This window comes from Styela clava, chromosome 10 (assembly GCF_964204865.1).
Source record: "Styela clava chromosome 10, kaStyClav1.hap1.2, whole genome shotgun sequence".
Taxonomy (NCBI): Eukaryota; Metazoa; Chordata; class Ascidiacea; order Stolidobranchia; family Styelidae; genus Styela; species Styela clava.
The window spans coordinates 20,755,374-20,822,179 of record NC_135259.1 but is presented as its reverse complement, the minus strand read 5'-3'; the positions used below and the strand labels follow the sequence as shown (position 1 = coordinate 20,822,179).

Sequence of the window (66,806 nt, the reverse complement as noted above, 5' to 3'; positions counted from 1 at the left end):
CGTTATCACGTGTCCACATCGCCCGAGGGCCGTCTTCGCATCAATTGAAACTAATTTCGTTCATGCCTGAATCGTGTGTGGGTATATGGAAATATATTGCGCTTTTGAACAATTGAAGTCTTTCCGCCAGAGAATTCAAAACGAACTTTTTAATGTTCATACAGTATTCTCGTTATGGGGGATATGCAAGGGTTGCTGGAACCTTACCAAAAAAGAAATATAATTATCACGACACTCTATTCGGCGCTCCAGAAGTGTGAGTACCAGTATGGAGGTAACTAAGTTTGTTTGCCTATTTCAAGTTGTGTAAATGGACTGAAACCTATGGGCAAGGGTATATTCACTTGGCTTACACAGACAGTCCCCGAACTCGTAATAGAACTAAATAAGGCAAATCGGAATAACATTATGCCCTATCCCTAACCTGGTACACATACTACAGAAGTATCCCCTATATTCTTTGTATCGCGACACCCTATTCTGTGGACTCGTTTATATAAAAGACATTCTTCCCGTTTTTTAGGCATTTGGTCTTGTACATGAGCTTTGCTGTAGTTGGAGTGAGAGAGTGAACTGCGCTTGTTTAACCCATATAAACCTTGCTTTATCTGTTACAAGCAAAATTGGATTTTAGTAAACGAAGAATTGTATACTGATCATATTCGGCTTGAGAAAAATCAGGTTGTATCAGCCCCGAAGAAGGATTGGTTGTAATAATCTTCATGGGATAGATATACCTGTAGATTTGTAAGCTTAGCTAGCCTGCTATTGATGGTAGCTCTATTATCACTTTTCTTTTTATCGACAAAACAACAATACCTGTCGGTCTGGAAGTTTAATTAGTCAATTGTGATATTGGAAAAGTGGCTTTTTTTGTAGAAAATCTCGCATGCTATTGTCGTGGTCACGATGGCCTAGAATTCAAGCGTTAGAGTTATATTTATTAGCATTGCAGGTAAACTACCGGTTCAAATTCCCCGGCCATCATGTTTCCCAGGTGAATAAAATTAAGCAAGCAATACCGAAACGCTAAGATTCTTATTCCGAATATTGGTGAGTAGCTATTCACTCTTCGAGGCGAAAAGGGTCGTATTAAAAAATGCTTCTGTTGTGGTCACGAGGGACTAGCGTTTAAGACGTAAGACCAATCTTCAAATTCCCATGCCTACCATGCAGTGGCGTAGAACAAAGAAGCAGCTGCCCCGGGCAGCACGTTACAGGGGTGAGTTTGTTTCTTTGTTTGATGATTTAAATAATATTATAACAAACATTTAATCTTACCTGACCTTTAATTTATTTATTCTCATGTGTACCAAAATATATAATTCGTTAATCCCCCAAATTATTTATGAGGTTAGGTATAAGGGGCAGCATTATCAGATAATCGCCCCGGGCAGCTGAAAAGTTTAACACTCCGCTGCAACCATGTTACCCAGGGTACAAAATTATTGGGTGGGTTACTGGTCACTGTTCGAAACGTTGTTTGAGAAATATTAAATTTATCTTACGAAAGCCTGACCACATTTAGCAAAGGTAACAAATTGACAGTAGTTGTCTCGAAAACGTGATCGTATTTGACCAAAACGAAAGTTTTTCTGAGTCACATTTGTATATTATGCGATGAAAATTAATATATTCAAATTTCATTCGTTCATATTTTCAAACGTTAGGTAATCGTAATAAAATCGCGAGTGAAAAACCTTCAGGCAAATATTCCGATATCACAAATGACTAATTAAACTTCCAGACCGACAGGTATTGTTGTTTTGCCGATCAAATCTAAAATGAAAAGTTTTTGATTGGGATATTAGACTGGAGTTATTAAGAGAAGACTAGTCGTTGTTAGGGATTAACAGTGAAATGGTTTTATTTTAAATGTGTCGATTGAGAATTTGAATTTTGGATATGTTTTAGTTTTGTTAGGTCTACGAAGGGTTGCGCGAAAAACATACTTTTACCAATAAAAAAGGTAGCCGGAGGTTATTTGAAGTGAAATGAGCAAATAATAACTTTTAGTAAGTTCGTAGTAGGTTTCAAAAAGTTTTAGTGAGTTATATTGGGTTATTATCAATAACATTTGATTTCACAAATGACTAATAAAACTAATAATGTTGTTTCGCTGAATAAATCAAAAAAAGAAAAGTGATGATAAATCTACTATTAATGGAAGGTTGGCTAAACATCCAAATCTACATGTATTTTTGCTTTGTCGATTCAAGTCTAAAATTAAAGAGTCCGTTATAATGGAGTTATGAATATTGGATGTGGCATTAGATTTTATGTTAGATTCTAAAATAATAAAATTACGTTGCTTCCGAAGTATGTGCACCAACGTGGCGCACAACCTGAACATAGTATGTGTACCAAGTTAGCGTTGTCAGGTTGTGCGCCATCTTGGTGCACATACTTCTGGAGCACCAAATTTACTAACAGAATTGAGCAAGTGACCATGGACTTGAATTAGTGTTGGTTTAAAGATAAATCTATATTGCAGAAGTCGATAGAAGGCGATGCCGTCCGAGTATATAATGAAATGAGGTCGCTCCATACGTGTGTGTAAGTTGTGTGAGGGAAATTAAACTTATGGGCAGGGGTTATACTCACTTGGCTAATACAGACAGTTCCCGAACTCGTAATAGAACTAAAAAAAAGGAAAATAGGAATAAAATTACGGCCTAACCTTAACCTGGTACAACATACCGAAATGAGCATCGTGCCTAATGCAAGTTTCATCAAAATTTTGATTTCTCATTCTGAAATGACTAATTAATCTTCCAAACCGACTGGAATTGTTGTTTTTCCGATCAAATCAAAAAATGAAATATCATAATAAAGCTATTTATAGTAGGCTAGTTGATAGGAGTGATTTTAGTGAGCTATATTGAGTTTTAGGAAGTTTGAGTTTTGATTTCACAAATGACTAATAAAACTTCTAGACCGACAGGTATTGTGGTATGGCTGACCAAGTCAAATTAATTAATAGCATATATTAATAGCAGTTTAGTTGTTATTAGGAATTAGAGGTGAAATAGTTTCATTTAGAACATATCAATTTTTGCGTTTGAAAATTGGATATGTTTGGTTTTGTGTTCTTTCTACCGACGATAAATGACTTTTCTTCTCATTGATATGGCTAAAAGTTCCTGACAGTGTCAGCAAAAAGATTATATACTACGTTTCAAACTACTCCATTTTTCTAGATTTTTTTTTACTTTTTATTCGTGCTTTTTTGTCCAAAAAAATCAAAATAAACTATGTACGCCTTTTACTATTTTCCTAAGTACCCACTACTAAGCCTGCCTTTACCAATTTACCATTTAAATTAAGCTGGCTATTTGCCTTGCACATCAGATTTGAATTAAATCTGTAGAGTTCGTTGATATACTTTTTATCGATTTTGAGAAACTATAATCTTACGTTTGTTTTTCTTTACAATATTCTTACCTGTATGCAATGTATTTTTCAGCATTCAGCAATGCAAAATCTCAATGGGTATATATAGAGTTTCAGTTGAAATGCATGTCGCGAGAGATTCCCCAGTCGAGTGAAATCTAGTAAACACCCCAAAAATCAAACGCGTCAACACGTGACTCGACGCGACCTGGACCTAGGTGTCGCTATAAACTCTTAAATCTCGTATTGTTTTAGAAACTATGCCGCCCGTTTTTTTTCAATCCGAATTGTCTTATTCTCCAATGTCTTCTTCTAGTCTGTCCCGGTAATCTACAGGTAACGATTTCATTCACTCACTGTTACCTTCATATTGCAGGATTAGACTATTGAATTAGAAATGAATTATCTGATAACAACGAATGCGATACATATCTTTGCCTTGCTGCTCGGATTTGGACAAGTAACAGCGCGTAAGTGTAGTTTTTGGACACAAAATGGTCATATGTATCGTTTCGCTAAATCCTTTTTGTTGTTAGTCTTCTTATTAATTTGAATTGAGTCGCGCGAGACTAACTTCCTATCTTTTCTCTATCGATTGGATAGAATAGTCTTCTTTTTGTAGTGATTTTTTTTAAATGGGAGGTAAGGGGGCTAATACACTTAAAGTAGACGAATGATGAAATTCGAATGATCTCCTTCAAATTATTCAATTTAATTACAATACATATCATTTATGAAATATGGTGCAATACAATTTCCTTAAATGATGTATTCGTTCGGATTTTGTTGCATCTTTTATTTTTCGTGGCATACATTCACAAATTATAGGTTGGCCATCAACGTTTCATTTTTCAAAGATTGAATGGCTAGAATGCTATATTTTACTTTTTCAAATTTTCGCGGGATCTAATTTTACGATATTCTCCCCAAAATTTGCTGTTTTATTTGAATAGATGGGAACACTTTTTATAACTTAAGGGAACACTTTATTCCTTCACGCTTGTCCGTCTATCTTCATTTTACCAAACTCGGAAGCTTGTCGATATATTTAAGAATCGCTCTCTGGTTTCATAGAATGGTCCACATGTACAAGGTCCTGCGGCGGAGGAACGCAAACAAAAAAGTCATGCACGTTTTTTGGCGGGAAATTTTGCAGTACAATATCAAAAGGATGCAACGACTTCCCATGTGTGACAGGTATTATTTTAGGTTAAATGATGAGTGCGGCGGCTAAGAGGTATGTCCACATTTGACCACTACAGTCCGCCATTCTACAGCCGAGCTATTGAAAGATATAATACTATTGTGACATTACTGAAGACTCGGGTTAGTATATATGATTTATAGGAGTCTGAACCGCAGTCGTATTTTCACAATCACTGGAGTCTGATTAAATTCCTACAAAAACAGACTCACTCATGCTGTAATGAATCGTGCTCTATATCGAGAAGTGAATAATTTTACGAAGCCTTCTTCTAATTAAAAAGTTTGAGATTAAAGAGATCAATATTTGTTGATGTATTTGTATATCTAAATCTTAGCGCGTCAGTAATTGTTTGCAACAAAAAACGTTTCTTCTTGGCAAAAATACCAAATATTAAATATAGCATTAGAAATTGGAGAAATTCCATGAATTAGTTTGGTTTTCTAGTTTAAAATATTTTCAGATTAACAAGTTCTTCTGCCAGTACTCTATCCACTATGAATTTAGGTCTCGCGCGTTTGCTTTTTGACAAACTTGCATCAAAAATACAAAGTTTATAACTTGCCATTGAAATTTTGAGCTTTCCACATGTAATGCCTTGTTATTGACTTGGTGCGGTATTACGGTTTCAAAATACATCGATCCAAAATGAAACAATTTACTTAATTTTCAGGTTGGGGTATTTGGTCGCCATGTACCAAGACATGTGGCGGAGGACATCGCTTTAAAGTCGATCGTTGTGGTAACAGTGATATGTATAAATGCCCGAAGAATTATGAAGATTGCAATACACAGGCTTGTAAAGCAAGTAAGAATCAGTAACGCTAGTTTAGCATGATCCACTGCTATATCTTACCAACCCATGTGTTGGTGCAAAAAAAATGGAATATGTAGTATTAAAGGGATGTAAAATGCAGCAGTATACCTGTCGGTATGCGTGTTTTTGGCAAGGTTTCTAATGGTTTTTGACGGTTTTTCACTGTTTTTGCAAAGGAGGTCTGGATTCAATTTGCTCGTCAGAGTGGATATTTTGAAATGAATTTGAAACGTTTGCCAACTTTGAAGATTTCGAAATTTTTTTTTCAGTTATACTCGCACTCGAACAAACTTTTTAAGAATTTATATTTTATACCTGTTTGTTTTTAGTCAAATGCCCACGCGGGCAGGTTTATAGATATGGCGAGCTTTCTTCTTGTTGCAAACCAAGCAACGAACAATGCGGAGTTCCAAAGAGAGTCTCTAGAAGAGTTTTCAGTGGAGAGCCGTCGAAACTAGGACAATGGCCATGGGCGGTAAGAAATATTATAATATGTTCGGACTCTTTACTGAATCAGAGTTAAATTCCGTATATTTTGGGTTGTGCTGGTCAAATTGAAAATGCAGGATCATGCTATGAGGTGTTCTTGTCTACAACCTCATTATTTAACATATATGGTTACATCGTCTAAGTTTTAAAATTTATATTGCCGTAACAGGTCTGCAATTTTTTCGATCTGCGTATCTGACTTTATACAAAGCTAACATTATTTTTAAAAAAACTGTTGTTAGGCCTGAATAAAATCTGTCTTCATTCGGCCTAGTAAAATCTGACTGTAATTGGCACAAGTGAATTCTGGCTGCATTTGACCTTAGTAAAATATGACTGTAATTGGCACAAGTGAATTCTGGCTGCATTTGACCCTAGTAAAACCTGGCTGCATTTTGCCCTAGTAAAACCTGGCCGCATTTGGCCCTAGTAAAATCTGGCTGTATTTGACTCAAGTAAAATCTGGTCGTATTTAGTCCAGAGAATTCCTGGCCTGTAGGGAAATAACACTTTGTTACTTTTATCAAAAGGTTGTCATAGTAAACAGGAAAAAACGCATCACACATTGCTCTGGAAATCTTATCCACCCGAAGTGGGTTCTATCAGCAGCGCATTGCATGGTGTAAGTATTTTTTGTATATACTGTATATATAAACGCATAAGCTTTCCTGAATTAGATTTTTCTTTCTTGGGCGAATTTTTTTATAAAATGTTTGTTCACGCCTTCAGCTTCAATAATATCCTGTACAGGCGTCCATTAAATGTAAAGCGATAGTATACTTTTCCTGAACGACCCAAATTTATTTATCCGCTTTTGACATTGCCTACTCAATTAATTCCATCTTTGTATGACGTCACAGACGTGTTGGACATGGGATTTGAAACACGTATGTGTAGCCTGCAATTCAAATATATTTGAGTCTGACGATTTATTTGGCCTCAAAAGTAAAATTCTCCCTGCAACTTCAATCTTTAATTACTAAAAAACTTGAACTTGATGAGAAGATAACTCGAGGAGTAGAGCTTTTTTTTCAAACAACCTTAAAATTGACAACAAGAACAACTTAGTAAAACGATCCATAGGACCACTTGGTTTCAAATGATACTATGGGCGTATATGTGTGAAACCTGCGATTTAAATATCTTCAAGTCTAACGATTTATCTGACCGCGAAAAGGAAAACCTCCTTACAACTTCAAGTATCTTTATTTACTAAAAATTTCAAACTGATGAACAGAACTTTTTTTCTCAATAAAATGGACGACAACACCAACTTGCCAAAACGATCCATAGGTCCACTAACGTGTCCAATAAAACCATTAGCGTACATATGTATAATCTGCGATTCAAATATCTTTAAGACTAACTATTTATCTGACCGCAAAAGTGAAATCCTCTTTACAACTTCAACCATCTTTAACTACTAAAACTGATTAAAAAAGCTTTTTTTTTCAACAAAATGGACGACAACATCAACTTTGAAAAATGATCCATAGGACTACTTTGTGTTCAATGAGACTACCGAATTACTGTTTTCAGGTGTTGAGTAGAAGTCTCTAAACCTCTGGTTGTGAGTCAAGTCGAGTCACGCTAATCTATTGTCGAGTCGATCACTTAGCTAGGTCTCACTGGGGTTATTGATGACGAGTCCGTGCCATCCCATTCAGATGTCTTGGGGTCACTCCGAGTTTTTGATAACTTAGACTCTAAGTTTTTCCAAGTTTGTCTGCCCTGAGGGGTCACAAAATTATATTTGCATTGTTCACGGGCAATAATAGTGCCAAGAATAAGTAAACAGTGCAATACAAAACAAACACTTTCATTTTGCAAACACAGTGATCATTATTTGTCTTTTATCAAGCTAAAACATGCAGAAATCACAAAAAAACTTACCAAAACCTGTCTTCCCCCTGCAACATGTGGCCCGCGGGCCTGTGTTTAAAACACACTGACTTAGAGTCCTCAACAAATAGTGACGTGACTCTAACTCGGCTCGGCGGTCTGGCGCCGTGGGCTCGCGATTCGAATTCTCTGGGGGATAATTATGTGTGATAGGATTGCTGGACACCTCGATGCCATAGGATGGTTCACGTAACCGCTGGTCGGATACAGATTCCTCCATCATGAAGTCCATGCACCTGAAAACAAGTAACTGACTAACTACTCCCATACCCTACAATGGACTGATAACCATACAAGAGGCCGTGGTTTGCTATATGGTTAAGTCGTCTTATTCGGCTTTTCTCTCCCCGGGACAAATATATGTAAATCCTGTTCTAACTCTAGTCGAATCAATGACTTGAGATCTTCAACACAAAATGCAAAATTATTTTTCATTTCTTGTATTAGAGGATACTCGGAGTCTGATGTCTACGCTATACTCGGAACCAGAACAATTAAAAAGCCAGACATAGGATCGCAAACGACAGATATATTGAAATTCCATCCACACAAAGAATACACGGATGATAACCCTACATACGATATCGGATTACTAGAGGTAGGAATATTTGAATGAAATTATCTGTATTTCACCATCAAGCATCACATATATATATATATAACGAGTTACGTGTTATACATAAATACGATAGAGCGATGCTTAATATATAGACACGATGACCAAAACTCCGTAGTATGGGTATGCAATCTGTCGCAGTAGACTACCGGTACCAGCTGTCAAGGTGTCATAAAAAAGTGTTCCCATAATTAAAAATTATACAGCGCATTTAGGATAAAATATCAGATAAAAATTCAAGAACAAATGAAAGTATTAGCCTTCTAGTAAAACAATCCTTTCACTTTGACGTTGCCTACTCAACTTATTACACCCTGTGTGGGTGATGAGTATGGGATTTTTCAACTTGTGCAACGCTTTCACCTCAAGACCAGGGATGTACAAACGCGGCACGCAGGCCAATGTGGCCCACAAGTGTAGAAAAATTGTGCATCTCGCGGAGAAGTGACTATTTTGAATGAAGTGCGGCCCACGAAACGAGTTTTTAATTTAATTTATCTAATAAGTGCGAGTAATCCAATTCCATTGCGTTGCAAAGCCTATACGTTAGCTTGTGCAAAGCGAACGCATGTCATAGGATTCATGACCCAACTTTTTTAGCACTAGAAAGCCTATGTTAAATGAAGGTGCGGCTTGCGATTTCACCCAGTTATTTGTATCTAGCTTTCCTGTATTGGAGGTTGCTCCGTAAACACCGAAACTTTTCATTAAAGTTGCAATTAACATTTTCAGATAAAGAAAACAGCAGTCATCAACTCAAATGTAAAACCAGTTTGCCTTCCAAGCGGTGATAGGCCGTCAATTGATCAATCCTGTGTCACAGCTGGGTGGGGAATTGGTAGGTTGGTCTTATCCAGTGGTTCTCAACCTTTTTTCAAGCGACCCAATTTTTTTTTTAAATAAGTTATATAATTCTCGCGACCCAAGGATATGCTCGAACGCTTAACGGCATGTAGTACTTTTAAATTAAATTACTGATATAGAACAATTATTTTGACATTAGTTAATCCAGAAATTTCCTCTAAAGTTGGAAAGCTGTGTATGTTTGCTACAAGCGAGTTTTTGAAATAGCAGCCATTTAGGTAATATATGTGCTGCTGAGTTTTGCACAGTGATACTTCCCACATATACAATTAATATTACACAACACTTCAATACCAAATATAAAATAAACAATAAAAGTTACTGGGAAATAAAATTAGTAATTCTTAGGTTTTTGTCGAAAATAGTAAGAGACCGAAGTAAAATATCAGAAGACCCAGTTTTAGGTCGCGACCCATAGGTTTGAAAACACTGGTCTAATCTAGGGTTTCTCCAACTGGGGCTGGGAATCTGGTTAAGAACTTAAGACTGAAATATTTTTTTTTGAATTGAATCTCCAATAATCGGAAGATATGTACTGTTTTATTGTAATGGGTCCGCGAGACACATACATTAGTGAAAACACGTAATCTATCAGTCTGACATTTCGCTGAGCGTTCACACACAGTAAGAAACATGTTTTATCAATAACTCACTCGGAATAAGTGAGTATGTCAGATTTGCATTATAAAAAATTGATATTAAAAATAAAAAGAGGGATTCACCTAGACCTTTGGCGTTCAATAAAAAAAATGGCGGCTATTCGAAATTCCCGTCGGAACCAATTTGAACAATTTACTATTCGATTCGAATTAAAATGCCTGGTAGTCCCGAAGTATGTGAACCAAGATTGCGGACACCGGAACGTAGTATGTGTACCGGGTTAGGGTTGCGCAATAAGTTTATTCCAAGTTTTCTTATTTCAGTTCTATTCGGGGTTCGGAGACTAGCCAAGTGTACCTGGAATTATGGCCTAACCCTAACCCGATACACATACTATATTCCGGTGCCCGCCATCTAGGTTCACATACTTCGGGAGTACCAAATGCCTAGCCCTAGCTATGGCTTTCTCTAGATATCATTCGCCACGAGTGCTAAAAGCCTCCGAAAGGGGGTTACGAGCCATAAAAAGTTGGGAACCACTCTCATGGGAATTTGAAGTGTTTCAGTTAAAACAGAATTCCCCAAAGGAATAAATGTGCCAGGATGAGAACCCTTGCTCTATGGTGTACATTGGAGAGGAAGTGGTGATATTGTATAATATATAATGGCTATTTAGGGGAACTAAAACAAAATTTACTCATCAATTTAAGTTTGTTTAATACATGTCTTTTAATATCGTTACAGCGGACGCACAAGGACTTATAACAGATACTCCATCTGATTATCTAATTCACGTTGGACTTCGCATTTTGCCTATAGATGCCTGCAAATCTGCTCTGGCAAGATATTACGAGACGCAGTAAGTTATTCTGTCCTAATTAAATATCGGGATTTTTTAGTAAAGTTGTTGTCGAAAATATCGCTTTCATGCGACTAAAGGTCTAATCAGTGGTTCTCAAACTGTTTGTACGCTCTTTTAGAATTTGTTTAGTTTTGCGCCCCACCTTAAAAATAGTTAGTTGACAATAAGCTACAAATAACGACAGTATGTTTTATTCAAAAAACACGTTGTAATGAAAATACGTGCACATGATAAACAAATATTAACAAAAAAATGTGAATATTAAATATATAATCGAATCTAACAAATATTTTTCAATTTTCAATCTTTTTTAACATCATTACATATCGCCACGCATCCTCACTAATCAATTCCAAATTCTCATTTATTAAAAAAGTGAACCATTACAAGACTTTATTTTTAAAATATCACCCTCTTGAACTACTTCATTCCGCCGTGCTTGTCCGATGAATATTAATGCAAACGTGGTGCTTAACTAAGGCCTCATCGGTACCAAAGAATTCAGCGTCTCTTGTTTATACATATTTTCGGGAAACATTTTGTCATATTTCCGGAAAAAATTTGTTCAGCTTCGATTGACTTGGCAAAAGCTTGACTCCAACTCCGGCTACAGATTAATGAATAAAACTGAAAACTTTTCTGTCCTTAAAACAGTAGACAACGATTTAGGAAAACAACCTTAGGCACACAGGTAGTGTTTAATCGTTTTGTCTATTATTTTTAGATACATCACAGAGAAACATAATCTATGTGCTGGTCGTTATGAAGGCGACAAAGATACGTGCAGGGTAAGGTTATATAATGATAAGGTGTCGCTGACTGGATGACGCATCGGGTCTTTCGCGACCACTTATCAATTGCTAGATATAAAAGTTTTCGTTTTAATTTTGATGTGTGTTTATTGTTTTACATTGATCCTTGTACGATGAAAATAAATATCTGAATCTGATAAAATATATCAGTCAAACAAACTTAAACCAAGCAAATTAAGAAATCAGTACTCCCGAAGTATTCGTATAAAAATGGCGCACAATCTGAACATAGTATGTGTACCAAGTTGGGGTTGTCAGGTTGTGCGTCATCTTGATACGAATACTTCCGGAGCGCCAAAACTTCTTGTTTGATTTTCAGGGCGACAGCGGAGGACCCGTTATATGTCAGCGATGCCAGACCTGTGGGTGGTATTTGGCGGGAACAACAGTTTACGGAGCGAGATATTGCGGTCTTGAAAACAAGCCTGCGATTTACATGAATATAAGAAATTTTCAATATTGGATAGAACAAAAAGTTCCTATCAAGTCAAGTGGTTTCTTTGTTTGTTAATTGAAAAAATTTATTTATTTTTTGTTTGTTTGTGTGCAATTTTGATTATAGAAACAAGTTTTGTGAAAAGAACAGAATGAATTTTAATTATTATTGTGACCAGACAGTTTTTATTCGGTACACCCGACGTATCGAAGTATGTGTACCAGCCCCAGGTTAGGTTTAGACCATACTTTGATTCCGATTTTCCCTATTTTAGTTCTATTACAAGTTCGGGGACTGTCTGTGTTAATCAAGTGAATAAATATCCTCTTGCCCATAGGTTTCAGTCCCTCTACACAGCTTGATGTAAAATGGGCGAACAAAATTAGTTATCTCCATATTGGTACACATACTCCTGGAGCGCCTTTTATTCATATGTGTACATGTTTCTAGTATTGCCAATTATATCAATTTCAACTATTCAATTCACCCTGATTACCATGAGCTAACGCCGAAGAACCTAATATTAATATTTTTCTTAAATTTGCTTGGTTATAACACTGCCTTCAGGCGGGAAAACGCAATGGAAAATATGGTGAATAATTCCTATTTATATTTCTGACTGTTAAAAATAAACCACAATTTTACTATATAATTTGATTGTACGCCATTTTGTTTATAGCAACAAGTTTTGTGAAATAACAGAGGCAATTTTGATATGAGACTTGAAATTATCATTGCGTATGAGTGTGATCGTATTCTGAAGCTGCTCTAAACGATAACACTGTATTCTAAACGTAATGTATCACAGTGTTTCCCCAACATTTTGTGGTAAATTCCTCCATGTCTTTATGCATAGATATTCTTAATTTGAATAATTAATCCTTAGCTGGTGTTATGGTGGCTGTTGTCAGTTTCACTCTGTTTTTGCACAGATTGAGAAGTGTATTATGTTATTGTGATAAAAAATATTGGTAAAAAATCCTTTACCAGTTGGGAAACGTTGATGTATTAGATTTATGTAAGTGTACCATGTAAATGTAGCTTACGTAGTACCATACATACATTTCTTGAAATTAGGGAACGCCTTGTTAGTGAGCTTCACACAGAAGAGAACCCGTTCCTAATATAATCAATCCTACCATGGAACACGACCCTAATTGAGCGCAGCGTTAAATAAAGTTTAACCTCGTCATACCGGAAATTTTATTGACCGATTTCTATATTGCAGGTCCAACCTGTCGAGGAGTTATTTAATGAAATGTAGCTTACGTTGTAACATACATACATTTTTTTGAATAGGGGAACCCGTTGTTAGTGAGTTCGGGACAAAATAGATCCTTCTCCTAAAAAAATGAATCCGACTACTGGATATGACCCCAAAAGAGGTATTAATGAAAATTAATTACATAGTAACATACATATTATTTTTAAGGTACTCCCGTAGTATGTGAACCAAGATGGCGAACACCGGAACGTAGTATGTGTACCAGTTTCATAATTTTAGGTACAAATACTACGGAAGTCACTTGGCTAGTCCCCGAACTCGTAATAGAACTAAAATAGAGAAAATTGACCTAACCCTAACCTGGTACACATACTACGTTCCGATATCCGCCATATTGGTTCACACACTACGAGAGTACCCTTTTCAAAAAAGAGAGAAATCGTTGTTACTGAGCTCAATACAAGAGAACCCGTTCCTAAAATTGTGAACCTCACCATTGTCTATATATGATCACGCTTAAGTTAAATGCGGCGTTAAATAAAGTTTAACCTCAACGACGAGTCATACGGGAAATTTTAATGAGTGATTTCTAAGTTTTACCGCATGTTCAACTCATCGAGAAGTTTTTATGACTAATCAGCCATAGAATAAATGCCTTAGGCAGTTTTTGCGCATTTGTCAATCATCGCGGATACTTCAGTTCAAAAAAGTGGTAAATATAAGTCGCTTTTCCAGAATGTAAGATTAACGGAACGGACTATAAATTTAATCTGCCGTGGAATATGTATATTATATAAAAAAAAAATGATTTGAAAAAGTGGTTCTTAACCAATACCATCTTTTGTGGTTTTTGTTCCAGCAACTAACTATAGTCCCTCAACTATACATACTCAAACTGTACCTTTGAGTTAAACATGGCGTGAATGTTTGAGAACGACAATATATATGACTAAGGCTTAAAAACTTCATCAACTACTGGAAATTTAAGAACATTTTAGAGTTTCTTTTGTTTAATACTGCACCCTTTAAGGCTGTTGATTGGTCAATATGAATCGAGAAGGCAATCAGCTAAGTCTGACGCCAAGTAGCAGAAAACCAAGGGGTCTTTCATAATTAACATGCGACAGCGTGTTTTCAAATTAAGTTGATAACCAAGCAAGCTTACATAATATGTTAACGTCGTAAAATTTGGCAACAAAATAAATCCTTAAAAATATTACCACAGTCATCAACGACTGAAAAAAATCCCAGTACACAACATAAAGCAGTCATAAATAATACCAACACCGCTCCAGCGGCAAGTATTCGGGTACAAGTGTACTTATACTTATACATACAAGTTGAAGTGAACAGAATGAATGAAAAAGCTATTTAAAATGCAGGACATTCACATGACAATGTAACAAACTTACAACGTAAAAGCGTCATACGACAGAAAGAGAGAAGTAACGTATACGCATCGAGAGAGAATGTAAGATATACACGTATTACGTGTACAAAAAAATATGCAGAAGTGTACAAAATAATTAACTGATCGATTGGATCATACAGCTGTAAACGGGAGGAGTTACATTACTCTATAGAGCACATATAGTCGTTACTTTTACAACATTTTCATTTTAAAGTTAACACACATCAATACGCGAATAAAATTGCTGTAAACCATACACAGGACTGGATGTTGAGCAAATTTGAATTTATCAGCATCCAGCTCCGTGTTCATAGGCCACCCTACAGCAATTTTTAAAAAATACGATAACTCGAATTGTACAACAGTAACAACCATAAAGCAAAATCATCAGTGTTGCATCCTGGCTAACAAATGGGAAACCGGACATAATCAAAATACATAAAATTACATTTTTTCGATAATTTAAAAAATTTCATTAAAACTCGCTTTAATACATATTGAGCATAAGCTAATAATAGTATTTGTATTTGCACTCCCCATCAATTTTTACACAGTTGAGAATGTACGCAAGATGAAGTACTACCACGGTCAAGGACTCAAGACGTGGGGCAAAATATTTTATTACCAAGTTTAATTTGTAGTCAGTGTTACTAGTCCATGTACTGAATAGTAGTAGCCTGAAGCGGAGTATCACAATTAGTTTCGGCGAGGACTGATGCAAGTATGCACACAGATTAGTGTTTTTCTAAGTATCAAGGTTAGTTTCTGAGCTTGAATCAGTTTTTGGAGTTTTGTTTCTCAGAGTGTTGGGGTTGGACGGTGTTAATAGTCTGATCAGTGTTTTAAGATTTATATTTCCCCGAGTTTGAGTTCAGTTGAGATCAAAATGGAAAGATGTAGTGAAGAACCGCTTTTAGATTGTTACAGTAACTTGGATGCGTTATTCTTCAAACATTCTTTAACGTGTACCAAATTCAAGTTGCATCAAGCTTGTTAAATACTGTTCTTGTCGTCACTTCGATGCCTTGCAAAAAAACGATCTGTAAAAGAAAAAAGATATTTTATACTTCTGAGTGTTATCAAAGATAAGTCAATTAATATTACGCAATATATAACAAAATACACTATACAAAGTCGATTGTCCTGTGCTATTTCCTTTCCGTTGAGTTTCAAAATACAATGTAAGACGTAGAATGGTCAGGAAAACATTTGCCCGTTTACTGGTTATATTTCTATTAAGCCTAAGAAAACTATAATTTTAGTCTCTTAAAAAAGGTCGGGGAATCACTGCAATAATTAGGCAGAAACACCTTTGATTTCAGACGAATTCCCACAGGCCCCCTCGACATATTAACTTTGTTTCAAACTAGACAAAAAATAAAAACTTGTTCCTGATATAGACATTGCCAAATGATAGTTTGTAGATTCAATGTCGACCAGTTCCAAAACGCTTCTGCCATTACTCTAAAATTGAGAAGAACAAGTCACTTTCTAACAAACTATACCGAATGCTTTTTGTCTGTTCAGAAACTCAAGTACTCTAATCGCAAAAATATACGATTTAAAAAAGGTCCAATTTAATTCATATATGCCTTGATATATTTTTCTGATAACTATTGGCATAATAGCTTTGTGTTCCAAACTAAACAAGATAAAAATTAAATATTGTACCTGCTACAGACTTTGCCTAGTTTTTAGATTTGAAGTCTACTCAGTTTTAAAACGCTTCTGCCATCCCTCTAAAATTACAGATGCATCAATTAGTTTCCAACAAACAGTGCCGAATGCTTTTATTCGCTCAGATACTATAGTAGACTACTCTAATCACGGGAATATACGATTTAAAAAAGTTCCAATTTACTCCATATGCGCCATGGGTATGTTGTCTTAAGTGATATTAAATATTTGCTTACCTATGTGTTTCTATGAAGTAGTGTGTTTGATGAATATTTCATATCCGGTTATTGGACACGTAGTGGACATAACGATCGTTTCAATATTATGTTGTTGTTGTTCTTGTTCTTTGACACGTTTTTAAAAAGTCGCTTTTCTCTTTGATTACTGGACCAATTGCTTTGAAATTTTCAGTGGTTGAAGATGAAATTTTTCTCCAGAAGGCTATTACTTTTATTTATTTCAAATATTTCTGTTAGCTCTGTAAGATTTGTTTTTGTTTGCTATGACGTCACTAAACGTTCTGCGGATATCGGACGCCATTTTGTGTCCAACGGACCATCTTGCAGTTTCAATTCACGCTGTCACAAGACAGGAGTTCTGGTACCGTAACACAGCGCGGTGACACTGAACTAACTCGTAGCTGTCAAAAGCTTGAAAATCTATACAAATATGAGAAATAAAAATATGAAACTTGGCAGGTGGGTAGAGTTGTGTTTCTTTTAACCATATTTGAAAGTTTCGCGTTTCTACATTTGAAGGAGGGGGAATAGGGGGTGTGCATTTCCGATACGTCGATAATATCTTTGTCAACCAATTTGCGGCCACCGTGTTTTCGTCTGTTTGATTGCTGTGATGTGGTGCTTTGTTTATAATTTAACGAGTTTTGTTCGAAATAACCGTGTTCTTGAAATATATGACGGTCAGAAATGCAATTAGAAGCCCAATGTTTTCACGCTGTCACAAGACCAACAATTGTCAACCAATTTGCGACCACCGTGTTTTGTCTGTTTGATTGCTGTATGGCTGCGTATGCGATAGTCTCGACGCAGCATAAACGATGATCAAGGCTTGAAATCCGTGGTCGCACACTGGTCGTTCGGTCGCAAATACGTCTTTCGAGTGCCGTACTTTGGGGATTTGTATAGCTTCAACCCTTTGTCGTAGAAAGTTAATACGAGGTTTAGCGTGTAGAATAAATGCCGCCAATGCACCCACGGTGAAAAAATTAACGGGTTAGACATATTGGTTTTTGTTTTATAGCGGTTTGAATGAAATTGTCCGCAGACTGGCTACACCACCCTAGGCCTGGTGAGTTGTCCGTGTAGTCGAATTGTCCATCAGCCCTAAACGGCTATGACAGTCACTGTACCAAAAATTGTACCCCGATTCGGCTGGTGTTAAGTTGACGCATGTTATTTAGTAACGTTTTTATCTGAAATGTTTGACTGTGGTTCGGTACCTGATCCGATAATACGGTACATAATTGACTCATATCACGAGATATTTCAACTGATGTTTCAATTGTCACAGGACCTAAAATATCTATGACAGTCCCCGTACCGTCACGGTACCCCGATACAGGTACTGGTAAGTCACCGCCGGTATGTTAGTCGTTGGTCACCGCATATGATTTTTGGGGAATTGTTCTGCGTGTCCATATATTTGAGCATTGCTCTCTTGTTGTGATTGGATTCACTTGTCCAATGATGTTAATGATCAATTCTCTAGCACAAATCTATACCAAGCAAAATGATAGAAATAATTAACTCAATTCGAAGTATGAAGACAAAATAATTAGTTTCCTGTTAGAGCTACAGATACGACACCTAAAATTAAACTTATTTTTTAGATTACCTTAAACTCCATGCTGCGCTAGAATCTTCTGCAGAAAGGTCAATCTTAGTATTAAACCACTTTATAAGCGACCGCGATATCCAGAAACAGTCCGCACTCCCCAAAGAATCACCAGTTCAGGTTTATATTTCAGTCATCATTACCATTCCTGATTTGTCATCCACCATCGATTCATCATCCACAATTTGTCCAGTTAACCGAAGGTTCAATTAAAAAAGTTTTCCAGACTTCTAGCCGTGCTACTTGAGCTTCATCTACATATATTTATTTCAACGCAGTTGAAGTGTCTACTCGAAAGATTGCAAATTAATCAACTGTTCCATTATCCACACTTCATCCCAAATCAGTGCTCTACAACAGAGGTTCCGCGGAAGCCTAGGGTTCCGCAACACATGTAGTGGAGTTCCGTGAGTTTATAGGGTTCCGGGTAAATGAAAATTGACTGCTGGGCCAGTGAAGTTGCAAAAAATGAATATTCTTCTTTTTCGTTTTTGGATGAATTGAATTAAAGTGCACAGCAGCAAGAAGGACTCCTAAATATCCGTAATGATATCAATTCGGAGGAAACCTTTGAAAAATATGGGACGGATTATTATTGGATTTCTCTTCACAAAGAGGGTACAGCAATTGAAAAAAAAAACATTATAAAACCCTGTGCCAATTCCCCAATACGTATTTGTTTAAATCAGCATTTTCTGCTTTAACAACTTTTAAAAAGCAAAAAGAAGTCGTTTAAAGAGTGTAGACATGAGTATGAGAATTGCTTTGAGTGCCGTGGAGCCACGATTCAAGAAGATTGCAAAGAAAATGCAAGAACAACCTAGTCATTGAATTTCACGCTTGTTACCTTCTTTTTGTTTCGTTGTTGAAGTAGAAATATTTGAATACCAAATATTTCGTGTTACGAGTATTTCGTGTTTTATTTTTGTTATTTGGGGTTCCATAAAAAACGAAAAATGATATCAGGGGTTCCGCAATAACAAAAAGGTTGAAGAGCACTGTCCCAAATTGTTCTTTCAAAATAATTTTTCACTTCAATCTATAGAATGAAAATCAAGTACAATCAAAAAATAGCAGTGCTATATCAACAAATTTTAGACATGTTTTATTTTCTATTGTCAACTATTGGAAAATATTCTTTAGTCCATCTCATCAAGAACAGTTTGCATTCAAGGTATTTTAGGCGTTCAACCTGCTGCTCAAAAGACAGGCTTTGTATCAGAATCGTAAAACTAACTTGCAATGAGCATGGTAATAGTGAGAAATTGGTTTATAGAGTCAGTCTGCAAAACAACAATGATTAAACGCACCTTGTAAAACAAAAACGGTTACATGCAGCCTAGAAAACACAAAACGGTTAAATACATCCTGCAAAACAAAAATGGTTAAATGCAGCCTGCAAAACACAAAAATGGTTAAATGCAGCCTGCAAAACATAAGAATGGTTGGATGCAGCCTGCAAAACAAAAATGGTTAAATGCAGCCTGCAAAACACAAAAATGGTTAAATGCAGCCTGTAAAACATAAGAATGGTTGGATGCAGCCTGCAAAACAAAAATGGTTAAATGCAGCCTGCAAAACACAAAAATGGTTAAATGCATCCTGCAAAACAAAAATAGTTAAATGCAGCCTGTAAAACACAATAATGGTTAAATGCAGCCTGCAAAACACCAAAAATGGTTAAATGCAGCCTGTAAAACATAAGAATGGTTAGATGCAGCCTGCAAAACAAAAATGTTTACATGCCGCCTGCAAAACACAAAAATGGTTAAATGCATCCTGCAAAACAAAAATAGTTAAATGCAGCCTGTAAAACACAATAATGGTTAAATGCAGCCTGCAAAACACCAAAAATGGTTTAATGAAGCCTGTAAAACATAAGAATGGTTAGATGCAGCCTGCAAAACAAAAATGTTTACATGCAGCCTGCAGAACAAATTGGTTGGATGCAGCCTGCAAAACAAAATGATTAAATGCAGTCTGCAGAACAAAAATGTTTAGATGCAGCCTGCAAAACAAATTGGTTAGATGCAGCCTGCAAAACATAAGAATGGTCATACGCAGCCTGCGAAACATAATAATGGTTAGACGCAGCCTGCAAAACATAAGAATGGTTGGATGCAGCCAGCAAAACAAAAATATTTACATGCAGCCTGCAAAACAAAAATGTTTACATGCAGCCTGCAAAACAAAAATGTTTACATGCAGCCTGCAGAACAAAAATGTTTACATGCAGCCTGCAAAACTTAAAATGGTTAGACGCAGCTTGGAAAACAAAATGGTTAGATGCAGCCTGCAAAACAGATATGTTTAGATGCAGCCTGCAAAACATAAGAATGGTTAGATGCAGCCTGCAAAACAAAACAAAAATAGTTAGATGCAGCATGCAAAACAAAAATAAAATATTTAGATGCAGCCTGCAAAACAAAACAAGTTAAATACAGCCTGCAAAATACAAAATGGTTGGATGCAGCCTGCAAAACAAAACAAAAATAGTTGGATGCAGCCTGCAAAACAAAATGGTTGGATGCAGCTTGCAAAACAAAACAAAAATAGTTAGATGCAGCCTGCAAAACAAAACAAAAATGGTTAAATGCAGCCTGCAAAACAAAACAAAAATAGTTAGATGCAGCCTGCAAAACAAAAATAAAATATTCAGATGCAGCCAGCAAAACAAAACAAGTTAAATACAGCCTGCAAAATACAAAATGATTGGATGCAGCCTGCAAAACAAAACAAAAATAGTTAGATGCAGCCTGCAAAACAAAACAAAAATAGTTAGATGCAGCCTGCAAAACAAAACAAAAAATGGTTAGATACAGCCTGCAAAACAAAACAAAAATAGTTAGATACAGCCTGCAAAACAAAACAAAAATGGTTAAATGCAGCCTGCAAAACAAAACAAAAATGGTTAAATGCAGCCTGCAAAACAAAACAAAAATAGTTAGATGCAGCATGCAAAACAAAACAAAAACATTTAGATGCAGCCTGCAAAACAAAACAAATACAGCCTGCAAAATACAAAATGGTTGGATGCAGCCTGCAAAACAAAAATAGTTAGATGCAGCCTGCAAAACAAAAATAAAATAGTTAGATGCAGCCTGCAAAACAAAAATAAAATAGTTAGATGCAGCCTGCAAAACAAAACAAAAATAGTTAGATGCAGCATGCAAAACAAAAATAAAATATTTAGATGCAGCCTGCAAATGCAAAACAAAACAAGTTAAATACAGCCTGCAAAATACAAAATGGTTGGATGCAGCCTGCAAAACAAAACAAAAATAGTTGGATGCAGCCTGCAAAACAAAACAAAAATAGTTAGATGCAGCCTGCAAAACAAAACAAAAATAGTTAGATGCAGCCTGCAAAACAAAACAAAAATAGTTAGATGCAGCCTGGAAAACAAAACAAAAATGTTTAGATGCAGCCTGCAAAACAAAACAAAAATAGTTAGATGCAGCCTGCAAAACACACAACAAATAGTTAGATGCAGCCTGCAAAACAAAATAAAAATAGTTAGATGCAGCCTGCAAAACACACAACATATGGTTAGATACAGCCTGCAAAACAAAACAAAAATGGTTAGATGCATCCTGCAAAACAGAATGTTTACATGCAGCGTGCAGAACAAAATGGTTAGATGCAGCCTGCAAAACAAAATGGTTAGACGCAGCCTGCAAAACAAAATGGTTAGACGCAGCCTGCAAAACAGATTGTTTACATGCAGCCTGCAAAACAAAAATGTTTACATGCAGCCTGCAAAACAAAAATGTTTACATGCAGCCTGCAAAACAAAAATAAAATATTTAGATGCAGCCTGCAAAACAAAACAAGTTAAATAAAGCCTGCAAAATACAAAATGGTTGGATGCAGCCTGCAAAACAAAACAAAAATAGTTAGATGCAGCCTGAAAAAAAAACAAAAATAGTTAGATGCAGCCTGCAAAACAAAACAAAAAATGGTTAGATACAGCCTGTAAAACAAAACAAAAATAGTTAGATGCAGCCTGCAAAACAAAACAAAAATGGTTAAATGCAGCCTGCAAAACAAAACAAAAATAGTTAGATGCAGCCTGCAAAACAAAAATAAAATATTTAGATGCAGCCTGCAAAACAAAACAAGTTAAATACAGCCTGCAAAATACAAAATGGTTGGATGCAGCCTGCAAAACAAAACAAAAATAGTTAGATGCAGCCTGAAAAAAAAACAAAAATAGTTAGATGCAGCCTGCAAAACAAAACAAAAAATGGTTAGATACAGCCTGCAAAACAAAACAAAAATGATTAAATGCAGCCTGCAAAACAAAACAAAAATAGTTAAGATGCAGCCCGCAAAACAAAACAAAAAATGGTTAGATGCAGCCTGCAAAACAAAACAAAAAAATGGTTAGATACAGCCTGCAAAACAAAACAAAAATATTTAGATGCAGCCTGCAAAACAAAACAAAAATGGTTAAATGCAGCCTGCAAATCAAAACAAAAATAGTTAGATGCAGCCTGCAAAACAAAAATGAAATATTTCGATGCAGCCTGCAAAACAAAACAAGTTAAATACAGTCTGCAAAATACAAAATAGTTAGATGCAGCCTGCAAAACAAAACAAAAAATGGTTAGATACAGCCTGCAAAACAAAACAAAAATAGTTAGATGCAGCCTGCAAAACAAAACAAAAATGGTTAAATGCAGCCTGCAAAACAAAACAAAAATAGTTAGATGCAGCCCGCAAAACAAAATATGGTTAGATGCAGCCTGCAAAACAAAACAAAAATAGTTAGATGCAGCCTGCAAAACATAAGAATGGTCAGACGCAGCCTGCAAAACATAATAATGGTTAGACGCAGCCTGCAAAACATAAGAATGGTTAGATGCAGCCTGCAAAACAAAATGGTTAGACGCAGCCTGCAAAACAGAATGTTTACATGCAGCGTGCAGAACAAAATGATTAGATGCAGCCTGCAAAAAAAAATGGTTAGACGCAGCCTGCAAAACAGAATGTTTACATGCAGCCTGCAAAACAAAAATGTTTACATGCAGCCTGCAAAACAAAAATGTTTACATGCAGCCTGCAAAACTTAAAATGGTTAGACGCAGCCTGCAAAACAAAATGGTTAGATGCAGCCTGCAAAACAAAATGTTTAGATGCAGCCTGTAAACCAAATATGTTTAGATGCAGCCTGCAAAACATAAGAATGGTTAGATGCAGCCTGCAAAACAAAATGGTTAGACGCAGCCTGCAAAACAGAATGTTTACATGCAGCGTGCAGAACAAAATGGTTAGATGCAGCCTGCAAAAAAAAATGGTTAGACGCAGCCTGCAAAACAGAATGTTTACATGCAGCCTGCAAAACAAAAATGTTTACATGCAGCCTGCAAAACAAAAATGTTTACATGCAGCCTGCAAAACTTAAAATGGTTAGACGCAGCCTGCAAAACAAAATGGTTAGATGCAGCCTGCAAAACAAAATGTTTAGATGCAGCCTGCAAAACAAAAATGTTTACATGCAGCCTGCAAAACAAAAATGTTTACATGCAGCCTGCAAAACTTAAAATGGTTAGACGCAGCCTGCAAAACAATATGTTTAGATGCAGCCTGCAAAACAAAACAAGTTAAATACAGCCTGCGAAATACAAAATTATTGGATGCAGCCTGCAAAACAAAACAAAAATAGTTAGATGCAGCCTGCAAAACAAAACAAAAATAGTTAGATGCAGCCTGCAAAACAAAACAAGTTAAATACAGCCTGCAAAATACAAAATGGTTGGATGCAGCCTGCAAAACAAAACAAAAATAGTTAGATGCAGCCTGCAAAACAAAACAAAAATGTTTAGATGCAGCCTGCAAAACAAAACAAAAATAGTTAGATGCAGCCTGCAAAACACACAACAAATAGTTAGATGCAGCCTGCAAAACAAAATAAAAATAGTTAGATGCAGTCTGCAAAACACACAACATATGGTTAGATACAGCCTGCAAAACACACAACAAATAGTTAGATACAGCCTGCAAAACACACAACAAATAGTTAGATACAGCCTGCAAAACAAAACAAAAATAGTTAGATACAGCCTGCAAAACAAAACAAAAAATCGTTAGATGCAGCCTGCAAAACAAAACAAAAATAGTTAGATGCAGCCTTCAAAACAAAATAAAAATAGTTAGATGAAGCCTGTAAAAGTGTAAAACAAAACAAAAATGTTTAGATGCAGCCTGCAAAACAAAAATAGTTAGATGCAGCCTGCAAAACAAAAATAAAATATTTAGATGCAGCCTGCAAAACAAAACAAGTTAAATACAGCCTGCAAAATACAAAACAAATAGTTAGATGCAGCCTGCAAAACAACTTAAATACAGCCTGCAAAATACAAAATGGTTGGATGCAGCCTGCAAAACAAAACAAAAATAGTTAGATGCAGCCTGCAAAACAAAACAAAAATGTTTAGATGCAGCCTGCAAAACAAAAATAGTTAGATGCAGCCTGCAAAACAAAAATAAAATATTTAGATGCAGCCTGCAAAACAAAACAAGTTAAATACAGCCTGCAAAATACAAAACAAATAGTTAGATGCAGCCTGCAAAACAAAAATAAAATATTTAGATGCAGCCTGCAAAACAAAACAAGTTAAATACAGCCTGCAAAATACAAAATGGTTGGATGCAGCCTGCAAAACAAAACAAAAATAGTTAGATGCAGCCTGCAAAACAAAAATGTTTAGATGCAGCCTGCAAAACAAAAATAGTTAAGATGCAGCCTGCAAAACAAAACAAGTTAAATACAGCCTGCAAAATACAAAACAAATAGTTAGATGCAGCCTGCAAAACAAAAATAAAATTTTTAGATGCAGCCTGCAAAACAAAACAAGTTAAATACAGCCTGCAAAATACAAAATGGTTGGATGCAGCCTGCAAAACAAAACAAAAATAGTTAGATGCAGCCTGCAAAACAAAACAAAAATGTTTAGATGCAGCCTGCAAAACAAAACAAAAATGTTTAGATGCAGCCTGCAAAACACACAACAAATAGTTAGATGCAGCCTGCAAAACAAAATAAAAATAGTTAGATGCAGCCTGCAAAACACACAACATATGGTTAGATACAGCCTGCAAAACAAAACAAAAATGGTTAGACGCAGCCTGCAAAACAGAATGTTTACATGCAGCGTGCAGAACAAAATGGTTAGATGCAGCCTGCAAAACAAAATGGTTGGATGCAGCCTGCAAAACAAAACAAAAATAGTTAGATGCAGCCTGCAAAACAAAACAAAAATGTTTAGATGCAGCCTGCAAAACAAAACAAGTTAAATACAGCCTGCAAAATACAAAACAAATAGTTAGATGCAGCCTGCAAAACAAAAATAAAATATTTAGATGCAGCCTGCAAAACAAAACAAGTTAAATACAGCCTGCAAAATACAAAATGGTTGGATGCAGCCTGCAAAACAAAACAAAAATAGTTAGATGCAGCCTGCAAAACAAAAATGTTTAGATGCAGCCTGCAAAACAAAAATAGTTAAGATGCAGCCTGCAAAACAAAACAAGTTAAATACAGCCTGCAAAATACAAAACAAATAGTTAGATGCAGCCTGCAAAACAAAAATAAAATTTTTAGATGCAGCCTGCAAAACAAAACAAGTTAAATACAGCCTGCAAAATACAAAATGGTTGGATGCAGCCTGCAAAACAAAACAAAAATAGTTAGATGCAGCCTGCAAAACAAAACAAAAATGTTTAGATGCAGCCTGCAAAACAAAACAAAAATGTTTAGATGCAGCTTGCAAAACACACAACAAATAGTTAGATGCAGCCTGCAAAACAAAATAAAAATAGTTAGATGCAGCCTGCAAAACACACAACATATGGTTAGATACAGCCTGCAAAACAAAACAAAAATGGTTAGACGCAGCCTGCAAAACAGAATGTTTACATGCAGCGTGCAGAACAAAATGGTTAGATGCAGCCTGCAAAACAAAATGGTTAGACGCAGCCTGCAAAACAGAATGTTTACATGCAGCCTGCAAAACAAAAATGTTTACATGCAGCCTGCAAAACAAAAATGTTTACATGCAGCCTGCAAAACAAAAATAAAATATTTAGATGCAGCCTGCAAAACAAAACAAGTTAAATACAGCCTGCAAAATACAAAATGGTTGGATGCAGCCTGCAAAACAAAACAAAAATAGTTAGATGCAGCCTGCAAAACAAAACAAAAAATGGTTAGATACAGCCTGCAAAACAAAACAAAAATAGTTAGATGCAGCCTGCAAAACAAAACAAAAATGGTTAAATGCAGCCTGCAAAACAAAACAAAAATAGTTAGATGCAGCCTGCAAAACAAAAATAAAATATTTAGATGCAGCCTGCAAAACAAAACAAGTTAAATACAGCCTGCAAAATACAAATTGGTTGGATGCAGCCTGCAAAACAAAACAAAAATAGTTAGATGCAGCCTGCAAAACAAAACAAAAAATGGTTAGATACAGCCTGCAAAACAAAACAAAAATAGTTAGATGCAGCCTGCAAAACAAAACAAAAATGGTTAAATGCAGCCTGCAAAACAAAACAAAAATAGTTAGATGCAGCCCGCAAAACAAAAAATGGATAGATGCAGCCTGCAAAACAAAACAAAAATAGTTAGATGCAGCCTGCAAAACATAAGAATGGTCAGACGCAGCCTGCAAAACATAATATTGGTTAGACGCAGCCTGCAAAACATAAGAATGGTTAGATGCAGCCTGCAAAACAAAATGGTTAGACGCAGCCTGCAAAACAGAATGTTTACATGCAGCGTGCAGAACAAAATGTTTACATGCAGCGTGCAGAACAAAATAGTTAGATGCAGCCTGCAAAACATAATAATGGTTAGACGCAGCCTGCAAAACATAAGAATGGTTAGATACAGCCTGCAAAACAAAACAAAAATAGTTAGATGCAGCATGCAAAACAAAAATAAAATATTTAGATGCAGCCTGCAAAACAAGTTAAATACAGCCTGCGAAATACAAAATTGTTGGATGCAGCCTGCAAAACAAAAGGAAAATTGTTAGATGCAGCCTGCAAAACAAAACAAGTTAAATACAGCCTGCAAAATACAAAATGGTTGGATGCAGCCTGCAAAACAAAACAAAAATAGTTAGATGCAGCCTGCAAAACAAAACAAAAATGTTTAGATGCAGCCTGCAAAACAAAACAAAAATAGTTAGATGCAGCCTGCAAAACACACAACAAATAGTTAGATGCAGCCTGCAAAACAAATTAAAAATAGTTAGATGCAGCCTGCAAAACACACAACATATGGTTAGATACAGCCTGCAAAACAAAACAAAAATGGTTAGTACAGCCTGCAAAACACACAACAAATAGTTAGATACAGCCTGCAAAACAAAACAAAAATAGTTAGATACAGCCTGCAAAACAAAACAAAAATAACTAGATGCAGCCTGCAAAACAAAACAAAAAATCGTTAGATGCAGCCTGCAAAACAAAACAAAAATAGTTAGATGCAGCCTTCAAAACAAAATAAAAAATAGTTAGATGAAGCCTGCAAAACAAAACAAAAATGTTTAGATGCAGCCTGCAAAACAAAACAAAAATAGTTAGATGCAGCCTGCAAAACAAAACAAAAAAAGGTTAGATGCAGCCTGCAAAACAAAAATAGTTATTGCAGCCTGCAAAACAAAACAAAAATAGTTAGATGAAGCCTGCAAAACAAAACAAAAATGTTTAGATGCAGCCTGCAAAACAAAACAAAAATAGTTAGATGAAGCCTGCAAAACAAAACAAAAATAGTTAGATACAGCCTGCAAAACAAAACAAAAATGTTTAGATGCAGCCTGCAAAACAAAACAAAAATAGTTAGATGCAGCCTGCAAAACAAAACAAAAATGGTTAGATGCAGCCTGCAAAACACACAACAAATAGTTAGACGCAGCCTGCAAAACAAAATAAAAATAGTTAGATGCAGCCTGCAAAACACACAACATATGGTTAGATACAGCCTGCAAAACAAAAATGGTTAGTACAGCCTGCAAAACACACAACAAATAGTTAGATACAGCCTGCAAAACAAAACAAAAATAGTTAGATACAGCCTGCAAAACAAAACAAAAATAGTTAGATGCAGCCTGCAAAACAAAACAAAAAATGGTTAGATGCAGCCTGCAAAACAAAACAAAAATAGTTAGATGCAGCCTGCAAAACAAAACAAAAATAGTTAGATGAAGCCTGCAAAACAAAACAAAAATGTTTAGATGCAGCCTGTAAAACAAAACATAAATAGTTAGATGCAGCCTGCAAAACAAAACTAGTTAGATACAGCCTGCAAAACAAAACAAAAATGGTTAGATGCAGCCTGCAAAACACACAACAAATGGTTAGATGCAGCCTGCAAAACAAAACAAAAATAGTTAGATGAAGCCTGCAAAACAAAACAAAAATGTTTAGATGCAGCCTGTAAAACAAAACATAAATAGTTAGATACAGCCTGCAAAACAAAACAAAAATAGTTAGATACAGATACAGCCTGCAAAACAAAACAAAAATGGTTATATGCAGCCTGCAAAGCAAAACAAAAATATAGTTAGATACAGCCTGCGAAACAAAACAAAAATAGTTAGATGCTGCCTGCAAAACAAACAAAAATAGTTAGATGCAGCCTGCAAAACAAAAATAGTTAGATACAGCCTGCAAAACACACAACAAATTGTTAGATACAGCCTGCGAAACACACAACAAATGGTTAGATATAGCCTGCAAAACAAAACAAAAGTAGTTAGATACGGCCTGCAAAACAAAACAAAAATGGTTAGATGCAGCCTGCAAAACAAAACAAAAATAGTTTGATACAGCCTGCAAAACACACAACAAGTTGTTAGATACAGCCTGCAAAACACACAACAAATAGTTAGATGCAGCCTGCAAAACAAAACAAAAATAGTTAGATACAGCCTGCAAAACAAAAATAGTTAGATACAGCCTGCAAAACACACAACAAATTGTTAGATACAGCCTGCAAAACACACAACAAATAGTTAGATGCAGCCTGCAAAACAAAACAAAAATAGTTAGATACAGCCTGCGAAACACACAACAAATGGTTAGATACAGCCTGCAAAACAAAACAAAAATAGTTAGATACGGCCTGCAAAACAAAACAAAAATGGTTAGATGCAGCCTGCAAAACAAAACAAAAATAGTTAGATACAGCCTGCAAAACAAAAAAAAAAATAGTTAGATACAGCCTGCAAAACACACAACAAATGGTTAGATACAGCCTGCAAAACAAAACAAAAATAGTTAGATAGAGCCTGCAAAACAAAACAAAAATAGTTAGATGCAGCCTGCAAAACAAAAATAGTTAGATGCAGCCTGCAAAACACACAAAAAATAGTTAGATACAGCCTGCCAAACAAAATAAAAATAGTTAGATGCAGCCTGCAAAACACACAACATATGGTTAGATACAGCCTGCAAAACAAAACAAAAATGGTTAGACGCAGCCTGCAAAACAGAATGTTTACATGCAGCGTGCAGAACAAAATGGTTAGATGCAGCCTGCAAAACAAAATGGTTAGACGCAGCCTGCAAAACAGAATGTTTACATGCAGCCTGCAAAACAAAAATGTTTACATGCAGCCTGCAAAACAAAAATAAAATTTTTAGATGCAGCCTGCAAAACAAAACAAGTTAAATACAGCCTGCAAAATACAAAATGGTTGGATGCAGCCTGCAAAACAAAACAAAAATAGTTAGATGCAGCCTGCAAAACAAAACAAAAATGTTTAGATGCAGCCTGCAAAACAAAACAAAAATGTTTAGATGCAGCTTGCAAAACACACAACAAATAGTTAGATGCAGCCTGCAAAACAAAATAAAAATAGTTAGATGCAGCCTGCAAAACACACAACATATGGTTAGATACAGCCTGCAAAACAAAACAAAAATGGTTAGACGCAGCCTGCAAAACAGAATGTTTACATGCAGCGTGCAGAACAAAATGGTTAGATGCAGCCTGCAAAACAAAATGGTTAGACGCAGCCTGCAAAACAGAATGTTTACATGCAGCCTGCAAAACAAAAATGTTTACATGCAGCCTGCAAAACAAAAATGTTTACATGCAGCCTGCAAAACAAAAATAAAATATTTAGATGCAGCCTGCAAAACAAAACAAGTTAAATACAGCCTGCAAAATACAAAATGGTTGGATGCAGCCTGCAAAACAAAACAAAAATAGTTAGATGCAGCCTGCAAAACAAAACAAAAAATGGTTAGATACAGCCTGCAAAACAAAACAAAAATAGTTAGATGCAGCCTGCAAAACAAAACAAAAATGGTTAAATGCAGCCTGCAAAACAAAACAAAAATAGTTAGATGCAGCCTGCAAAACAAAAATAAAATATTTAGATGCAGCCTGCAAAACAAAACAAGTTAAATACAGCCTGCAAAATACAAATTGGTTGGATGCAGCCTGCAAAACAAAACAAAAATAGTTAGATGCAGCCTGCAAAACAAAACAAAAAATGGTTAGATACAGCCTGCAAAACAAAACAAAAATAGTTAGATGCAGCCTGCAAAACAAAACAAAAATGGTTAAATGCAGCCTGCAAAACAAAACAAAAATAGTTAGATGCAGCCCGCAAAACAAAAAATGGATAGATGCAGCCTGCAAAACAAAACAAAAATAGTTAGATGCAGCCTGCAAAACATAAGAATGGTCAGACGCAGCCTGCAAAACATAATATTGGTTAGACGCAGCCTGCAAAACATAAGAATGGTTAGATGCAGCCTGCAAAACAAAATGGTTAGACGCAGCCTGCAAAACAGAATGTTTACATGCAGCGTGCAGAACAAAATGTTTACATGCAGCGTGCAGAACAAAATAGTTAGATGCAGCCTGCAAAACATAATAATGGTTAGACGCAGCCTGCAAAACATAAGAATGGTTAGATACAGCCTGCAAAACAAAACAAAAATAGTTAGATGCAGCATGCAAAACAAAAATAAAATATTTAGATGCAGCCTGCAAAACAAGTTAAATACAGCCTGCGAAATACAAAATTGTTGGATGCAGCCTGCAAAACAAAAGGAAAATTGTTAGATGCAGCCTGCAAAACAAAACAAGTTAAATACAGCCTGCAAAATACAAAATGGTTGGATGCAGCCTGCAAAACAAAACAAAAATAGTTAGATGCAGCCTGCAAAACAAAACAAAAATGTTTAGATGCAGCCTGCAAAACAAAACAAAAATAGTTAGATGCAGCCTGCAAAACACACAACAAATAGTTAGATGCAGCCTGCAAAACAAATTAAAAATAGTTAGATGCAGCCTGCAAAACACACAACATATGGTTAGATACAGCCTGCAAAACAAAACAAAAATGGTTAGTACAGCCTGCAAAACACACAACAAATAGTTAGATACAGCCTGCAAAACAAAACAAAAATAGTTAGATACAGCCTGCAAAACAAAACAAAAATAACTAGATGCAGCCTGCAAAACAAAACAAAAAATCGTTAGATGCAGCCTGCAAAACAAAACAAAAATAGTTAGATGCAGCCTTCAAAACAAAATAAAAAATAGTTAGATGAAGCCTGCAAAACAAAACAAAAATGTTTAGATGCAGCCTGCAAAACAAAACAAAAATAGTTAGATGCAGCCTGCAAAACAAAACAAAAAAAGGTTAGATGCAGCCTGCAAAACAAAAATAGTTATTGCAGCCTGCAAAACAAAACAAAAATAGTTAGATGAAGCCTGCAAAACAAAACAAAAATGTTTAGATGCAGCCTGCAAAACAAAACAAAAATAGTTAGATGAAGCCTGCAAAACAAAACAAAAATAGTTAGATACAGCCTGCAAAACAAAACAAAAATGTTTAGATGCAGCCTGCAAAACAAAACAAAAATAGTTAGATGCAGCCTGCAAAACAAAACAAAAATGGTTAGATGCAGCCTGCAAAACACACAACAAATAGTTAGACGCAGCCTGCAAAACAAAATAAAAATAGTTAGATGCAGCCTGCAAAACACACAACATATGGTTAGATACAGCCTGCAAAACAAAAATGGTTAGTACAGCCTGCAAAACACACAACAAATAGTTAGATACAGCCTGCAAAACAAAACAAAAATAGTTAGATACAGCCTGCAAAACAAAACAAAAATAGTTAGATGCAGCCTGCAAAACAAAACAAAAAATGGTTAGATGCAGCCTGCAAAACAAAACAAAAATAGTTAGATGCAGCCTGCAAAACAAAACAAAAATAGTTAGATGAAGCCTGCAAAACAAAACAAAAATGTTTAGATGCAGCCTGTAAAACAAAACATAAATAGTTAGATGCAGCCTGCAAAACAAAACTAGTTAGATACAGCCTGCAAAACAAAACAAAAATGGTTAGATGCAGCCTGCAAAACACACAACAAATGGTTAGATGCAGCCTGCAAAACAAAACAAAAATAGTTAGATGAAGCCTGCAAAACAAAACAAAAATGTTTAGATGCAGCCTGTAAAACAAAACATAAATAGTTAGATACAGCCTGCAAAACAAAACAAAAATAGTTAGATACAGATACAGCCTGCAAAACAAAACAAAAATGGTTATATGCAGCCTGCAAAGCAAAACAAAAATATAGTTAGATACAGCCTGCGAAACAAAACAAAAATAGTTAGATGCTGCCTGCAAAACAAACAAAAATAGTTAGATGCAGCCTGCAAAACAAAAATAGTTAGATACAGCCTGCAAAACACACAACAAATTGTTAGATACAGCCTGCGAAACACACAACAAATGGTTAGATATAGCCTGCAAAACAAAACAAAAGTAGTTAGATACGGCCTGCAAAACAAAACAAAAATGGTTAGATGCAGCCTGCAAAACAAAACAAAAATAGTTTGATACAGCCTGCAAAACACACAACAAGTTGTTAGATACAGCCTGCAAAACACACAACAAATAGTTAGATGCAGCCTGCAAAACAAAACAAAAATAGTTAGATACAGCCTGCAAAACAAAAATAGTTAGATACAGCCTGCAAAACACACAACAAATTGTTAGATACAGCCTGCAAAACACACAACAAATAGTTAGATGCAGCCTGCAAAACAAAACAAAAATAGTTAGATGCAGCCTGCGAAACACACAACAAATGGTTAGATACAGCCTGCAAAACAAAACAAAAATAGTTAGATACGGCCTGCAAAACAAAACAAAAATGGTTAGATGCAGCCTGCAAAACAAAACAAAAATAGTTAGATACAGCCTGCAAAACAAAAAAAAAAATAGTTAGATACAGCCTGCAAAACACACAACAAATGGTTAGATACAGCCTGCAAAACAAAACAAAAATAGTTAGATAGAGCCTGCAAAACAAAACAAAAATAGTTAGATGCAGCCTGCAAAACAAAAATAGTTAGATGCAGCCTGCAAAACACACAAAAAATAGTTAGATACAGCCTGCCAAACAAAATAAAAATAGTTAGATGCAGCCTGCAAAACACACAACATATGGTTAGATACAGCCTGCAAAACAAAACAAAAATGGTTAGACGCAGCCTGCAAAACAGAATGTTTACATGCAGCGTGCAGAACAAAATGGTTAGATGCAGCCTGCAAAACAAAATGGTTAGACGCAGCCTGCAAAACAGAATGTTTACATGCAGCCTGCAAAACAAAAATGTTTACATGCAGCCTGCAAAACAAAAATAAAATATTTAGATGCAGCCTGCAAAACAAAACAAGTTAAATACAGCCTGCAAAATACAAAATGGTTGGATGCAGCCTGCAAAACAAAACAAAAATAGTTAGATGCAGCCTGCAAAACAAAACAAAAAATGGTTAGATACAGCCTGCAAAACAAAACAAAAATAGTTAGATGCAGCCTGCAAAACAAAACAAAAATGGTTAAATGCAGCCTGCAAAACAAAACAAAAATAGTTAGATGCAGCCTGCAAAACAAAAATAAAATATTTAGATGCAGCCTGCAAAACAAAACAAGTTAAATACAGCCTGCAAAATACAAATTGGTTGGATGCAGCCTGCAAAACAAAACAAAAATAGTTAGATGCAGCCTGCAAAACAAAACAAAAAATGGTTAGATACAGCCTGCAAAACAAAACAAAAATAGTTAGATGCAGCCTGCAAAACAAAACAAAAATGGTTAAATGCAGCCTGCAAAACAAAACAAAAATAGTTAGATGCAGCCCGCAAAACAAAAAATGGTTAGATGCAGCCTGCAAAACAAAACAAAAATAGTTAGATGCAGCCTGCAAAACATAAGAATGGTCAGACGCAGCCTGCAAAACATAATAATGGTTAGACGCAGCCTGCAAAACATAAGAATGGTTAGATGCAGCCTGCAAAACAAAATGGTTAGACGCAGCCTGCAAAACAGAATGTTTACATGCAGCGTGCAGAACAAAATGTTTACATGCAGCGTGCAGAACAAAATAGTTAGATGCAGCCTGCAAAACATAATAATGGTTAGACGCAGCCTGCAAAACATAAGAATGGTTAGATACAGCCTGCAAAACAAAACAAAAATAGTTAGATGCAGCATGCAAAACAAAAATAAAATATTTAGATGCAGCCTGCAAAACAAAACAAGTTAAATACAGCCTGCGAAATACAAAATTGTTGGATGCAGCCTGCAAAACAAAAGGAAAATTGTTAGATGCAGCCTGCAAAACAAAACAAGTTAAATACAGCCTGCAAAATACAAAATGGTTGGATGCAGCCTGCAAAACAAAACAAAAATAGTTAGATGCAGCCTGCAAAACAAAACAAAAATGTTTAGATGCAGCCTGCAAAACAAAACAAAAATAGTTAGATGCAGCCTGCAAAACACACAACAAATAGTTAGATGCAGCCTGCAAAACAAATTAAAAATAGTTAGATGCAGCCTGCAAAACACACAACATATGGTTAGATACAGCCTGCAAAACAAAACAAAAATGGTTAGTACAGCCTGCAAAACACACAACAAATAGTTAGATACAGCCTGCAAAACAAAACAAAAATAGTTAGATACAGCCTGCAAAACAAAACAAAAATAACTAGATGCAGCCTGCAAAACAAAACAAAAAATCGTTAGATGCAGCCTGCAAAACAAAACAAAAATAGTTAGATGCAGCCTTCAAAACAAAATAAAAAATAGTTAGATGAAGCCTGCAAAACAAAACAAAAATGTTTAGATGCAGCCTGCAAAACAAAACAAAAATAGTTAGATGCAGCCTGCAAAACAAAACAAAAAAAGGTTAGATGCAGCCTGCAAAACAAAAATAGTTATTGCAGCCTGCAAAACAAAACAAAAATAGTTAGATGAAGCCTGCAAAACAAAACAAAAATGTTTAGATGCAGCCTGCAAAACAAAACAAAAATAGTTAGATGCAGCCTGCAAAACAAAACAAAAATAGTTAGATACAGCCTGCAAAACAAAACAAAAATGTTTAGATGCAGCCTGCAAAACAAAACAAAAATAGTTAGATGCAGCCTGCAAAACAAAACAAAAATGGTTAGATGCAGCCTGCAAAACACACAACAAATAGTTAGACGCAGCCTGCAAAACAAAATAAAAATAGTTAGATGCAGCCTGCAAAACACACAACATATGGTTAGATACAGCCTGCAAAACAAAAATGGTTAGTACAGCCTGCAAAACACACAACAAATAGTTAGATACAGCCTGCAAAACAAAACAAAAATAGTTAGATACAGCCTGCAAAACAAAACAAAAATAGTTAGATGCAGCCTGCAAAACAAAACAAAAAATGGTTAGATGCAGCCTGCAAAACAAAACAAAAATAGTTAGATGCAGCCTGCAAAACAAAACAAAAATAGTTAGACGAAGCCTGCAAAACAAAACAAAAATGTTTAGATGCAGCCTGTAAAACAAAACATAAATAGTTAGATGCAGCCTGCAAAACAAAACTAGTTAGATACAGCCTGCAAAACAAAACAAAAATGGTTAGATGCAGCCTGCAAAACACACAACAAATGGTTAGATGCAGCCTGCAAAACAAAACAAAAATAGTTAGATGAAGCCTGCAAAACAAAACAAAAATGTTTAGATGCAGCCTGTAAAACAAAACATAAATAGTTAGATACAGCCTGCAAAACAAAACAAAAATAGTTAGATACAGATACAGCCTGCAAAACAAAACAAAAATGGTTATATGCAGCCTGCAAAGCAAAACAAAAATATAGTTAGATACAGCCTGCGAAACAAAACAAAAATAGTTAGATGCTGCCTGCAAAACAAACAAAAATAGTTAGATGCAGCCTGCAAAACAAAAATAGTTAGATACAGCCTGCAAAACACACAACAAATTGTTAGATACAGCCTGCGAAACACACAACAAATGGTTAGATATAGCCTGCAAAACAAAACAAAAGTAGTTAGATACGGCCTGCAAAACAAAACAAAAATGGTTAGATGCAGCCTGCAAAACAAAACAAAAATAGTTTGATACAGCCTGCAAAACACACAACAAGTTGTTAGATACAGCCTGCAAAACACACAACAAATAGTTAGATGCAGCCTGCAAAACAAAACAAAAATAGTTAGATACAGCCTGCAAAACAAAAATAGTTAGATACAGCCTGCAAAACACACAACAAATTGTTAGATACAGCCTGCAAAACACACAACAAATAGTTAGATGCAGCCTGCAAAACAAAACAAAAATAGTTAGATACAGCCTGCGAAACACACAACAAATGGTTAGATACAGCCTGCAAAACAAAACAAAAATAGTTAGATACGGCCTGCAAAACAAAACAAAAATGGTTAGATGCAGCCTGCAAAACAAAACAAAAATAGTTAGATACAGCCTGCAAAACAAAAAAAAATAGTTAGATACAGCCTGCAAAACACACAACAAATGGTTAGATACAGCCTGCAAAACAAAACAAAAATAGTTAGATAGAGCCTGCAAAACAAAACAAAAATAGTTAGATGCAGCCTGCAAAACACACAAAAAATAGTTAGATACAGCCTGCCAAACAAAACAAAAATAGTTAGATACAGCCTGCAAAACAAAACAAAAATGGTTAGATACAGCCTGCAAAACACACAACAAATAGTTAGATACAGCCTGCAAAACAAAACAAAAATAGTTAGATACAGCCTGCAAAACACGCAACAAATGGTTAGATACAGCCTGCAAAACACACAACAAATAGTTAGATACAGCCTGCAAAACAAAACAAAAATAGTTAGATGCAGCCTGCAAAACACGCAACAAATGGTTAGATACAGCCTGCAAAACACACAACAAATAGTTAGATACAGCCTGCAAAACAAAACAAAAATAGTTAGATACAGCCTGCAAAACACACAACAAATAGTTAGATGCAGCCTGCAAAACAAAACAAAAATAGTTAGATACAGCCTGCAAAACAAAACAAAAATGTTTAGATGCAGCCTGCAAAACAAAACAAAAATAGTTAGATGCAGCCTGCAAAACAAAACAAAAATGGTTAGATGCAGCCTGCAAAACACACAACAAATAGTTAGACGCAGCCTGCAAAACAAAATAAAAATAGTTAGATGCAGCCTGCAAAACACACAACATATGGTTAGATACAGCCTGCAAAACATAAATGGTTAGTACAGCCTGCAAAACACACAACAAATAGTTAGATACAGCCTGCAAAACAAAACAAAAATAGTTAGATACAGCCTGCAAAACAAAACAAAAATAGTTAGATGCAGCCTGCAAAACAAAACAAAAAATGGTTAGATGCAGCCTGCAAAACAAAACAAAAATAGTTAGATGCAGCCTGCAAAACAAAACAAAAATAGTTAGATGAAGCCTGCAAAACAAAACAAAAATGTTTAGATGCAGCCTGTAAAACAAAACATAAATAGTTAGATGCAGCCTGCAAAACAAAACTAGTTAGATACAGCCTGTAAAACAAAACAAAAATGGTTAGATGCAGCCTGCAAAACACACAACAAATGGTTAGATGCAGCCTGCAAAACAAAACAAAAATAGTTAGATGAAGCCTGCAAAACAAAACAAAAATGTTTAGATGCAGCCTGTAAAACAAAACATAAATAGTTAGATACAGCCTGCAAAACAAAACAAAAATAGTTAGATACAGATACAGCCTGCAAAACAAAACAAAAATGGTTATATGCAGCCTGCAAAGCAAAACAAAAATATAGTTAGATACAGCCTGCGAAACAAAACAAAAATAGTTAGATGCTGCCTGCAAAACAAACAAAAATAGTTAGATGCAGCCTGCAAAACAAAAATAGTTAGATACAGCCTGCAAAACACACAACAAATTGTTAGATACAGCCTGCAAAACAAAACAAAAATAGTTAGATACAGCCTGCGAAACACACAACAAATGGTTAGATACAGCCTGCAAAACAAAACAAAAGTAGTTAGATACGGCCTGCAAAACAAAACAAAAATGGTTAGATGCAGCCTGCAAAACAAAACAAAAATAGTTTGATACAGCCTGCAAAACACACAACAAGTTGTTAGATACAGCCTGCAAAACACACAACAAATAGTTAGATGCAGCCTGCAAAACAAAACAAAAATAGTTAGATACAGCCTGCAAAACAAAAATAGTTAGATACAGCCTGCAAAACACACAACAAATTGTTAGATACAGCCTGCAAAACACACAACAAATAGTTAGATGCAGCCTGCAAAACAAAACAAAAATAGTTAGATACAGCCTGCGAAACACACAACAAATGGTTAGATACAGCCTGCAAAACAAAACAAAAATAGTTAGATACGGCCTGCAAAACAAAACAAAAATGGTTAGATGCAGCCTGCAAAACAAAACAAAAATAGTTAGATACAGCCTGCAAAACAAAAAAAAAATAGTTAGATACAGCCTGCAAAACACACAACAAATGGTTAGATACAGCCTGCAAAATAAAACAAAAATAGTTAGATAGAGCCTGCAAAACAAAACAAAAATGGTTAGATGCAGCCTGCAAAACAAAAATAGTTAGATGCAGCCTGCAAAACACACAAAAATTAGTTAGATACAGCCTGCCAAACAAAACAAAAATAGTTAGATACAGCCTGCAAAACAAAACAAAAATGGTTAGATACAGCCTGCAAAACACACAACAAATAGTTAGATACAGCCTGCAAAACAAAACAAAAATAGTTAGATACAGCCTGCAAAACACGCAACAAATGGTTAGATACAGCCTGCAAAACACACAACAAATAGTTAGATACAGCCTGCAAAACAAAACAAAAATAGTTAGATGCAGCCTGCAAAACACGCAACAAATGGTTAGATACAGCCTGCAAAACACACAACAAATAGTTAGATACAGCCTGCAAAACAAAACAAAAATAGTTAGATACAGCCTGCAAAACAAAACAAAAATGGTTAGATGCAGCCTGCAAAAACAAAACTAGTTAGATACAGCCTGCAAAACAAAAATGGTTAGATGCAGCCTGCAAAACACACAACAAATGGTTAGATGCAGCCTTCAAAACAAAACAAAAATAGTTAGATACAGCCTGCAAAACAAAACAAAAATAGTTAGATACAGCCTGCAAAACAAAACAAAAATGGTTAGATGCAGCCTGCAAAACACACAACAAATGGTTAGATGCAGCCTTCAAAACAAAACAAAAATAGTTAGATACAGCCTGCAAAACAACACAAAAATAGTTAGATACAGCCTGCAGAACAAAACAAAAATGGTTAGATGCAGCCTGCAAAACACACAACAAATGGTTAGATGCAGCCTTCAAAACAAAACAAAAATAGTTAGATACAGCCTGCAAAACAAAACTGGTTAGATGCAGCCTGCAAAACACACAAAAAATAGTTAGATACAGCCTGCAAAACAAAACAAAACTAGTTAGATACAACCTGCAAAACAAAACAAAACTAGTTAGATACAGCCTGCAAAACACACAACAAATGGTTAGATGCAGCCTTCAAAACAAAACAAAAATAGTTAGATGCAGCCTGCAAAACAGAAATGGTTAGATACAGCCTGCAAAACAAAACAAAACTAGTTAGATACAGCCTGCAAAACACACAACAAATGGTTAGATGCAGCCCTCAAAACAAAACAAAAATAGTTAGATGCAGCCTGCAAAACAGAAATGGTTGGATACAACCTGCAAAACAAAACAAAACTAGTTAGATACAGCCTGCAAAACACACAACAAATGGTTAGATGCAGCCTTCAAAACAAAACAAAAATAGTTAGATGCAGCCTGCAAAACAGAAATGGTTAGATACAGCCTGCAAAACACACAACAAATGGTTAGATGCAGCCTGCAAAACAAAACAAAAATGGTTAGATGCAGCCTTCAAAACAAAAATGGTTAGATACAGCCTGTAAAACACAAAAATGGTTAATGCAGCCTGCAAAACAAAACAAAAATGGTTAGATGCAGCCTTCAAAACAAAAATGGTTAGATACAGCCTGTAAAACACAAAAGTAGTTAGATACAGCCTGCAAAACACACAACAAATAGTTAGATACAGCCTGCAAAACAAAAATAGTTAGATACAGCCTGCAAAACAAAACAAAAATAGTTAGATACAGCCTGCGAAACAAAACAAAAATGGTTAGATGCAGCCTGCAAAACAAAACTAGTTAGATACAGCCTGCAAAACAAAAATGGTTAGATGCAGCCTGCAAAACACACAACAAATGGTTAGATACAGCCTGCAAAACAAAACAAAAATAGTTAGATACAGCCTGCAAAACAAAACAAAAATAGTTAGATACAGCCTGCAAAACAAAACAAAAATGGTTAGATGCAGCCTGCAAAACACACAAAAAATAGTAAGATACAGCCTGCAAAACAAAACAAAAATAGTTAGATACAGCCTGCAGAACAAAACAAAAATGGTTAGATGCAGCCTGCAAAACACACAACAAATGGTTAGATGCAGCCTTCAAAACAAAACAAAAATAGTTAGATGCAGCCTGCAAATCAAAACAAAAATAGTTAGATACAGCCTGCAAAACAAAAATGGTTAGATGCAGCCTGCAAAACACACAACAAATGGTTAGATACAGCCTGCAAAACAAAACAAAAATAGTTAGATACAGCCTGCAAAACAAAACAAAAATAGTTAGATACAGCCTGCAAAACAAAAATGGTTAGATGCAGCCTGCAAAACACACAACAAATGGTTTGATACAGCCTGCAAAACACACAAAAAATAGTAAGATACAGCCTGCAAAACAAAACAAAAATAGTTAGATACAGCCTGCAGAACAAAACAAAAATAGTTAGATACAGCCTGCAAAACAAAACTGGTTAGATGCAGCCTGCAAAACACACAAAAAATAGTTAGATACAGCCTGCAAAACAAAACAAAAATAGTTAGATGCAGCCTGCAAATCAAAACAAAAATAGTTAGATACAGCCTGCAAAACAAAAATGGTTAGATGCAGCCTGCAAAACACACAACAAATGGTTAGATACAGCCTGCAAAACAAAACAAAAATAGTTAGATACAGCCTGCAAAACAAAACAAAAATAGTTAGATACAGCCTGCAAAACAAAAATGGTTAGATGCAGCCTGCAAAACACACAACAAATGGTTTGATACAGCCTGCAAAACACACAAAAAATAGTAAGATACAGCCTGCAAAACAAAACAAAAATAGTTAGATACAGCCTGCAGAACAAAACAAAAATAGTTAGATACAGCCTGCAAAACAAAACTGGTTAGATGCAGCCTGCAAAACACACAAAAAATAGTTAGATACAGCCTGCAAAACAAAACAAAAATAGTTAGATACAGCCTGCAAAACAAAACAAAAATGGTTAGATGCAGCCAGCAAAACACATAAAAACTAGTTAGATACAGCCTGCAAAACAAAACAAAACTAGTTAGATACAGCCTGCAAAACACACAACAAATGGTTAGATGCAGCCTTCAAAACAAAACAAAAATAGTTAGATGCAGCCTGCAAAACAGAAATGGTTAGATACAGCCTGCAAAACACACAACAAATGGTTAGATGCAGCCTGCAAAACAAAACAAAAATGGTTAGATGCAGCCTTCAAAACAAAAATGGTTAGATACAGCCTGTAAAACACAAAAATGGTTAATGCAGCCTGCAAAACAAAACAAAAATGGTTAGATGCAGCCTTCAAAACAAAAATGGTTAGATGCAGCCTTCAAAACAAAAATGGTTAGATACAGCCTGTAAAACACAAAAATAGTTAGATACAGCCTGCAAAACAAAACAAAAATGGTTAGATGCAGCCTGCAAAACACTCAACAAATGGTTAGATACAGCCTGCAAAACAAAACAAAAATGGTTAGATGCAGCCTTCAAATCAAAAATGGTTAGATACAGCCTGTAAAACACAAAAATGGTTAATGCAGCCTGCAAAACAAAATGGCCAGAGTCATCCTGATAAACAAAATGGTCAAATCTAGCCTGCAAACCATAAATAGTCTATATGCAGCATCCCAAAAAAAATTAGGGAAGAGCCGAAGATGCATCTATGCAAACCAAACAAATAGACGCAGTTACCCAAGAGGCTCCGAAGTAGAATAGATAAACATACAGTTTTTACTGATCCCATGTTTCGTTTGCTGGTAAAAATCCCCCATTTTTGACATCCACATAGTTTCACTTATTACATCACAGCGACCAGCAAAAGCATTAGGATTTACAGGATAGGATTTACATATTTATCCTGGGGAGAGGAAAGCCGATAAGACGGCTTATCCATGTGGCGAACCACGGCCTCTCGTCCGGTTACCATTCCAAGTCGGGTATGGGATTAGTTATATTGTTTGTTTTTCGGAAGCATGGACTTGGTTGTGGAGGAAGCCGTAACCGACCAGCGGTTACGTGAACCACCTAACTTGAAACATAGAATTCGTAGTCAAATCGTAGTTTATTTCAGCCTATTTGGAGATCCATTGTCAACAAATTATCCCAAGCGTTTGAAAGAGCCATACAACCCAATTTCCAGTTCCACCTTGCGTATATATTTCATGTCGACAACACAATTTGTCACCAAAGTATCATACAACCTGAAATAGACAAGCCAATAATATGATTAATGTTCTGAGCGGGCGGCACGTTATTAAAATTCGTGGAGATGAAGCTTTCGCTCAAATGTGTTCCAACTCTTGTATCTACCGACGGCTTTGCGTGAAAACATCAGAAAAACTACCTGGAATAAATAAAAAAAATTCAATATAGAATGAATGCTTACAACATCGCGCCTGGCCATCGTCCACGATGCGAGCTCTCCTTTGTCAACAAAACTACATAACCCACGTTCAATGATTTTTGTTCCAACATCGGTTTTGCTGGCATCATGATTCCGCCTGTTGAACCCTTATGGCAGCTTCTTCGTAAATCTTTTGTCCACCCAGAATCTGCATAACGATGTTGTAGGATTGCAACACCCATTTCACTGGAGCAATGTCTCTCGCCCAAACTATCAAAAATACGGCAAGCTTAGCAGCTAGATTTATATAAACACACACAATGGAAATGCACAAATTTTATACGCCGTATCTTGTATATCCTCTCGTCTGCTTCTTCATCTATTTGCTGAATCACCTTTACACATGCAAACGTGACTATCAAAGTATCGTGCAATATACCAAACGTGAATATCGAAGCAACGTGCAATAAATCTAACAATCTACGACGCAGGAAAATTTCTGTGTATTTTACACCCACTGAACGGATGAATTCAATACTCAAAAAGACCGCAAGTCTCATTTTATATGTTGGTACGACCACTCCTGTCCCTCCATTTGAGAGATTCAATCTAACATGCAAATCTATTCAACTAACATGCAAGCAAATGACTGTCAGGCTCATTTTTCTAGTGAAAAAATGTTAACAAGATCTCATAGAAGCAAAAACTTTTAGTAGCCAAACTATTCTTCGCCATCTGCATATATATCATTTGTTAACTGCTCAAAAGAAAAAAAAAATTAAATTTTTGACTCCGTGCTTTACGTTGAATCTGTTTCAACAATGAGCAATTATAGACCAGATATGAATTGATACAGGTCATTCAACTACGTTAAATCTTTTTAATATTTAGTTGATTTAAATCAACAAATATTAGTGAAATGATTAAAAGTGGTTATTTCCCTCTGTGCAGATACTTACCTTAAATTGGATTTTCCACCAAAAAGATATAGGAACTAAAAATTCCATTGAATGCTTTGTACCTATCCAGATATACTTCCATACAGCACAGTGAATGCCTTCACGCTCCGAATCGGATCAAATTTTCTTTCAGGTGATTTCCATTCGTTCAGTTCAAAATATCAGGTACGTTAAAGGGTTATTTTCTTATAGCAATTAGTTCATAACCTTGTTATCCTCCAAACATTGTTTCATGCATTCAGACTTACATAATAAACATATAGGGACAGCAAAAACGTTCACGCTAAAGAGCAGACAGCAGGTTAAAAGCTTTTATGCTCAGCTCTAATTCATATCCAGCTTTTACAGATTCTGTGGATAAATATGCTAGGTATAATCTTTCGGCAAAATTGAACACTTTCACTCTTTTAATCAAAATTACCACTCAGTTTTCAAAAACGGCATCATTCGTTGCTACTGCATTCAATTTATACCAAATTATCAATAACTCCGGCAGTTTTTGTTATGTTCATGGCCCACATGAAAATGTTACTGTGGCACAGCAGTGGGCCATGGCCCACTGGTTGAGAACCAGCGGCCTATCCAATCGTCAGGTCACTACACTCAACATATCCGTCATTGACGTTAGCTTTGATTGTAGCAGTCACTGTTTATCATCTGTGAATGATGCGGATTATTCAAAATTGTTCATTTAGTGAGCTCCGACTATGAACCCAATTGTTGAAAATATTCCACCACTGTCTCCGCATTTGATTTAATGAGAATAACCTTCAGAATAACCAACTCGAATAATGGAATTTTTCCTAGCCATGAGCATTTTTCTTAGGATTAATATTATTATTACTCGCAACTTTTTATTAAGCCAATTATTGTTGATTGGCACAATTTACTTGTAGTGCTAATTCAAATAGGTTTCTCGAATATTGAAAATTTTGTTAATCGAATTAATATTCGTAAGGAAATTCTGATGGCAATTATTTCACAAAATTGAAAACTTTTGGTTAAGCCAAATAATGTTACTTGCTTATTTTAGTTCATTATAATAGTCTGTTAAGCCAATTATTTTGAATAGAATATATATATATTTATTCCGATGGAGAGGAAAGCCGATAAGGCGGCATATTCATATGACGAACCACGCCCCCTCGTCCGGTTACCGGTTCTTGTCGGATATTGGAAAAGTTGACCAGTTTTTGTTTTAGATGCATGGATTTGAAATGGCTGGCCTAGTTCGCTTATAGTGCCAATTCGAATCAGTCAATTCACATCTCTACTTTTTTCTTAATAAAGTTAGTTGACCTAATTTATTCATAGTACCTATTCTAACTAGTCATTTCACATTTATGAAATTTTGTTTAGTCAAATATTGGTCGGCCATAGCACCAAATCGTACCAATCATTGCACTTTATTGAGAATTTCATGTTAATGTAGTACAATTCCAACCAAAGCCATTAGAAATTATCGGAAACTTTGTCAAGACAAGTATTGCTAGTTGGCATAATATACTTGTAATGCTATTTCGAATCTGTCATTCAAGATTATTGAAAACTTCCTGTCAAGCCAATAATGTATCAATTAATCAATTTACATGTAGGCCTAATGCCAATTTAAGCCCGACATTTTGCAGTAATGGAAATTTTCTGTTAAATTTTTTTTTGACCAGTCCAAATCATTCCATAGCAATGGGAACTTTTTGTTAATTAATCCAATTTTTGTTGGATCGCCATTTAAGCATGGTTAACCGAATTGAGTTGTGCTTCGGCGAGAATTATCGAAAATAATTTCGCTCATCTACTTTGTGGTGATCTGATGAATCTGAAAACAGTGTTAGTTGATAGAATGGTTATCTATACAAAAGCACAAATGTACATTTGGGGCTAAAGATGAAAATTTAGTGTTTGGCCCATGTTTGACGACATATTATTACATGTTTGCGACATACAAGTTTTGTAAAACTTGTTTCGAAATGACTTCACAATATGTTTATTTAAAATATAAAACTCAAAAAATTGGACCGGATATTGTAAAGTACAAATTTTTTGAGTAGAATACCGATATTCATGAATTTGCGTGTAAATGTCATGATTGAGTCATGTTTGACAATTTATTACTATATGTTTCCGACGTACAATTTATATAACACTTTGTACGAGATGACTTCCCAATATGTTCTTTCTAAATATTTTATTTTAAATTGGGACCAGTTATTGTGAAGTACAAAATTTTTTACTCGAATACAGTAAGCGCCAAACTTTTTGCATAAATCTGGCAACTGCATTTCTCACATCATTCTTATTTTCCGTCGCGCGTTTTATACGCAATGTTAAATCGTTTTCTACCCTATTTAAAACCCTTTTTCAACCCTATTTTACCGTTCCGAAAACGAGAGAGATGTCTGCTAGGGTAAATTTGGTCTAGTCGGCGGGCCAGACGTGGGAAAATGAAGTCCTCGGCGGGCCGGAATATTACAAAAAATACTTCGGCATCCAATCTTTGTTAAATGCTCGACACTCCCTGTCAACTTCACGTTTCTTGGGATATTCCATGGTTAATAAAATATAACTTCTAAAATCTAGTTACATTTAGAACATAAATATAACTGATAACAGTAGTGGGGAATGTTTACAACGGTCTGTGCTTTGATCTTATATTGTTTGTTAACAAGTGTGCTGACGCAATTGTTTGTTCACTAAGGCAATTTGTTTATTTCACCAGCTCGCACTGACAGTGCGGTGAGAATAGAGCGATCGGCAACTTTCAAGAACGATGCGTCGGACCACATTACAGAGTGTGGTTGGATACAGTCAGCGGGCCGGTCAAAATCTTGTCGCGGGCCGGCCGTATGTGGCCCACCTCTGGTCTAGAACCAAATATTGACTAATACTATTCAAAACTGAATACTTAGAACCGTGGTTAAAAACCTTGTTTATAAATCTGTCTGGGTGACAAAAAGGGCCTGAGCCGCTTTTAATTGTTACATCATCAGATACTCGGGCAAAAATCCATTTGGGGCTAACAAACACCATCAACCTTGTTCATACGAAAGCTTTATTTCAGCAAATAAATCACATAACAAACAACAAGAGCGAATCTCAAGTATATGAACACAAGACCAAAACGAAGGACTATCGGTACCATAAGTAAAAACCCATGATACACTTCGAGTCCGATAAGTGCATTTTTATCTCTGATCATTCATTTACGCACCGGTGACCGAAGGGTTTCTTACATGAACAAGTCGCCTCACTATAAAAAAAAAAATCTTATTCAAAATCAACGAGAATTCCATCTGGATACGGTGTAAGAAATGACTTGTGACATCAGAAACATAACATGATCCCCACAATATTTAGACGAGTGCGAGTTCATGATTTTACACTGAAACCTTTTTAACCGACAACGATTTTAGATATCGAAAGCTAAATTTATGGCGCTCCAGAAGTATGTGTACCGATATGAAGGTAACTAATTTTATTTGCTTACTTTACATCAAGTTGTGTGACGGGACGGAAGCCTATGTTCAGGCAGACAGGAGGTATATTCAATTGGCTAACATAAACAGTCCCCGAACTCGTCATAGAACTATAGTAAGAAAAATCGGAATAAAATATGCCTAACACTAACCTGGTACACGTACTACGGGAGTACCCCTATTTTTTTGTCCTACGGTGCGCAGTATCTCACCAAAAATCACCCGTCTTAATCTGTCATATATTTCCAAGAGACACTATTATGACTTTGAGTTCATATTAAGAAGCATTGCATCGATTACCACCACAAGAAATGTATTTTCAAGATAGATTTACAATATTTAATAAAACTAAATTCAATTTGAGTAAAATCTATTTCACATAATTTACTCCTAATTCCGGTCCATGGTCCGGTATATCCAGTCTTCATATTGCACGACGTCCACGAATCCAGCAGGGATGTAACCGACCCCACAATCATGAGGACCGAACGCTGTAACTCCTGCTACATACCAGTCACATGAAGATTTCCTTTGGCACAGCAGAGGTCCGCCGCTGTCACCCTGAAATATTAAGAATATACGTGTGAGCACGAGTGCGTATTTGTTAGAGCAGTAGAAAAAGCAAATGTTCCGATTTTCAGGCTACTCAGAATCACAGCGTACCTAGCATATATATACTGTTCATATCTGGAGTCTTTCTTACCTATCTCTCAAGCCCAAATTAAAATCAGATAACCATCCTTCGCTGAGAATACCTTGCGCATAGAATGATGCCATAATACGATACTTTAAAAAACATTGCGGCTCCCTACATATCATGTGGCAGGCCTTTTTTTAGAGAGTTTAATACATGTGTTTATTACTTGGAGAACACATCTCACAAGGCAAAGATACCTTTCTCTGTTGAGAAGACTTACACCCTAGGTTCGACTTTCTATCTCACCCAAGAAAATATGGCTCACAACATAAAGGTGTCAATTTGTCCGTTGCCTTGTTTGGAGCGAATATATTTAATACTATCTTTAATACAGAGTATCTTACAATGCAAGTGTCTTTTCCACCACTTAGAAGGCCTGCACATAAAGTCCTGGTTGTGACAGCATCTGAATACCCGCTATTAACATAACCTTGCACACAGGCATCGAGAGGGAGGGTTCTGAGTCCAACATGCTTCAATACGGGAGATCCTTCCCTAGTCGGTATATTGGACTTGAAGGCTGAAGATAGAAAATGAAAAATAACTATTGTTATGACCGTACTGTCCTGTTCACAACGCGAGATGGGAGAAAATGAGATCAGTTGCTGCCTGTGCAATGGATTATATAGACCCGGAAGCATATACCAGGTTGTCCATGAAGTCCCTTTACAATTTCAATTTTGTTATGAAGTCAGTTCTCAATATAGCTTAATCAGGTTTGTTGTTTTTCAAACAGTAATTGTTTAAGTATTTTTACTTCATTTAATACATCCGCGAGGGCCAAAACAATATATGGTATCGATGAATTCTCTTTGCAATTTTAAAACATTTTTGGACTTTATAGACACCCTATAAAAACTTCGTATCAGAAAAGTGTGGCTGGGATCAATCCCGTAAGATAGTTAGATACAACGTTCTAACACCCTTCCTTGCACAAAAGACTCTGTGGCTCATTAACTTTCGCGTGCACGAGAAAAACTACAGGAAATGCAAAGTAAATCCTTCCGTAAAGGTAGACACTTCGACTTTAATAATTAAAGTGAGAATTACCACTCAGTAGCAAAAAACAGCACCATCATTCAGTGCTACTACATTCAAAGTTACAATTACTTACCAACTCCCCATCCGGGAGCAAAGCACTTCAAATCTTGGTCCGTTTTTTCTCCGTTTGGTAGACAGACTTTACGTACGGCATCGTTGAATTTGAGAGGAGATTTCAACTGTTTGAAAAAATTGAATTATTTATAAAAGAATTTGCTAAAAGCATGACCACGTGCAATCACTCGAAGTAATGAGAACTCAAAGTCACTGGCGACCAATGGAATGACAGGAATTACTCGAAATTTATTCAATTATATTTGTCACTCAGAAAGGAGTAAAGGAGACTCATTTCAGAGCCAAGTTACAGACAACTGAAATGTTAACAGTTAAACTGTAAATACTTAAAGCAGTGCACAACGTGTACTAACTCAGAGTTAAAGAAGACTCACAAGAGACGAACTACCTATCCGTCCGCTGTATGTGGAGGAGTTCAGCGGGTTCGCAAGAACCTGTTCTTGGAATGTCGTGATAATCACCGGCTCATGTTTTGTATTTTAAACGTTAGACGACTCTTATATGCAACTCATCTGACGACTAGTGGTATAATTGGCGTTTCGAAAGTGATGTATTAGATTCGTGTTGATTCATTTTGACTGTAACGCGTATTGTCGAGAGGGTATACGGCGGCTTATATTTAATCATGTTCAGTAAACTTCCTAACGCTTCCACAGTTTATGGATTAGAAGATGGCCTGTTCAAAAAAGTATCAACTTCTGCTTGGGGGGCATAGCGATCTCAGTATTTCAATTTTCGAGGCAGTTTACGAAATAATGGGAACAAATTGTGAAAGAAATGAAAATTTTTCATTTGATGATGGCATTGGAGCGGAACATCAATGCGGACTTTCAGTGAAATGCGAAGCTTGCCCAGTTTAATGTTACTCACTTTGTGACATACTTGAAATGAAGGAACCTGTTTTTAGTAAGTTCGATACAAAAGAGAAGAAGATCTTTTTGCACAAAACATTTCAAATTGGTGTGCAGCAAGACTCCCCAATCACTTAGAAAAACCTTCATTTAATAAAATAAAAATCACCACACCCACCTTTATCAAAGCAACATCGTCGACAGGGTTTTTGTAATTTGGATGCAGAAATATCTTGCTTGCTTGCGCCCACTGGTGCGTCGATTGGAGATTATCCCGATGGGTTGTTCCAACGAGAATCTTGAGATCTGTAGCAGGGTATGCCCTGAGAAGAGAGGCATAGTATAAGTTGGAATCAATAAAGTTGATAATAAACAATATACACTTTCATATCGATACTAAAAACGTCGGTGTAATAATAACAATTTATGCCAGAAATCGTTGCAACTTTATAGGAAATTAATACCATATAACTGTTTCTCTAATAGTATTGACTCAAACTTCATTAACTGTGCGTCGATCGTTTTTTTACTGGCGCGTCATGAACCACAATAACTCTATATGTATCAATAGCTCTTGCTATTTCAGTGACCGTTACCAGAATTCCGGTTATGTGGAATTAAACACTTCATAGCTGTTTTATTGATCGTATTGCTCTGAACAGCTTCAAATTTTTCATCAAGCGATATTTACGACTACTCGGATTTATGAGAAATTTCTTAAAAAAAATATTTTCAGCTCTCGGTCCATCGCTTGCTGGTTGCTGTTTTTTTCACCTAGCTACTAAACCCGGCTAGAATTCGTGCACAACTGATGAGGAGCAAGCGATATAATCTAATTCTAACCAACGTTTAAATGACTCGGGCTAGGAATGGTTAACCGATTTTAGATGGTTAACGGTTACGATTTATTTTAACTGTTAACTGACATCTCATGTACAAATCATCTTGATAATGTACAATTCTTTCAAAAATGATTACGTCATCGCAAATTTATCTTCCGTGGCGTTTAATTCAAAAGAATATCGCTAACTGTATTGGTGAGGACCTACTAAATATGAAAAATAATTGAAGTACCAAGATTGCTAATTATGAAAATTGGACAATAATTAATTATAAATCAGTTTTCGGTCGAAATATATTGTTCACGATTTTTTTCAAAATCGTATATTCAACGTCAACCAACAAGTGCGTAGTTGATGCTGTTTTTCTTTATATATCTCAAAGTAAAATTTGGACATCAAACACTGAAAAATTGCCACATAAATGACATTTAATAACGGATTCGGGTTTTACTAAAATACTTGCATATGTCCTACCCACGCTGCGTATCTCTTGCAGCAGAGCGATCACGAAACTATCTCGCTTCGTGAATAATTTTGAGCGATACCGGGATAAGGTCACGTGAAATTGCTTTGTAACCATTGTGACGTAACAAGATAAAATTATAAATTATTATGTTAAACGTCACGCTGCGGTTAACCGGTTAATTTTACCCGGTTAACGGTTGTTAAAGTGTTTTTTTGGAATTCCCAGCCCTACTCGCCGCCTATTTCTGTTAATGGTGGATTATGAGTGTTGCCAGAGTATACTTTTTTGGAGAATAGCCACAGATGGATCGGAACAACCGGAACGAGCTAAATCGTGAAAATAGACTTTTTGTGACATAACTTCGTTTCGACAACAGGAGCGCAACTGCGATAAAATGGGTAACAACCGGAATGCCGTCTAAAGCTCACCCCTGCAAATATCTACAACTTTATTCGGTCATTCAACTTATTTGACTTTGTTATTTAAATAAATTTATTTGACTTATTTGACGAATTATTATTTGAACTACTAATCTCACACACATTTATCTTCTACAGGAGTTGGACCCAGGAAACCACTTAGTCGTGTGAAGGCGAGTGTTTTTATTTTGCATAGACGATGCGATAACAACAAATTCTAAATCTGGTGAAATATTTGACAATGTCACTGCATTTGTTTTTACACCAGCGTTCGCTTGAATCTTTATTCGTGAGAGACTATGGTTTATTTTTTATTTAGTCGTTGGGATGCAGCTTTAGATAATATTGTAACAGTCTAATTTGGATAGAAAAATAAACATCATCTTACTCGGCGCAATGTCCTGCAGTCAAGATCCATTGCTTGTGTATGATAATTCCGCCACAGAAAAACTCGTTGGTAGATTTCTGATAAATTGCAGCCTTGAAAAAATATTCACATTCCGTTAAGAAAAAATAATTGAAAAAATTGAGGAGATTTCTAACGTTCTAGCTGGCTGGGGAAAACAAGAGAGAATGCCATGGGGTAATAGAGTACGTTCACTTCAAAGAAGAATACATCGACTGGACGTAATAATTTTCAAGTTTTGTTTTAGTTGTAACAAGTTGAACGAGGTTTTATATGCTAAGACAGTAAGCATAACAGCGCTTTAACCTAATTGTTTTTGAACTTTACAAAACAATATTGTAAGTTACAGTGACAACAGCATAATGTGTCAGCGGTTGCTTGTCTTGAGCGGTGGTGCTTTTTTGAAACATGATCTTACCATTGAGGGCCACATTTTTGGTTTTGATACCACTCCACCTATGACCCTCTGAACCACCGATGACTTCACTGTACTTCCGCATTCACTTCCTCTACTTTTCTTGCAACAGGATGACGGCGTTTGGAAGCGATGGATATGATTTGCTGGGCAGTTTACTGAAAGAAAGAAATATGGGCAAAAGTCAGATTAAGGTTTCAAAAAAGAGGTTTTAATCGTAATATATTTCAATGAAACATATTCAACTTGAAAATAATTGGAACTCGTATTAACTCGTGTATATCTACATAGAAATGGTTATCGGAAATATTGGCTGTGTTTGTACATTCGGTTGGCGTATGTGTACTTCTAATGGTCGTATATGAATTTAAGTCGGCTGTATAAACATATTGAATTGTCTTAAACGCATGTCCGGTTAACTGTATTTTCACATTTAGTTTGTCGTATCATTTGGACATTAGGTTGGCTGTATATACATATCAGATAAATGTATATGCATATTGAATTGATTATACAGTCATGTCTTTTCCGCTCTCTTCAAAATACAATAGTAGTTAAGCACATATCCGTTACTGTTGTACATAAAAATTCACAAACATCGTGGAAATTGATATATTAAACTCATACTATCAGGACATTCTTTTGTGTTACAATCTTCATATTTTTATGAGCAGTCTTTGCACTGAGTAGAAGTGGGTACGTGTATATCTACTTTGTAATGGTTATCGAAAATATTGGGTGTGTTTGTACTTTCGGTTGGCGTATATGTACTCCAAATGGCCGTATATGTATATGAGTTGGCCGTATATACATATTCAATTGGTTGTTTGTGCATGTCAGATTGGCTGTGTATGCATATTAGGTTGATCGTATATGTATGTTGCTTTACTGTATTAGCATAAATTGGTTATGTGCGCATGTCAGATTGGCTGTATATGCACATTTGGTTAATAGTGTATCGATATGGGTGGATTGTATGGGCATTTACAGTTTTTTATGCATGTCCAAATGAATTTATTTGCGTTTTGACTGGCTTTATATGCATATGAGTTATATGCTAATCTTCTCGGACGTATATTCATGTCCAATGATTGACACATCTAATTGATCATATATGTATATGGATTGATTGCTTCAAAATGCAATAGTAGTTAGGTAAATATCAGTTACTACTTGTACTGGGCCATTTTTAGTTATGTACAAACGTTTCACAAAATTGATATATTAGACTCATACCATCGGGACATTCTTTCGTGTTACAATCTCCATATTCTCTTGGGCAGTCTTCGACTTTTTTTCGTTTGCAAGATGATTTGCTTCTGTATCTTGTCCCTCCACCACATAACTTGGAGCACGGACTCCATTGTTTTAGTTTAAGTTCTAAAATGAAAATTGGAAAGTTACTCTACGATAAAGGTATTGATGAACAGACAACTTTGAATATATATGAGATCAGTCATTTTGCAAAAGGTCTTTCATATCTCCGAGCCGTATATGTACATGGTGGTCGCTAGAAAAACAGAAAATTGTCAAACAGTAATTTATTTTTAATAAGAACATAAGTGCATATGTCATATTATACTCATAGATGCTCAAAATGTCGTACGTGCACAATATAGCAGTGTCTAAATCTAGTATAACCGATAAGCAGCCTAGAACCTAAAAGAAATAAAAACGTGTAGAAAAAAATGAGTAGGCAAATATTTTATTCGTATTTGATTGTCTGATCTTCAAATATTTTACATTTCTAGCGACTACCATGCAATGATATTTCTACCCTATATTTCTATACCGGGATGTAGTACATTCTCCAAAATAAGCTCGACATTTCAGAGTGCCGTGTTTACTTCAGAAAACCGAAAAACAGTAAACCTGTATACACTAGGTGCAGGCCAGGGCGAGATAATAACGGCATGAAATGTCACGGCTTCAAGAACTAAATCAAATTAATATAAAATGGGCAAATATCACTACAGTGGATAGTTAAAGATCCAGGCAGGAGGTCATTTTACATATACTGATGTCATGTCATCGGATAAAATTTCCGGACCTCCTGAAGTATGCGCACCAAGATGGCGCACAACCTGAACTCAGGTTGTGTACCAGATTAGGGTTCAGGTTATTCGACATCTTGGTGCGTATACTTCAGGAGCACCAAATTTCCTCCATCTATACCAACGATGGTAGAGCTTGAGTTCTAATTGAACTCGAGTAATCATTTAAATAAATATTCAAAGTGGCTGACTTCTTCTTATTGGAATTACTCGGACCAATTACTCAATTAGCTTTTATTGAGATTTAACCCAATTATTGAAAGAACTTTGAACTCGCTCCGAGACTAGGATGGCCCATGACTCGGATTGACTAGTAACCCGGGGTTTAGGAACGTCTACTCAATTTATTACACTTTTGGATGGTTGTAAACCTAAGTTTTGCCCCCTGGATATATACACTGTAATGCCAAAATTTATTTCGACGCGGTGATTGTTAAATCAGCACGACTAATTCTAATCCAATATTGCCATTTATCGTCTACAAAAAAAAAAAGCGTTTGATAGGTGCTTGCTGGAATGTTCAAGCTTTCCATCAAACAAATCAATTGGACAGATTACGATTAAGTTCATACCCGACCTAGACTGGTAAATGAAGCCTAATAGTTTTCAATGATTAAAAAATTGTCGTTTTTTACTTGTTTTTTCAAATTTGGCTACATGAGAGGCCATACGAACACATTCAGAAGTCAAGGAGATTCATTTATGAATGTAAAGGTACGGCTGACTACTGTAATACCAATAGCCACTAGAATAATTTACTTAAATGAATGGCACGCGCACCCACCGAGAAATAAAAGTTTCCATTTTGAGAAAAGTTAGACGCGACCACTGGAATACCAACCAATAGCTATTTATAAAACTATAAACAATAAAATGGTTCTAATATGAAGCAAATCTACTTATACATTTTTATTCATATTCATTACCTATCTGGCATCGATCGCCGTAGTATCCTATGTTACAATCACATATAACTCTCGTACCAGCTTCCGTGCATTTACCATTCACACATGGGTTGGGATTGCAACTTGCTAGGCTGACTAAAACAAATAAAAAATTTTGTTTAAGCAATGTTCAAACAAAAATATATGGGCTGAATTCCAGCCAAATTAAAGAGGATTATAGCAGATACTGTGCTTTTAAAAAAAAATTTTGGTTTCGAATGTCTGGCTCCAAAGGGAACGGATAGTTAAATTAAAACAAAAAAATAGCAGCTTCCCAGCAATTTTTGCCATCTTCAAGTTTGGCGTAAAAAAGGCGAAAACTTTTAATTGCAAAATATCTCAATAAAATGATTTCAACGTGGGATTAATTGAAACTTTTTTTTATTTAAATAGTAACCTACAAGTATCAAATTCAACAACAGTCGTTGAAAATTGTCAGTCAATGATCCGATTTTTTTAAATTTGTTATGAGTTGCCATTTTCTAATGCACACTGGGATCAAATCCATTGACTCTTGCCCGACAGCAACGTTGCATTATCTACATTTTATCACTACACGGATTCACCGGTGCAAAAGCGTAGAAGAAGGATAAGTAGTTGGGCCCAGAGAAACTCAATATATATAGCAGAGGTTCCTAAAAAAAGGCAGCAAAATGCGATCATTTCTAAACGGGCGGCGTGACGCGCAAATGATGCCACAAAGCTGTTGGAGGGGGCCACAATGCTGGCGTAAAACTGATTTTACTTTCCCCTTTACAAGAAAACTTTCTTCCTAGTTTTAATGATTGACAAGGTTATTTCACAGGGTGTTTGTTTGTTGGGCATGAATTGTTCAAACCTAGTGGAGTTCAAAATCGACCAATCATAATAACACTATAAATACCACTGGAATGATAAACAAGGGGACTGGAGTGCTAAAAACCTCGGCAAGGGGGCCACGAGCCATGATAGGCTGGGAACCACTCATGTAGAGTGTTCGCTAAAAACAACCCAAACTCGAAGTGTGGAGTCTACGTTGCTTAAACAGTTAAATCAGTGGTTTTACGACTTTTCAGACCACAGAAACTATCCAAAAAAGATAAACGTTTTTGTATTCGAGATATAAAATAATCGTTAATTGCATTACGCTTTGGTGAGGTAGTGCAATTCACTAAATTTAATGAAAGTTTTATTTCATTGCACCAGTGTTTGGGCTGATCGCCAAGGTGGGCAAAGTCGAATAGTTTTATCGAATCGAATATTTTAAACGAATTGTCAAATATCAGATATTTTTAATATACATACATACATCGGGCATTCAGAACGCTATGTTGTTGTTATGTAACAATATACGCTGTTGTGTTTATTGCTTGGCGTTCCAAGCTTGGCGTTCAAGTTTTAAAATTTTACCGGTCCGCGAGCTGAAAAAGGTTGAAATCCACTGGTCTAAAAGATTACAGTTTTAATTTTAAAAAAGCAGCAACCCAAAATGTGATCATTCACCTGTTTCACAATGCTTTCCACTGAATCCAGCTCTACATTGGCAAACGTATATAGATCCTGTCCTCAAGCACGATCCTCGGTTCTTGCACGGGTTCGGCAAGCAAGGATTTTTCTCTGCTGTGTGAAAGAAAATTGTTGTTGAAAATCTCACACACTCGAAAGTAATGTCACTGACTACTGACATGTAAAGAGCATTGGAGTACTAATTCAGCAAATAGACCTATTTAGTGGGAGGATTTAAAATATTTAGAACGGGTTCTCTCTTGTATCCACACTTGGAATTATTAAGTAAGCCTTGTTCAACGCAATTTCAAAAACCTACAGCTGACCTATGGAAAGATCGACCTCTAGGGAAGACATCATATCAAGAATATACAGATCACTTGTCGAAACATCACTTGCAAAAAGCAGATTCGATTGGTATATATTGTTCTACTGATATCAAAAATATCAGAGTAATCCGGAATTTTTTTTGTACGGTATACCAATTTCATCGCATTCCTGGTTGACATGGGGCTCGAACTCGTAACCTGTCGTTTTACCTTTTCTTTCACACCTTTCTCCTCTATACCCAGGTCTGCATAAGCAATGAAAAGTGCCATCAGTTGCTCGACAGGCACCACCATTCAGACACGGATTCGAGTCACAGATGTCTTTTTCTACAATGAGAAAAACAGCTTAATCCAAAGCGCAATAGTTTCGCGAAAAAATACTCATTATCTGTACACACGGATTGGGTCGGGGCGTTCTGAATTTTTTTTAATTGCCAAGTCAGACGTATATAGGATAGGATAGGATTTACATAATTATTCCAGGGGAGAGGAAAGCCGATAAGACGGCTTATCCATATGGCGAACCACGGCCTCTCGTCCGGTTACCATTCCAAGTCGGGTATGGGATTAGTTATATTGTTTGTTTTCGAAAGCATGGACTTGGTGGTGGATGAAGCCGTAACCGACCAGCGGTTACGTGAACCACCCAACGACAGCGAGGAGTCCAGCAATCCTCTCGCACATAACCATCTCTGCATGGGATACGAACCTGCGAACCCATGCAGAGTAATTAGAGGTGCGGCGGCGAGCGTATTTCTAACGCTTAGCCCGTTGAGCCACAACGCCGCGCCGGTCATCAGCTAGCGGCTCCGGTCGGAAAACATGGGTTTCCAAGAATATTGACGGCCAACAAGGGGTTTCAAGCTACGAAAAGTTGCTATGTATGATACAGAAAAATGTTTTTGTCTTTCTACATTTCAAAAGGGGGAGAAAGGGTTCCGACCCTCACCCCCTGGATACGCTCCTCCTATCAATAATCTTGTACGCAACGCTAGCCATCCTTACCTTTACATTTAAAAGTATTGCAAGGCCTTGTTCTCTCCTCTTCACACCAGAATGCAGAGATGCAAGTCCGTTTCTTAGGCTTTTGAATTCCTCCACCGCAAGGTTTAGTGCAGGGAGTCCAATTGTCGTCATAAGCTCCGGAAACTGAAGATAAAGAAACGCATTACTCAAATTGTTCCATTATCTTTGTACCCGCGTACATTTGCACCCACGAAGGAATGCTGTTACTGTGGAACGGTTCTAGGAAATTTGCCGTAGGAAATCTCGCCGCAGGAAGTTTTGCCGCATAGGAAAAATCGCCGCACGAGCTTGTACATGTATTTGTGGTAAAAACAGTTAGGTTTTTAAAGTACCTTTTTGTTCGAAAAAGATTTGTTATTTAAGAGCATACCCTGGCCTAACCCTATGAACTCAACTGTTTTTATCACAAATACTTGTTTTACAGCAAAATGCAATTACGGCACGCTGTGGAACGGCTACTATAACTTACGGTGACTGACACGCTAAATTTTAACTTCGCTAGAACCTAATATTTGAGAAAAAAACATCTCCCGCACATTTTTTACTTTTGAAAAAAGCTTGATGAATCCCATTCTAAATTTTCCTTGAATAGTCCTTACGAGCATTTCGGCTCATGGACGTTTCGAACCAGACGTTTCGGCCCTCACAGGCTCTAGTGCAAGATACTTTTACTCGTTACTTCACAATCAAGCCTCATGACGTAATGATGTAATCCAGGAGTATGCAACCTGCTGCCCGCGGGCCAAATGCGACCCACAAAGACAAATTGTACGGCCCGCGAAGAAGTGTCAATTTTGAATATGATGTGCGACCCGCGAAACAAGTTTTTAAGTTAGTTGAATCTGGTACGAGCGAGTATTTCCAATTCATTTGCGTTGCAAAACCTATTCCGGAGTTCAATTTAATATTTATGACGTTGCAATTCCTTTTTTGTGTGTCCAACTACTAGAGGGTCTGTATTAAATGAAGGCCCGCAGGTTAATTCAGTTATTTGTATATGGCCCTCCTGTAGGTTGCACACCCCTGATGTAATGCATCGCGCATCGTTGATGAACATATTTTCTCACTCGAGCCTGCGTGCGTCGTAACGTCTGTTCGGAAACGTCCGTGAGCCGAAATGTTTATAAAAGACGTGTAAGTTTGCCCTCAAATGGAGAAAATTCTCACACGTCCAATAAACATTGGCAATTTTTTTTAGAGAATTCTATCTTTTCGTACCCATTGGGGTATAATTATGTGCGAGAGAATTGGTGGAATCTTCACTGCGGTAGGGTGGTTCACTGGTCGATTACAGCCTCCTCCACCTCTAAGTGCATGCACACAAATAATTGGGTAACTAATCCCATAGCTGGACTGGTAACCGGACGAGAGGTCACGGTTTGCAATATGATCAGTATATACAGATAATTGTCTAACAATCCACATAGCTGGAGTGATAACCAAACGAAAAGCCATATGATTGAGCCGTCTTTAAATCCATGCGTATAAACAAATACCTGACTAACCAATCCCATACCCGACCTGGACTGGTAACCGGACGAGAGGCCGTGGTTCGCCATATGATTAAGCCTTGTTATTGCCTTTCCTATCTCTCGGGGCAAACATTAAAAATAAAATTATGTTACGAGGATGGGCTGACATTTGACCCCCACCCTGTATTGTATATTCATACTCAAATTGATTCTCACCTTCAGCAGTTATGAAGCTAGCTCGTCCCATTTCCTTTGAAGTTTTTACTTTCTCAAGTACGAGTTGTCCGCTTTTACACATCAAGAATTGATTTGGATATTCGGTGGATTCGTACGCGGTTGTACCCTAGGATGAAAAAGAAATAATAAATTATTCGGTGGATATAGGGAAGGAGAGAGAGAGAGAGCAGTGGGGAGGCCATGGCCCTCTAAGGTGCGCAACTTTGCTATTTCGCAGTACCCCCAGACCATTTGCGCAGTAAAATCTCACCTGTAAACAGTAGTGAGACTCAGCCGGTTCGCCCTGGTTCTATAGAACCGTCTCACGGAATTTTATGAGATCAGCGAACCGGTTAGCATTACTGGCTTATCCACTAAAAAAATATGACTTTTGTGTTAGAACCGGCTGACAAAAATTGTGAATCCCACAACTGTCTGTAACATCACATTTCCAAAGCATGGCTCGTCAAATTTTCCAGCGCCGAATAATGAATCAGCTACATATCGAGATTCATCAATGACACATGGACAAAGTGTAAAAAACTATAAGGCACGAAATAAAGTTGGGGAAGCACGAAAACAGGGCGAAACTATTATAATTAAATATGTAGGTAATTTATTCGCATTCTGATAATATGTTAAACTATTGTAATATTTCACAAAGTTGGTAAATTGTTTAGGACTCGGCTAAGTTAGCCTTAAAATATTAATGCTCACTAGAACGAACATTTGCTCAATGTGAAATTTTCTTCGAGGGAACACTGGGAGCGAATAATAAAAACGATATCGTGACCAGTGTTCCCTACAAAAAAATTTTACACTGAGCAAGTGTTTGTTTTAATGAGCATGAATATTTCAAAGCTAAGTTAACAGAGTCCTAAATGATTTACAAACTTTGGGAAATATTACAATAGTAAAATTATTATTAGAATGCGAACGAATTATACAATTAAATTATAATAGTTTCTCCCTGTTTCATGCTCTTTAAACGTTTATACACTTTGTCCATGTTTCTTGCTAAATCTTGATATTTAGCTGATTCATAATTAGGCGAACTTGGATATTGTGTATTGAACTGCAGTTCCTTTCTCCTTGATTACTTTCTACTTCAGATCCGTATGTGGCCTTGAAAAATATGACGAGTAACGCTTCGGAAACGTAAGGTTGCAAGTGCGCGAGAATGAGATTTTACTGCGTAGTTGGTTTGGTGGTACTGCGCAATGGCGGAGTTGCGTACCTTAGAGGAAACCATCATCGTGACATTAGGTGCGATATAAAAAGAGAGTAGAAATATATGCAGATGTGGAGGAAGAGATATGATATAAAAGAGAGAAAGGCAGTATCGAAAGAGCTAGAGAGTGAGAGACGAAGAGAAGGTAAAGCAGGGGCGGGCAAGGTTTTCGGAACAAGGCGAAAGATTTTGCCCATGTAGACTGGCGGGCCATGTAAGTGTGACGTAAAAAGTTACATTTTGTAAACAATATTGACAGTGTTACAGAAGCAAAAATGGAAAACAATAGGCCTCGTGCCAAAACTTTTTTTTTTGTGACAAATTCCTCGAGGTATTTTTAACTAAAGTATCAAAATTTGGTTTTAGTTTGGTTGTGGCAGCATCAGGGGGGCCAGATCAATGGGCCGAATAAGGCCCGCGGGTCGTAGTTTGGCCATGCCAGAGGTTATTAGGGTTGGAGAGAAAGTGAATGAGAGTTGGATAAAGACGCTAATATTAATAGAGATTGAGCGTTTCCGAAGAAAAAGAGAAGGAGTCCAGTATTGGAAAATTGATTGTTTATTATAAATGGACTTGTGCAATTTTCTAGCTGTTTCACTCACAGTGTTGAGAGACTTGTGAGATATTTGAGTAAACGAAAAGTTATGACATTTTTAGGAGAGGTATTAAAAGTCACTCAGGACCAATGGAGAAGAAGGGATACATTCATCAATAAATATTCTCACCTTAAAAAAATGATTCTTCTTTGTCGTGAAGCTACCAGCCCGTTCAAACGATCTGCGACCGTCATATCTATTAATATATATGTACGCATCCACGTCCACCAAGTAATGACGAGTAAAATCTAAAGTCTTGAATGAAGATTCTCCTCGCGTCGCGGTCAGACCAGGTTCGAGTATATTGAACTTTAAAGCGTCAGAAACATCTGCGCTGCACGTAGCAGGATTACCTTTGCTTCCTTTAACGTATTTTGGTGTTGTTTCGTACGTGTGTAGGTAGACAGGAACAGAGGCTGTAAGTAGTAATAGTGGTTAGTGTTGACTTGATTCGATATGTATTCGAGTTACCAATTATTAGAAATAGTTACTCGAGTCATCTTTATGAAAATACTCGTACTCAAGTAACAGATATTAGGTCTAAACTCAGTGATTGACTTGACCTCCGACTCTGTTTCTACTCGAGACTCGACCACTCGACCAGCCCATGAATTTTCAAGTAAGAGGTGGGATTTCTAATTGCCTAGGACTAGGTAGACCTTAACCGTTGGCGATTTATGAGGGTCTAAAAATCGTTTCCATTTTTCTACATTCAGAAAGGACGGGGGCCGATCAGAACCACATCTGCCACCCTAGGTACGTCCCTACCCTCGGATAACTCGTAACTCGCCCGACTTGCAAATTGCACGTACGTTTGTAGATAGACAGGACGCGGCTCTGGAAACAAATAATAATGATTTGTTTCAGTGTTCGTAAATATCGAGTTACGTCGAGTCCCGGTTAATCCGAGCAGGCACAAAAATTTCGGTTATTGATCTCATGACATGCGGTTTTCTCTTCGCACGAGTTAGCCGTTGGGGCATTGTAACGCCATAGCCATAGATAATAAATTGAATTCAGGGTAGGCTTTGTAAAGTAAAAGGTCTGGGAATACTCTCACATATCAAATTGAAAATCAAAAGCTCGTTTCGTGATAATATACAGTTTTTGCTGTTAGTATGCAAGCAAAATGAGTTGAATCTAATGGAACACAATATTCTACAGCAGTGGTTCTCAAACTTTTCAAGCCGCGTCCCCTTTTTAGAATTTGTCATGTCTCGCGCCTTATCTCAAAAGTAACTAACTTACAATAAGCTACAAATACCAGATAGTAATGCGAAAGTATGTTTTATTCAAAGTACACGCTGAAAATATGTGGATGGAACTTAAATAATAACTTAAGGAAATATAAATATCCAAAATAAAGAAAAGTGAATATCCAAAATAAAGCGAGCAAGGTCAAATCTAACAAATATTTTTTTAGCTTCACGTCGCTTCAAAAATTGTCTACCGAAAATCATTAAAACTAAAAAAAACTCACTTTGAGATACGCTGAGTGTGACAGTGATAAATAAAAGGCAAGACGAGAGCCGTTCTTTGGTCATCATGTCTTCTATCATGAAAAATTATATCGAACATATAATCTAAATTTCTATACAAAAAAAAAACGTTTATTATAAAGCAGCACAGATGAACACATACCATAAATTACATTTCATACGTTCATTATAAGCATTTGCCTAAAGTAGCGGTTCCCAAGCTTTTTGTTCGTGCGTTATCAGGGAAAAAACTAACGGCGCACGAAAAAAGACACCCCGTAACAGAGAGTAAATAATAAATAAATCATTAAAATATTTATAATAAAAACAAAATATAAATTTTCAATCATATAATAGTTATGTCAATTCTGTTAACACATTCGCCGCCCCCTTTAGAAACCGCTGGTCTAAAGTATTTTATCTATCTTGACCCAGAACATACCATGAATCCCACTTCATATTCTTACTATAATTATTTGTCCAAAGCTTCATGTTTTTTATCCTAATCCATATTATACCACGAATCCCATTTTCAAACTTACTCTGACCTGACCCACAGTCCTATGTCTGCCTTAGCCCTATCACCCTATCGTAAAGTCGGAAGAAAAAATACACAGTCGGAGACACTACATATCCAACATTTAAAAAAAATCCAGCTACGACAGTTCGTCGACAAAAAAATGGAATGCCACTCTTTGACACTCAGAATTTAGATTTTACGAAAACTGCGAAATTTGCAAAAGAAGCGCTTCAAACAATACTGTACGCGCATGAATCAAATCTTCAAATGAAAATTACTCATTTGCTTTTTCACGTTCTAATTTTTCTAACAGAAATCGCTTAAAGCAAGTCGCCAGTCATCTCAACAATGCGGGAATTTTATGAATAATGATTGAACCGCAAAATGAGATTGAAACTTTGCGGATGAGATTAATAAAAAAAAACAGTGATTCAACTTGAATTGTGGTTTAATATGTGTATTACTGAGTTTGTGAATGCGATTTTGTGAATAACAGTCGCTAAAAGAAGTGCAAAGTCGAAGAAACGATATATCTATATGGACCTAGAGATTATAAAAAAGCACAACTGCGAATCCGGATATTTGTCAGGAAAAATGTGGACTCTAACTTTAACGATGAACTTTTGGATTATTCACAATCAAAGAACATAGAAGTAAAGATTCCTACAAACGAAACTCCGGTTTCGAATTATCTTTAAAAAAAAGTTCGACTCCAACCCCACTCTTCGCATGAAACTCAGAATTTGTGATTCACGAAAACGGCGAAATTCACAGAAGAAGAGCTTTAAACAATACTGTACATACATGAATCAAATCTTCAAACAAAACAGTTTACTTCGACTCACAACTCCGGATCCGGTTTCAAATACGGCTTTTCCTTAACAAAAATTTTGACTCCAACTCCAGCACCCGACTTCAAAACACCCAAAATTTAGACTATACAAAAAGTGAAATTTGCACAGAAAGCGCTTTATTATCAATACTGTACATACACTTATCAAATTTTCAAACAAAACTTTCTACTTTGCTTTTTCACGTTTCAATTTTTCTAACAGAAATCGCTTGAAGCAAGTCGCCAGTCATCTCAACAATGACGGAATTTTATGAATAATTATTGAACGGCAGAATGAGATTGAAACTTTGCGGATGAGATTAATAAAAAAAACACAGTGATTCAACTCGAATTGTGGTGTAATATGTGTATTACTGAGTTTGTAGGTGAGATTTGGTGATTAAAGTTAGAATAAAAAATTGCTAAAAGACTGCAAAGCCACAGAAACAGTCATTCAACTTGAAACTTTATTGAAAACACTAAACCGGATCCGGTTTCAATTCGGCCACTTTTCAACAAAACTCGCAACTCTATGACACTCTTAGAATTTAAAAAAACTGAACTTTACACAGGAAGCCATTTAAGAATTCTGTACGTACATGAATCAAATATTCAAACAAAAACATCGACTTCGCCTTTCCACGATTTAATCTTTATAACAGAAATGGCTTGAAGCAAGTCGCCAGTCATCTCATCAATGCGGAAATTCATGAATAATGATTGAACCGCAGAATGAGATTAGTAATCAAAGTTAGACTCAAAATCGTTGAAGGAGCTGTAAAGTGAAAAAAACGGTGTATCTAACTTGAATCGTTTTGAAAACCTACTCCGAACTCCGAAACCGACTTGCAAGTCCAGTAACCACTTGGTTAGACTCTAGAGCTTACATGAGAAAATTACGGGTCGAATATTGCCCGTTGGGTAATCCAATCTGGCCCGCCTGATGCTGCCACAACCAAATTGAAAACAAAATTTAATTTGAGATTTTAATTAAAATTAGTTTCGGCACGAGGCTTATTGTTTTCAGCTTTGCTTTTGTAACGCAGTAAATATTGTTCATAAAATGTACCTTCCACGCCACACTTACATGGCCCGCCAGTCTAGATGGGCACTATTTTACCCACAGGTCTAAAAAACCTTTTCCGTCACAGTTCTAGAGCATTGGTCAATTCAAATACATTTAAAACACCATATCAAACTGTGCAATAGGAGAACGGCATATGGATTATTGTAGTGTTACTATGACACCACTTACTGATGGGCCTGCTAAACCAGTATTTAAAAGATAATAAATGAAATTGAATATAAACCCCCGTTTTACGAAAAGAAAATATCGTTGTTCCCAATTCACGTACAATGAAATCCCGTCAATCAAACAGAATTCAGTCAAAAGATTCCCGCCTCTCCAAAAACACAGCGCCTAAAGCACCATATACAGCACCTAGTTAATAAACAGAATATTGATTATAACTGCCTTAATATACTACCGCATACAGTTGGCCTTGCTATCAGTATTTAAAAAATCAAAATAATGACATCATTCGGAATTACCATAAATCGAAAAATATGGTGATTAATAAATCCGGAATCATACATAAATAGAAACTAGAGACAAGTTTTATATGAGTCATATCTCGACGGTGCTTTCAGTTTTCGCGTAGCAGTTG

The 66,806-nt window shown here is 36.2% G+C and overlaps 2 protein-coding genes and 1 long non-coding RNA gene across 3 annotated transcripts; 1 reads left to right on the top strand and 2 right to left on the bottom strand.

Annotated features, from left to right (window-relative positions):
• Positions 1-3,741: 3,741 nt before the first annotated feature.
• On the top strand, positions 3,742-13,041 carry LOC120344424 (granzyme K-like). Its single transcript, XM_039413772.2, has 10 exons — positions 3,742-3,863; positions 4,468-4,590; positions 5,271-5,405; positions 5,744-5,889; positions 6,434-6,525; positions 8,253-8,403; positions 9,154-9,259; positions 10,630-10,744; positions 11,472-11,535; positions 11,879-13,041. Exons 1-10 carry the CDS (start codon positions 3,791-3,793, stop codon positions 12,068-12,070), a joined length of 1,197 nt encoding a protein of 398 aa, XP_039269706.2. The 5' UTR covers positions 3,742-3,790; the 3' UTR covers positions 12,071-13,041.
• A 35,006-nt stretch (positions 13,042-48,047) lies between these two features.
• On the bottom strand, positions 48,048-49,671 carry LOC144428109 (uncharacterized). Its single transcript, XR_013478095.1, has 3 exons — positions 49,556-49,671; positions 48,786-48,961; positions 48,048-48,305 (listed from the first exon to the last, which is right to left on the bottom strand). It is a non-coding gene; the product is annotated as an uncharacterized LOC144428109 (long non-coding RNA).
• A 161-nt stretch (positions 49,672-49,832) lies between these two features.
• Positions 49,833-63,902, bottom strand: LOC120337193 (uncharacterized). Its single transcript, XM_078116696.1, has 12 exons — positions 63,790-63,902; positions 62,439-62,725; positions 60,483-60,609; positions 58,774-58,917; positions 57,979-58,095; positions 57,437-57,553; positions 55,937-56,050; positions 54,193-54,336; positions 52,960-53,114; positions 52,524-52,615; positions 50,587-50,731; positions 49,833-49,853 (listed from the first exon to the last, which is right to left on the bottom strand). Exons 1-12 carry the CDS (start codon positions 63,866-63,868, stop codon positions 49,833-49,835), a joined length of 1,542 nt encoding a protein of 513 aa, XP_077972822.1. The 5' UTR covers positions 63,869-63,902.
• Positions 63,903-66,806: the final 2,904 nt, after the last annotated feature.

Coding starts and splice junctions, on each gene's coding strand:
- LOC120344424 (XM_039413772.2), top strand. CDS start 3,791: ATGAATTATCTGATAACAACGAATGCGATACATATCTTTGCCTTGCTG. Junction 5,406..5,743: donor TACACAGGCTTGTAAAGCAA/GTAAGAATCAGT, acceptor GTTTGTTTTTAG/TCAAATGCCCACGCGGGCAG. Junction 9,260..10,629: donor CACAGCTGGGTGGGGAATTG/GTAGGTTGGTCT, acceptor ATATCGTTACAG/CGGACGCACAAGGACTTATA.
- LOC120337193 (XM_078116696.1), bottom strand. CDS start 63,868: ATGATAGAAGACATGATGACCAAAGAACGGCTCTCGTCTTGCCTTTTA. Junction 58,096..58,773: donor CAATACTTTTAAATGTAAAG/GTAAGGATGGCT, acceptor TTCTCATTGTAG/AAAAAGACATCTGTGACTCG. Junction 49,854..50,586: donor ACGATGTTGCTTTGATAAAG/GTGGGTGTGGTG, acceptor TTAACATTTCAG/TTGTCTGTAACTTGGCTCTG.